The 67,764-nt window shown below is 51.9% G+C and overlaps 5 protein-coding genes and 1 pseudogene across 24 annotated transcripts in view; 4 read left to right on the top strand and 2 right to left on the bottom strand.

Annotated features, from left to right (window-relative positions):
• The first annotated feature begins 13,609 nt into the window (after positions 1–13,609).
• Positions 13,610–19,754, top strand: POU5F1 (POU class 5 homeobox 1). The gene is made up of 5 exons (XM_004043617.4): positions 13,610–14,082; positions 18,033–18,153; positions 18,387–18,517; positions 18,802–18,960; positions 19,228–19,754. Exons 1-5 carry the CDS (start codon positions 13,678–13,680, stop codon positions 19,492–19,494), a joined length of 1,083 nt encoding a protein of 360 aa, XP_004043665.2. The 5' UTR covers positions 13,610–13,677; the 3' UTR covers positions 19,495–19,754.
• A 559-nt stretch (positions 19,755–20,313) lies between these two features.
• On the bottom strand, positions 20,314–25,618 carry TCF19 (transcription factor 19). Of its 2 annotated transcripts, XM_055389975.2 has the most exons (5): positions 25,379–25,569; positions 25,066–25,204; positions 24,394–24,958; positions 22,091–22,649; positions 20,314–21,622 (listed from the first exon to the last, which is right to left on the bottom strand). In XM_055389975.2, exons 3-5 carry the CDS (start codon positions 24,629–24,631, stop codon positions 21,382–21,384), a joined length of 1,038 nt encoding a protein of 345 aa, XP_055245950.1. In that variant the 5' UTR covers positions 24,632–24,958; positions 25,066–25,204; positions 25,379–25,569; the 3' UTR covers positions 20,314–21,381. The 2 variants fall into 2 exon arrangements, with proteins under 2 accessions (XP_055245950.1, XP_004043666.1); XM_004043618.5 differs by lacking the exon at positions 25,066–25,204 and having other exon boundaries at positions 25,379–25,618.
• Positions 25,619–25,719: 101 nt separating this feature from the next.
• Positions 25,720–41,674, top strand: CCHCR1 (coiled-coil alpha-helical rod protein 1). Of its 19 annotated transcripts, XM_055389973.2 has the most exons (19): positions 25,923–25,934; positions 26,602–26,717; positions 27,013–27,079; positions 27,158–27,371; positions 29,316–29,619; positions 32,995–33,158; positions 33,257–33,392; positions 33,552–33,662; positions 33,902–34,051; positions 35,387–35,497; positions 35,604–35,710; positions 38,302–38,414; positions 38,617–38,662; positions 38,810–38,946; positions 39,039–39,227; positions 39,324–39,425; positions 40,700–40,851; positions 40,979–41,150; positions 41,397–41,674. In XM_055389973.2, exons 3-19 carry the CDS (start codon positions 27,064–27,066, stop codon positions 41,519–41,521), a joined length of 2,349 nt encoding a protein of 782 aa, XP_055245948.1. In that variant the 5' UTR covers positions 25,923–25,934; positions 26,602–26,717; positions 27,013–27,063; the 3' UTR covers positions 41,522–41,674. The 19 variants fall into 19 exon arrangements, with proteins under 19 accessions (XP_004043663.2, XP_055245940.1, XP_063563529.1 ...); XM_004043615.5 differs by having other exon boundaries at positions 25,720–26,717; XM_055389965.2 differs by having other exon boundaries at positions 25,863–25,934; positions 40,979–41,674.
• A 1,517-nt stretch (positions 41,675–43,191) lies between these two features.
• Positions 43,192–44,763, bottom strand: LOC115934979 (DNA-directed RNA polymerases I, II, and III subunit RPABC5-like; annotated as a pseudogene).
• Positions 44,764–45,051: 288 nt separating this feature from the next.
• PSORS1C2 (psoriasis susceptibility 1 candidate 2) lies at positions 45,052–46,583 on the top strand. Its single transcript, XM_004043612.5, has 2 exons — positions 45,052–45,146; positions 45,811–46,583. The coding sequence occupies exons 1-2, from the start codon at positions 45,092–45,094 to the stop codon at positions 46,164–46,166; spliced, it is 411 nt and encodes a 136-aa protein (XP_004043660.1). The 5' UTR covers positions 45,052–45,091; the 3' UTR covers positions 46,167–46,583.
• A 17,103-nt stretch (positions 46,584–63,686) lies between these two features.
• The window catches only part of CDSN (corneodesmosin), a 5,407-nt gene continuing 1,329 nt past the window's right edge, over positions 63,687–67,764 (top strand). Inside the window, exons 1-2 of the mRNA XM_019029414.4 lie at positions 63,687–63,783; positions 66,587–67,764. The exon at positions 66,587–67,764 is cut by the window's right edge and continues 1,329 nt beyond it. Of these exons, the coding sequence (XP_018884959.2) occupies positions 63,699–63,783; positions 66,587–67,764 (1,263 nt within the window). The 5' untranslated portion in view covers positions 63,687–63,698. The remainder of the gene's footprint in view (positions 63,784–66,586) is intronic.

The raw sequence follows: 67,764 nt of genomic DNA, 5'->3' as shown, positions 1-67,764 counted from the left end.
AATCCCAACACTTTAGGAGGCCGAGGAGGGCGGATCACCTGAGGTCGGAAATTCGAGACCAGCCTGACCAACATGGAGAAACCCCGTCTCTACTAAAAATACAAAAAAAAAAAAAAAAAAATTAGCTAGGCATAGTGGTGCATGCCTGTAATACCAGCTACTCGGGAGGCTGAGGCAGGAGAATTGCTTGAACCCGGGAGGCAGAGGTTGCGGTGAGCCGAGATCGCGCCATTGCACTCCTACCTGGGCGACAAGAGCGAAACTCCCTCTCAAAAAAAACAAAACAAAACAAAACAAAAAAATAAAAACAGATTCTTGGCCGGGCGTGGTCGCTCACGCCTGTAATCCCAGCACTTTGGGAGGCCGAGGCAGGCGGATCACCTGAGGTCGGGAATTCGAGACCAGTCTGGCCAACATGGTGAAACCCCGACTCAACTAAAAATACAAAAATTAGGCCGGGCACAGTGGCTCACACCTGTAATCCTAGCACTTTGGGAGGCCGAGGCGGGCGGATCACGAGGTCAGGAGATAGAGACCATCCTGGCTAACACGGTGAAACCCGGTCTCTACTAAAAATACAAAAAATTAGCCAGGCCTGGTGGCAGGCGCCTGTAGTCCCAGCCACTCAGGAGGCTGAGGCAGGAGAATGACGTGAACCCGGGAGACAGAGCTTGCAGTGAGCCGAGATCGCGCCACTGCACTCCAGCCTGGGCAACAGAGCGAGACTCCATCTCAAAAAAAAAAAAAGAAAAAAGAAAAAAAAAAATTAGCCGGGCGTGGTGGTGTGCACCTGTAACCTCAGCACTTTGAGGGGCCGAGGCAGGCGGATCACCAGGTCAGGAGATCCAGACCATCCTGGCTAACACTGAAACCCCGTCTGTACTAAAAATATAAAAAAATTCGCCAGGCCGTAATGTCACGCGCCTCTAGTCCCAGCTACTCGGGAGGCTAAGGTAGGAGAATCGCTCGAACCCAGGAGGCAGAGGTTGCAGTGAGCTGAGATTGTGCCACCACACTCCAGCCTGGGCGACAGAGCGAGACTCCGTCTCAAAAAAAAAAGAAAAAAGGCCAGGCGCGGTGGCTCGCGCCTGTAATCCCAGCACTTTGGGAGGCCGAGGGGGGTGGATCACGAGGTTAGGAGATCGGAGACCATCCTGGCTAACATGGTGAAACCCCGTCTCTACTAAAAGTACAAAAAAAATTAGCCGGGCGTGGTGGTGGGCGCCTGTAGTCCCAGCTACTCGGGAGACCGAGGCAGGAGAATGGTGTGATCCCGGGAGACAGAGCTTGCAGTAAGCCGAGATTGCACCACTGCACTCCAGCCTGGGCGACAGAGCGAGACTCCATCTCAAAAAAAAAAAAGAAAAGAAAAGAAAAAAATACAGATTCTTGACTGGACGAGGTGGCTCACGCCTGTAATCCTAGCACTTTGGGAGGCCGAGGCGGGCGGAACACTTGAGGTCAGGAGTTTGAAACCAGCGTGGCCAACATGGTGAAACCCCACCTCCCATCTCTACTAAAAATACAAGAAAATTAGCTGGGCGCGGTGGTGGGCGCCTGTAATCCTACGTACTTGGGAGGCTAAGGCATGAGAATTGCTTGAACCCAGGAGGTGGAAGTTGCAGTGAGCCGAGATGGCACCACTGCATTCCAGCCTGGGCAACAGAGCAAGATTCCTTCTCAAAACAACAACAAAAAGGCTGGCTCGGTGGCTCACACCTCTAATCCCAGCACTTTGGGAGGCTGAGGCGGGCGGATCTTGAGCTCAAGAGATCAAAAGCATCCTGGCCAACACGGTGAAACCCCATCTCTACCAAAAATACAAATATTAGCTGGGGGTGATGGCGCATGCCTGTAATCCTAGCTACTTGGGATGCTAAGGCAGGAGAATGGCTTGAACCCAGGAGGCAGAGGTTGCAGTGAGCTGAGATCGTGCCACTGCACTCCAGCCTGACAACAGAGCCAGACTCTGTCTCAAAAAAAACCACAACAAAACAAAACAAAAAAAACCATATTCTTGAGCTAGTTATGGTAGAACGTCCCTGTAGTTCCAGCTACTCGAGGCTGGGGTGGGAAGATCACTTGATCCCAGGAGTTAGGCTGCAGTGAGCTATGATTGTGCCTCTGTATTCCAGCCTGGGCAACATAGCAAGCAAGACCCCATCTTTTGTTTTGTTTTGTTTTGTTTTTGGAAACAGTTTCACTCTGTCTCCCAGGCTAGAGTCACTGCAACCTCTGCCTGCCAGGTTCAAGTCTCCTGCCTCAGCCTCCCGAGTAGCTGGGATTACAGGCACACACCACCATGCCCAGCTAATTTTTGTTTTTTTGGTTTTTTTTTTTTTTTTTTGAGATGGAGTTTTACTCTTGTCGGCCAGGTTGGAGTGCAGTGGTGCAATCTCAGCTCACTACAACCTCCACCTCCCGGTTCAAGTGATTCTCTTGCCTCAGCCTCCCGAGCAGTTGGGATTTCGGGCACCCACCACCATGCCCAGCTAATTTTTGTGTTTTTTTTTTTTTTTTCTTCGAGACAGAGTCTCGCTCTGTTGCCCAGGCTGGAGTTCAGTATGGCTATCTCTGCTCACTGCCACCTCCTCCTCCCAGGTTTAAGTGATTCTCCTGCATCAGCCTCTCAAGTAGCTGGGATTAGAGGCACTTGCCACCACGCCTGGCTAAATTTTGTATTCTTAGTAGAGACAGGATTTCACCATGTTGTCCAGGCTAGTCTGGAACTCTTGACCTCGTGATCCACCCACCTTGGCCTCCCAAAGTGCTGAGATTACAGGCGTGAGCCACTGTGCCTGGCCAAGACCCCATTTTTGAAAAACAAAATATAGAGCTGGGCACGGTGGCTCACTCCTGTAATCCCAGCACTTTGGGAGGCCAAGGCAGGTGGATCACCCAAGGTCAAGAGTTCAAGACCAGCCTGGCCAACATGGCGAAACCCCACCTCTACTAAAAATACAACAATTAGCCGGGTGTGGTGGCATGTGCCTGTCATCCCAGCTACTCAGGAGGCTGAGGCAGGAGAATTGCTTGAACCCAGGAGGCGGAGGTTGCAGTGAGCTGAGATCGCACCACTGCACTCCAGCCTGGTGACAGAACAAGACTCTGTCTAAAAAAAAAAAAAAAAAAAAAAAAATAGGCTGGGTGCAGTGGCTCATACCTGTAATCCCAGAATGTCTGGGAGGCTGAAGTGGGCAGATTGCCTGAGCCCAGGAATTTGAGACCAGCCTGGACAACATGGTAAAACCCCACTCTACAAAAAATATAAAAATTAATTGAGTGTGGTAGCACATGCCTACTGAGGTGGGTGGATCACCTGAGGTCGGGAGTTTGAGACCAGCCTGACCAACATAGAGAAACCCCCTCTCTACTAAAAATACAAAATTAGCTGGGTATGGTGGTGCATGCCTATAATCCCAGCTACTTGGGAGGCTGAGGCAGGAGAATCACTTGAACCAGGAGGCAGAGATTGTGGTGAGCCGAGATTGCGCCATTGCACTCCAGCCTGGTCAACAAGAGCGAAACTCCATCTCAATAAAAAAAATTAGGCAGACAGATCACCTGAGGTCAGGAGTCAGGAGTTCAAGACCAGCCTGGCCAACATGGTGAAACCCTGCCTCTACTAAAAATACAAAATTACTCCAGCCTGGGCAACAGACCAAGACTCCATCTAAATACATACATACATATGTAAGTAATTTTGGACCCAACCCTTCTGAGTCAGTCTCTTAAGGGAAAAGGGCTGGGAAACAGCCCAGGTGATTCTCAGGCTCCTAGGAGCTTGGAGAGCACTGTACTGTACCCTTTTACCTCTGTCAGGAACTGGTTTTCAGGAGGACTTCCCTGCTGGATAGAGGGAATAACCAAGGGATCAAGGGAGTTGGAGGAATCAGCTCTGAACAGGAAGAGAGATGGCCCCAAGAGGGATGCACAGCCATAGACAAGTGGTAGGGTGAGTGTCACCTCTGAGTGAAAGTCAGAGCCGTCTCTGAAATAAAGGGGTACAGCAGCGTGGTAGATGGTTTGAGGCCAGGGTAAGGGTTTAATGAAAGGGTTTAAGTGGTGTTTGGAGAAGGGAAGGATGGGTCTTCCCTTCAAGGGACCATCTCAGGAAGGCACTGGGAGGTGGAACTGCAGGAGTACAGAGGTGCTCCAACCTTCCTGTTCCAAGTGGGTCAGGTGAAGGCAGGGTGTGGTGGGAGATGAAGGTGGAGACGGCAGCCTTCAAGGGGCCTTGTTTAGCTTGCTAAGGAGCTTGGAAACCATCCCGAGGACAAAAGGGGAATCCTTAGAGGAGGAGCAGAGAGGTATGCGGTCTGATATGTATTTCTGGATAGATCACTCTGATTATATCAAGGAGGACAGATTTTATATGCTTAAGACTGGAGGGAGAGGGACCAGTTAGAAAGACTCTGGCTATAATCCAAGCAAGCCATACTATGGGCTGGTTTGGTGGAGGTAGAGGAACGTCCAGATTCGAGAAACAGGAAGTTAAAAATGGGCAGGGCTTGCTGACTGTTTGAAACTAGGGGGTGTGAATGGAGGCAGCACTCTAGGATAAACACCAGACTTGCCGATTGTTTGGGAATATCCAATTCTGCTGTAGAAGACAGGAAAACAATAAACTCAAAAGAAGTGTTACACATAGATAACTAAATTAGTCATCTGTAGATAGTACAACATATTCGTGTGTACAGAGATCAAAAGGGACAGAAAGACCAAGGAGGCACTAAATATTCACGGTACCCTAAATACGTGAGACATGAGGCACTCAGGATGCAGGAGGTTTCAATTTGACAGGACGGATGCACACTGCATGACCCACAGTTCAGCTGGTGTGATCATTCCACCCAACTTGCCCCCTCTCACGTGTGTTGACCCACCCCAGCACCTGCCTCCTGCTTCTCAGAATGTGTTTTACATTTATTTAATAAACGATGTTATTTGAGCATTTACATTTGGTCTGTGAGCCTTTTTGTTCCATGACCTCTCAGCTCACTTCATGCTATTGTGCCAGGAGGCTACATGACATCCGGTAGTTGCCCACACCTCAACCCAGTTCTGGCTTGAGTAAGCAGGCAGGTGAGAGGATGATGCCACTCACCAGGAGTATAGGATGAGAGGCAGGTTGTTCCATCCAAAATACTCAGTTTTGGATGTGTCAGATTTAAGGCCATATGGAACCTTAGGTCCAGATGACCAACAGGTAGGTAGTTGGATATACCGATGTGAAGAACAGGGATGTAGAGATTTGGGAGTCATTACTATTTAAAACAATGAGCCTAGATGAGGCCCTGCAGGGAAACAAGAGATTCCCTTCCTATTGTTCAGTCTGCATTCCCCTTACCCACTCCTTTGGTGCCCTCAAAAATAGTCACACCACCTCACCACACAGGTACCTTGTGCAGTGTCTCCCAGGTAAGACTCCTGTTGGAAAATAACCCTTTCCCATCATTCTCTTTTCCTCAGCAACCCACTCTCTGTGCTATGACTTCATTACTCTTTCCCAGCCCAGCCCTGGGCAAGCCCCTTACGAAGTCTCAGGCTACCTGGATGACCACCCTTTCTTATGATGCTGCAAGGAGGGCAGGTGGGCAGAGCCCCGTGCATCCTGGGCTCAGGCCAGGGACCCAAGAGCTTGGGAGAAGCTGGTTCTCAGACTAAAGGCCAGAGCCCAGCACCTTGTCACCATCCTGGGGAGCATCATGGCACACAACAACCAGAGCCAAGGTGATTGGGCTTGGGGGCTCAGGAGGAGGCAGAAAAGAGAGAAGAGCTCAACATAGGCCTGAAGATGTGCAGCTGCATTCGTTATTGTTCAGCTAAGATGCATTGAGCTCTGCGTGGGGCACTGTGCTAGGCACTCAGATACCACCCCACTTCACTGAGATCCTGATGCTATCTCCTCCTGCCTGGGGGAGTTCATCCCTGACTCAAACCTTGTTTTATGTACCCAGTGGTGCCAAAAGGACTGGGTCTTAGGTATTAGCAAGAGTAGGACAGAAGTAGAAGACCCTCTGGCCGGGCGCGGTGGCTCACGCCTGTAATCCCAGCAGTTTGGGAGGCCGAGGCGGGTGGATCACAAGGTCAGGATATCGAGACCATCCTAGCTAACACAGTGAAACCCTGTCTCTACTAAAAATACAAAAAAAAATTAGCCGGGTGCGCTGGTGGGCACCTGTAGTCACAGCTACTCGGGAGGCTGAGGCAGGAGAATGGCATGAACCCGGGAGGCGGAGCTTGCAGTGAGCCGAGATCGTGCCACTGCACTCCAGCCTGGGCGACAGAGCAAGACTCCGTCTCAAAAAAAAAAAAAAAAAAGAAGAAGTATAAGACCCTCACCCTTTCCCTCAGTCAAGGACTAGGTCTCTAAGAAATAAGCCATTGTCCTTAAGCTCCCAAGCCTTCCCTTCAGGTGAAAAAAGTCTGTTTTTTTTTTTGCTCTTGTTGCCCAGGCTGGAGTGCAATGGCACGATCTCAGCCCACCGCAAACTCCACCTCCCAGGTTCAAGCGATTCCCCTGCCTCAGCCTCCTGAGTAGCTGGGATTACAGGCGCCTGCCACCACGCCTGGCTAATTTTTATATTTTTAGTAGAGATGGTGTTTCACCATGTTGGCCAGGCTGGTCTCAAACTCCTGACCTCGTGATCCACCTGCCTGGGCCTCCCAAAGTGCTAGGATTACAGGCGTGAGCCACCGCACCCGGCCAGGTGAAAAAAACTTATCCAACTTTCTCAAATCCAGGAAATGGGAAAAACTGGCCTTTTTCTGACATTCACCTCTTGCCACCACCAGTAGTTAATAAGAAACCTGGTGACCTGAGCAAATATATTTCTAACCAATATCATTTTTTTTCATCTAGCAAACATTTAAGCCTAGTAAGTGCTGTTCATTTTGCTGTTACCAATAATACACCTTACAATAGCAGCTACTGGTTCTTGAATTCTTCTTGGTAGGTCCTACATTAACACTGGCAAGGATTATCTCATGTTATCTTTACTTGTGTGGTAGAGACTATAATTGTGTCCAGTTGCCAAATGAGGAAACCAAGGCTTGGAGAGGTTCCATTACATTTGCCGTGGGCATATAGCCAGTAGCGGATGTGTAGATCGGGGATTTAAACACAATGCTGTCTGTGCTGGGCCTTCAGGAGGGTGGGTGGGTATATGTGGCTGAACAGTGCATGCTGGGTACATGGGAGGGAGCCACTTGCTGCAGGGGAGGGAGAGCGGGTGCAGTGTGACTTTGGTGGGGATGTGGTTGACAGAGAAGATATGTCTTGGAGAATGAGTGAGGGTTTATCAGTCAGAGGACGGGAATTTCAGGCATTTTGGAAGGAGGTAGGAGCGGAGGTGGAGAGAGCCACTGTTTTGCCCTCTTGTAACTTTGGAGTTCTGGGGTTTTGGCTTTTCAGAGTCACACACCCTCCAGACCACGGTTGTCTGTGAGTTGTTGGGGAACCGGAGCAGCTGGGGACACTGGCACTACAACTATGATGGCCAGGACTTCCTTCTTAGCACACTTGAGTCTTTCAACTCCAGCAAAAGCCAGCCAGAACCAAGCAGAGCTGCAGAAGGAGAGAAGGGAAGGAAACAATCCTTCCTGACCTAGAGCTGCGTCCACCCTCTCCGGAAATACCTGAAAGCTGGGGTGGAACCACGGCCCACCGTAGGTGTGATAGGTGCGGACTGGTCCATGTGAGGAAGGTAGAGGAGCTGAGGGCACTGTGGGAGGGATGGAGTGCAGGCCCCTCAGCCAGGCTTCAAAACTTCATTTCAATACCCATGTCCTAAATGAACACAGCTCTGTTGCTGACCGTCCTAGCCACTCTGCTTTCCTTCCCTCTCCCGTGCCTGGTCAGCCCTTTTCCCACTTGGTGTTCAAGTTCTGACCCAGGGCTGAGCACCCAAGGGCTCTCAAGGTGGGGCATCACCTACAGTCACCAGGGAACACAGTGGAATGGTGCCTAAAGCCCTGGTGTGGAGGATGTACGGCAGCTTGATAGGACCAGAGGCAGCCAGTTTGTCTGGGACGTCTTTGCCACCACTTTTCCCTGTCCCGCTAGCCCCCTTGGTGCATGGGACTCTCTGCAAAGCCCCTGGAGAGGAGCCATCCCAACATGCTAGGCCCTTGACTTCTATCCTCCAGTGTCCAGCTAACTTAGCTGAGGGATGGGCTGCCCCAGCCCCTGAGTCCCTGGAACCCTAAGCCACTTGCCCCCTTGCATGGCGCTGCTCAGATGCTCAGAGCCAGCAGTCTGCTGTGATCCCTTTGACATGAGCATAGGCTCTCCTGTCTGGTGATGCACCAGGCTGATGCTGAGTCTCTGTGCAACCTCAGATGAGCAGCTGGGGTTTGGAGGCATGTAGCAAAGATAGGGAGCCCCGCTGGTCTCACAGAGACCCACATACCCTCTTTCCTCTGAGAGCCTCCCCACGCGAAGCACCCCCCAGTTTGGATCTTCTGTGAGCTCCTGGCTTCTGCAGTGATCGTTGTGGGAGCTGCAGGTGCCTTCCTCTGGAAGAAGTGGAGAAAGGGCAGGACAGCAGGTATGCTCAGAATATTAGAGCTAGAAGCAATCTTAAGCATCACTGGACATCACTCTCTCTAGGAGGCTGGGGCTTGAGAAAAGAAATTTCAAGAAGAGCAATCTAGGGAATATGAAAAGAGAGGGGAGTGGGTAAGGGGTCCTGTTTCCTCTCTAGCTGAGTCGGGTTGCCTTCTCCTAATATACATATATATTATCTCCATCTCTCTGTCTTTGTCTCTCTCTGTCTCCCTCTCCTTCCTCCCCCATCTTACCCATGAGAAGTTTTATCTCCTGAAGTATGTTTCTCTTTTTTTTTTTTTTTTTTTTTTTGAGATGGAGTTTCGTTTCACTCTTGTTGCCCAGGCTGGAGTGCAGTGGTGTGATCTTGGCTCACTGCAACCTCCGCCTCCCGGTTCAAGCAATTCTCCTGCCTTAACCTCCCAAGTAGCTGGCATTACAGGCACCGGCCACCACGCCTGGCTAATTTTTGTATTTTTAGTAGAGACAGGGTTTCACCATGTTGGCCAGCCTCGTCTCCATCTCCTGACCTTGTGATCTGCCCGTCTCAGCCTCCCAAAGTGCTGGGATTACAGGCGTGAGCCACTGTGCCCGGGTATGTTTCTTATAAACACCTAAGCAATGAAAACCAAATCAAAACTGGGCTCCCAAATTCCTCCTATCTCTCTCTCTTTTTTACTTTTACTTTTTCTTTCTTTTTTTTTTTTTTTTTTGAGATGCTGTCTCATTCTGCTGCCCAGGCAATGCAGTTGCCGAGTGCAGTGGCTCGATCTCAGCCCACTGCACCCTCTGCTGCCTGGGTTCAAGCGATTTTCGTTTCTCAGCCTCCTGAGTAGCTGGGATTACAGGCATGCACCACCACATGCAAAAAAAAACAAACAAACAAACAAAAAAAAAAACCACCTTTTGGTATTTTTAGTAGAGACAGGGTTTCACCATGTTGGCCAGGCTGGTCTCGAACTGCTGACCTGAAGTGATCCGCCCACCTCAGCCTCCTAAAGTGCTGGGATTATAGGCATGAGCCACCGCTCCCGGCCTCCTCCTATATCTCTTGATCAAACTTCAGGGGAAAACCTGCCAGATTCCCCAGGAAGGATGCTTGGAGGTAGGTGGCAGGGTACAGGGAGGCCTATGCCAACTTCTCATTGAACACCACTCCCAGCTTTCCTACCCCCATTTCTCTTCACAGGTGTGCAGAGAAGTCTACATTCCCATGTCAAGTAAGTGGGGTGGGTAGATGGGAGGGCATATGAGAGCGGGGCAGCAATTTTATGTCTGAGTTGGAAGGAAGTTTAGAGTTCATTGAGTCCAAATCCTCTTTACTAGGTGAGGAAACTGAGGCACGGGAGGGGGAGGTGCCATTAGCCAGGGAGTCAGAGCCAGGACTTAGAACCTGGTCCATGCCACCTAGTTTGTTCCTGACCAATCCTCCCAGCTCACCCACTCCTTTTGCTCTCACCTCTGACTCCCTACAGGCTACAGCTAGAGAGTTGACTCCTCTATTTGAGGTAAGAGTGTCTGGATTTGGGATAAGGTGACCTCAGTTTGCAGGTCTCATGGGGGAGATCAGAGGGTCCTTTGTTGAGAAGAGGGGACTTGGTCCACAGTGAGCAAAGGAATTTGTCTAAATTGCTATTAAGGGAGATCATCTCCCAAGGTGGGCCAAGCCTGAACCCTCAGCCCTCCATTTCTTCCCTTTCTTTTGCCTTCAGATTGACAGGCCTCGGAAGTCAAAATAAGTGGTTTCCTAGACCGGGTCGAGAGCAAGTCTCTATTGGTCCCAACTGAGTTTTTTCAGCTGGTTTTTCAACCAAACAGCACCTCATCTCCCAGTGAGGGGAAGGGAAGGCTGGGCTGACAGCAGCAAGGCTGCTCATCTCACCTCTCCCCACCCAGCCATGCCAGCCGCCACACCTGGTGGGGAGAGGTGGGCCTCACCTGGGTCCCCTGGCAGTGCTCTGTGAAGGGTCTTGACATTGCACTGTAATAATAAAGGTGTGTATGAAGTATCTTTTTATGGTGACTTTCTAAAACCCAGGGAATCATGGGACCAGTTCTGATGACTCAGCCTGGCTTCCAGTCTCCTCCAGGCCCAACGGTGGCCCCCAGCACTGGTTGGGGCCTGGGAGAGCTGTCCTTGGCTGAAGTGAAGCCACCTACCCTTCAGGCATAACAGGACAGTGAGAAGGAAGGAAAGCATGCCTCAACCTCCCATCAGCCCTGAGCACCCCAGAAGGGGGCCGGCTAGGAGTCTAGGCATGCAGGAGGCTGACCCCTGACTGGGCTCATATCCAGCCACAAGGCAGCCAGGGACCCAGGCACCCACCCCTTGTCTGCGTCCCTCTCGGGAATGGGCCTCTTGCCCAGGCCAGAAATACACCACCTACAGTACAAATTATAATCTAAAAACAAGAGGGTGGTGTTGAGTGGGGAAATTGGGGAAGGTGTTTTAGGAGCCACTAGGAAAATGGGCAGCAGGGACTCTCTGGACTGGCTTGGGAAGAGCGCTTTTGGGGAACCTGGAGGATGGCAAGCTGAGAAACACTGGTGTGGAGATTCCAGCCAAATCCCAGGCCTGCCCCTCCCCCTCCTCTGAGAGGCCGTCTTCTTGGCAGACAGCAGAGAGATGCATGACAAAGGTGCCATGATGGTTCTGTCCTGGGGATTGAGATGGCTGGGGAGGGGCCTCCTCCTGTTCCGAAGCATGTTCCTCCCACCCCCACCAGGCCCCATAATCTACCTGCCTTTTGGGCAGTTAAAGGCCGAGAAGTGAACACAGCTCCAACCCCACTGCCTTGTAGACCTTCCGGCAGACCTGTGGCAGGTATTGAAATGCACGCATACAATTAGGCTCAAAAAGTCTACACAGACAGGAGATGGGCACACGAACAGAGGCAACATAAGAGTGGGGGAAAAGTCTCAAAAGACTCACGGATGCCACCAAGATGAAGACAGCTGGCCACGGGACACCCATCCCCTTAGAAGGCAGACAGAGCCACTGACCCCAGCAGACAAGCCCAGGCAGGGCTGAGCCTGGAGCCTGCAATGAGAAGCCTTACTTAAGTCGACAGAGGTCAGCGTGCCCAGTCCAGACCTGGCCTTCTGGCCTTCGAAGCTGTGGGGAGCCCTGGCCCAGAGCCCCCTCTGGAGCCCCCAGACTTACCCCAGGCCCTCCACTGAGATCAAATTTTGGGAGCAGACAGACAAACATCATCCCTCACAGACAGGCATTCCGTTGGCTATTCTCTTGCAAACAGAATCAAGCACTAGACCAGCAGCATGAGCCTCAGGATACTCAGGCCAGGCCCAGAAAAACAGACCCTGAAGGGGAGCTTAGGGCAGCCTTCCTGCACCCCTCCACAAATCACTCTCCACCTCCTCTGCGTCTTTCTGCCAGCCAGCCCCACTAAACAAAGCACATCCCTCAATCTGCCGGGCTGGGGGAGGGATGCACGATGAAGCTGGACGCCTGAGTCCCCCAGAGGAAGGAGGAACTAGATACCTAGGTCCCTGTGGGGGGCCCTTGGTGCCCGTCTGAGGCTCAGTCTTTGAGGGGATTGCAGAGGGGGGTTGCTGGAGCTCCTTTTAGCGTCTCTGAAGGGGATTCTGTGTGAGGGGATTGGGACTGGGGGGTTGGGGAGCAGGAAGCAGTCCCCAGGGGAGCCATCCAGGCCCATTCAAGGGTTGAGCACTTGTTTAGGGTTAGAGCTGCCCCCTCTGGGGACCGGGATTGTCCAGCCAAGGCCATTGTCCTGCCCCCTTCCCCCAGTCCCTCCCAGGCTTCTTTGAACCTGAAGTCAGATATTTTTTTCTCCACACCCCCCACCCCCTGGTTTTCCCCACCTAGGGCCTAGGGCTGGAGGCCTGGGCCAGGGAGGTGGGGGAGGGAGAACGGGGCCTACTGTGGTATTAGATGTCTGAGTTTTGGTTGAGAGGGGAGCAAGGAACCTGATGTGCAGGTTCCATAGTGGAGGGGGCCCAAAGCGGGTGTCTTATCACTCTGTTTCAGCAAAGGTTGGGAAACTGAGGCCCAGTCAGTCCAAAGTCTGGTCCCTTGAAGGGGAAGTGGGGGCCAACCCATTAGTCTGTTAGATGAGGAGAGTCTGGAGTCTGATTCTGGAAGACGGAGGGGTGGGGGGATGGGGGGGTGGGGGGATATAGCACGGAGGCCTTGTCTGGCAGTCTACTCTTGAAGATGGGGTGAAATTTGGCAGGCTGGGCAGATGGTGCCAGGCACCCAGGCTGCGGGGTGGCTGGATTTGGCCAGTATCCCGATGGGAATGCCTAGGATTCTGGATGGATCGGGGGAGGGCATAAGGGAGCAGCTGGCCATTGTGCTTATGGCTGTTGATGCATTGAGGGATAGCGCCACACACACATTCAATAAATTTGAGGAGCTGAGAGGGTGACTGGCCCCTGAAGGCACAGTGCCAGAGGTCTGTGGAGAGGGGGTCAAGCACCTGGGTTCCTGAAGAACATGGAGGTGTGGGAGTGATTCCAGACCGCTGGGATGTGCAGAGCCTGAGAGAGTGCCAGGGAGCGGGTTGGGAGTTGAAAGTTGGGTGTGGTGGCTCACGCCTTTAATCAAGACACTGGGAGGCAGAGGCGGGAGGATTTCTTGAGGACAGGAATTCAAGACCAGCCTGGGTAACATAGCAAGACCCCATCTCTACTAAAAATAAAAAAATTAACAGGGCACGGTGGTCCAAGCCTGTAGTCCCAGCCACTTAGGAGGCTGGGGCAGAAGGATTGCTTCGGCCCAGTAGATCGAGGCTACATTGAGCCATCATTGTACTCCACTGCACTCCAGTCTGGGCAACAAAGTGAGACCCTGTCTTAAAAAATAAAAATAAAAAAAGTTTCTGTGGGGGACCTGCACTGAGGTCCTGGAGGGGCGCCAGTTGTGTCTCCCGGTTTCTCCCTTCCACAGATACCATTGCCACCACCATTAGGCAAACATCCTTCGCCTCAGTTTCTCCCCCCACCTCCCTCTCCTCCACCCATCCAGGGGGCGGGGCCAGAGGTCAAGGCTAGTGGGTGGGACTGGGGAGGGAGAGAGGGGTTGAGTAGTCCCTTCGCAAGCCCTCATTTCACCAGGCCCCCGGCTTGGGGCGCCTTCCTTCCCCATGGCGGGACACCTGGCTTCGGATTTCGCCTTCTCGCCCCCTCCAGGTGGTGGAGGTGATGGGCCAGGGGGGCCGGAGCCGGGCTGGGTTGATCCTCGGACCTGGCTAAGCTTCCAAGGCCCTCCTGGAGGGCCAGGAATCGGGCCGGGGGTTGGGCCAGGCTCTGAGGTGTGGGGGATTCCCCCATGCCCCCCGCCGTATGAGTTCTGTGGGGGGATGGCGTACTGTGGGCCCCAGGTTGGAGTGGGGCTAGTGCCCCAAGGCGGCTTGGAGACCTCTCAGCCTGAGGGCGAAGCAGGAGTCGGGGTGGAGAGCAACTCCGATGGGGCCTCCCCGGAGCCCTGCACCGTCACCCCTGGTGCCGTGAAGCTGGAGAAGGAGAAGCTGGAGCAAAACCCGGAGGAGGCAAGTGAGCTTCGACGGGGTTGGGGTGTGGGGAGGTGGTCATGACAGGGCAGCCTGATGGGGAAGTGGTCACCTGCAGCTGCCCAGACCTGGCACCCAGGAGAGGAGCAGGCAGGGTCAGCTGCCCTGGCCAGGGAGGGGTGTGTATCAACTGCAGGCAGCCCTGGCAGGCAGGGGCCAGGTGGGAACTGGAAGCTGGATTTCGAAGAGACAACTGCAGGTGAGGGCAGAGCGGCCTGGGAGAGTCGGAAGCTGGCCCAGGCTGGCCTTTGCTCTGGCCCAGCCCTTGTCAGGGTCTCTCACATCTCCTAGGCCTGCCCAGGGTCTGGTCACTCATTACTGGCCCAGCACCAGACCCAGCTTGGGGCTGGTTTGAGCCCCTTTTCCCACCCTTAGTCCTGCTTGAAAATTTGACCCTTATCAGACCCAAGATTTTGGCCTTAGGGTTAAGCATAGCCTGAGGGTAAAAACAGTGCTCATTCCAGGATTATTGTTCCTGAAAGTCTAGGGTGTGACTCGTTTCTGATAGGATCTCCTGTTTGGGCTGTGTGTGGTGTGCGTTGTGAGCTGGGTTTACCTCCAGTCAAGTATAGGGCTTGTCTTCCCCGGATCTCTGCCTCAGGCCAATGACTGGCCACTGTGTTAAGGTGCACACCCTGGCACCCCTTGTAGAAAGCTGGATTTTGATTGACTTCAGCCTCAGTTCCAAAGTTGTAAACAAGAAAAACAGTGAGAGATTTCTCCAGGCCATTTGCAAATATAGAGCTGCTGCGGGATTGAAGGCATCCAGCCCTGCTGAGGACTATTAAAGATGTATCTTCCAGTCCTCCAAGGCGACAAGTGTAAGCAATTAGAGATTAAATACTAAGCCTTGAGACCTCACAGAAAGGTGTGACTGGTTTCTGGAGTGACCGAGAAGCCCCAACCTCTTTGCAGGAGGTCACTGCTGAGCCTTGAATGATAATGGCTGGCAATTGTGGTCCACTTCCTAAGTGCCTGGCTGTGTGCTCCGTTTATACATCATTATCTCATTAACCAGCACAAAATCTCCTAGGGGGAGGTATTATTATCCTATTTAACGGGTTTTAACTGCTAAATGATGAAGCGAGGATTTGGACCAGTGTTTATTCCAAAACCCCAAAACAGAATTTGGAAAATCCAAGATAGCAGAGGGCATTTATCAGTTTGAGTTATTGGCTGAGCAGAAGTTGGGGATGAAAACAGCCTATTTGAAATTGATATGATCAAGCACCATTGAAACACTTCCTTGAAGCTTCAGGACTACAAAAAGGCCTTGTTTTTTTCTCACTAGCTGTGCACCTCTGTCCCCCGGCAGCCTCATATGGCATGCCCCAGGGCTCAGTCCTTCAACCTTTGCTCTATCTACCCTTCCTTCCTCTCACCCACCCTCAAGGCTTAAATGCCATTTAGACACCAGATGACTACAGCGTTTTCTGTCTCTTGTGATGGCTCCCTGAACTGCTCCACCCTGATCACCCAGTTGCTCAAGGCCAAACCCAGTCATCCTCAGTTTCTTTCACGTCCTACATCCTATCCTTAAGAAACATCCCGAATCAATCACAACCTAACCCTGGCCTCAGCCACCATCATCTCTGCTGGGATTACCGCAGTAGCTTCTCAAATTATACTGCTTCCTCCCTACTGTCTGTGGCCAACACGTCAACTAGAGTCAGTGTTTTAAAAGGTGTGGCCAGGCACTTTGGGAGGCCGAGGCAGGCGAATCACCTGATGTCGGGAGTTCGAGTCCAGCCTGACCAACATGGAGAAACCCCATCTCTACTAAAAATACAAAATTAGCTGGGCGTGGTGACGCATGCCTGTAATCTCAGCTACTCAGGAAGCTGAGGCAGGAGAATCGCTTGAACCTGGGAGGTGGAGGTTGCGGTGAGCCGAGATCGCGCCAGTGCACTCCAGCCTGGGCAACAAAAGCGAAACTCTCAAAAAAAAAAAAAAAAAGATGAGGCTAGGTGCGGTGGTTCACACCTGTAATCCCAGCACTTTGGGAGACCAAGGTGGACAGATCACTTGAGGTCTCCTGACCAGCCTGGCCAACATGGTGAAACCCCATATCTACTAAAAATACAAAAATTAGCCGGGCATGGTGGTGGGTGCCTGTAGTCCCAGCTACTCAGGCGGCTGAGGCAGAATAGCTTGAACCCAGAAGGCGGAGATTGCAGTGAGCCAAGTGTCACCCTCCTCCATAATCTCCTTCCCTCCTTTACCCTACTCCTATAGACTGCTTTATTTTTCTTTTTTAATTTTTGAGATGGAGTCTCACTCTGTCCCTCAGGCTGGAGTGCAGTGGTGCGATCTCGGCTCACTGCAACCTCCACCTCCTAGGTTCAAGCAATTCTCCTGCCTCAGCCTCCTGAGTAGCTGGGATTATAGGGGAGCGCCATGATGCCCAGCTAATTTTTGTCTTTTTAGTAGAGACAGAGTCTCACCATGTTGACCAGGCTAGTCTTGAACTCCTGACCTCAAGTGATCTACCCACCTCGGCCTCCCAAAGTGAAGGGATTACAGGCGTGACCACTGCGCCCGGACTGCTTTACTTTTTTCCATAACTTTTTTTTTTTTTTAAATAGAGGCAGCAGGGGTGGGAGAAGGGGCGGCACGGGTCTCACTATGTTACCTAGGCTGCTTTCCAACTCTTGGGCTCAAGCAGTCTGCCCACCTTGGCCTCCCAAAGTGCTAGGATTTACAGACATAAGCCATTGTGCCTGGCCATTTTTTATTTTATTTATTTTTTTATTTTTCAGAGCAGGTGTGGAAGTTTATTATTAAAAAGTTATAGGGCAGGGAAAAAAGGAAAGTGCACTTGGAAGAGATCCAAGTGGGCAACTTGAAGAACAAGTGCCAAATAGCACTTCTGTCATGCTGGATGTCAGGGCTCTTTGTCCACTTTTTATAGCCGCTGGCTTATAGAAGGTGCTCGATAAATCTCTTGAATTTAAAAATCAATTAGGATGCCTCTATAGTGAAAAAGATACAGTAAAGATGAGGGATAATCAATTTAAAAAATGAGGAGTAAGTACACACAAAGCACTTTATCCATTCTTATGACACCTGTTACTTTTTTGCTGTGTTTGTGTGTATGCATGCCATGTTATAGTTTGTGGGACCCTCAAAGCAAGCTGGGGAGAGTATATACTGAATTTAGCTTCTGAGACATGATGCTCTTCCTTTTTAATTAACCCAGAACTTAGCAGCTTATCTATTTCTCTAATCTCAGAACATCCTTAAACTGGGGGTGATACTTGAGTGAGAGAATTTTGCAGATATTAAATGAGCTATCTTCTTTTTTTTTTTTTCTTTGAGACAGAGTCTTGCTCTGTCACCCAGGCTGGAGTGCAGTGGCGTGATCTCAGCTCACTGCAACCTCCGCCTCCCGGGTTCAAGTGATTCTCCTGCCTCAGCCTCCTGAGTAGCTGGGATTACAGGTGCGTGCCACCGTGCCCAGCTAATTTTTGTGTTTTTAGTAGAGACGGGGTTTCACCATGTTGGCCATGCTGGTCTTGAACTCCTGACCTCGTGATCTGCCCACCTCGGCCTCCCAAAGTGCTGGAATTATAGGCGTGAGCCACCGCGCCCAGCAAAGAGCTTCTAACCTTCATAACCTGACAGGTGTTCTCCTCGAGGCCAGGGTCTCTCTTTCTGTCCTTTCACGATGCTCTGCATCCCTTGGATGTGCCAGTTTCTGGGGGAAGAGCAGTCCTTTATTACATGCATGAGTCAGTGAACAGGGAATGGGTGAATGACATTTGTGGGTAGGTTATTTCTAGAAGTTAGGTGGGCAGCTTGGAAGGCAGAGGCACTTCTACAGACTATTCCTTGGGGCCACACGTAGGTTCTTGAATCCCAAATGGAAAGGGGAGATTGATAACTGGTGTGTTTATGTTCTTACAAGTCTTCTGCCTTTTAAAATCCAGTCCCAGGACATCAAAGCTCTGCAGAAAGAACTCGAGCAATTTGCCAAGCTCCTGAAGCAGAAGAGGATCACCCTGGGATATACACAGGCCGATGTGGGGCTCACCCTGGGGGTTCTATTTGGTGGGTTCCCCTCTGCAGATTCTGACCACATCTCCCCTCTAAGAAGTATCCCTGAACCTAGTGGGGAGGGGCAGGGGCAGACTCTACCCTCACCCATGAAGAGGAGTAGGGAGAGGGAGAAGATGCTTGGGCTTTGAGCTCCCTCTGGGAAGAGGTGGGAAGCTTGGATCTCAGGGTCACAAGGGCCCTGCGTGCTCCCTCACTTTGCTTCTCTTTTGACTGGCCTCCCCCAGGGAAGGTATTCAGCCAAACGACCATCTGCCGCTTTGAGGCTCTGCAGCTTAGCTTCAAGAACATGTGTAAGCTGCGGCCCTTGCTGCAGAAGTGGGTGGAGGAAGCTGACAACAATGAAAATCTTCAGGAGGTGAGGGTGGGAGGGGGATACCCGGGGACCTTCCCTTTCTTGGCCTAATTTCCATTGCTTCCATCCCTGGCTCGTAGCTCTCCGTCTTTGGTGCAGTGGTTCTCAGTGGGATGGAGTGAAATTCCTCAGTTCTGCTGGGATAAGGTCCAGAGCCAACCCTTCCAGGATCCTGCCTTTTCACACCACCACCTGGCTCTGCTGACACATCTAGTCACAGACCCCTGTGATGCTGTTACTCAGCAAGTCCAAAGCTTGCCCTTGTCACTCCCTTCCCACCTGCACAGATATGCAAAGCAGAAACCCTCGTGCAGGCCCGAAAGAGAAAGCGAACCAGTATCGAGAACCGAGTGAGAGGCAACCTGGAGAATTTGTTCCTGCAGTGCCCGAAACCCACACTGCAGCAGATCAGCCACATCGCCCAGCAGCTTGGGCTCGAGAAGGATGTGAGTGCCATGTCTCTCTGCGGGCTCCATCTCTTTCCCCTGTCACCACCTCGCTTTCCCTAGCTCTGGCTCCTCCTCCAACTGCTCTAGGGCTGTTGGCTTTGGACAGAATGTCCAAGCAGAGTCAGGCCTGTCTCAGCTCATTCTCTAATGTCCTCCTCTAACTGCTCTAGGGCTGTTGGCTTTGGATAGAATGTCCAAGCAGAGTCAGGCCCGTCTCTCAGCTCATTGTCTAATGTCATTCTCCTTTCTGTCATTCACTTGCAGGTGGTCCGAGTGTGGTTCTGTAACCGGCGCCAGAAGGGCAAGCGATCAAGCAGTGACTATGCACAACGAGAGGATTTTGAGGCTGCTGGGTCTCCTTTCTCAGGGGGACCAGTGTCCTTTCCTCTGGCCCCAGGGCCCCATTTTGGTACCCCAGGCTATGGGAGCCCTCACTTCACTGCACTGTACTCCTCGGTCCCTTTCCCTGAGGGGGAAGCCTTTCCCCCCGTCTCCGTCACCACTCTGGGCTCTCCCATGCATTCAAACTGAGGTGCCTGCCCTTCTAGGAATGGGGGACAGGGGGAGGGGAGGAGCTAGGGAAAGAAAACCTGGAGTTTGTGCCAGGGTTTTTGGGATTAAGTTCTTCGTTCACTAAGGAAGGAATTGGGAACACAAAGGGTGGGGGCAGGGGAGTTTGGGGCAACTGGTTGGAGGGAAGGTGAAGTTCAATGATGCTCTTGATTTTAATCCCACATCATGTATCACTTTTTTCTTAAATAAAGAAGCCTGGGACACAGTAGATAGACACACTTATCTTGGTTTGTCCTTCAGTTACTGAGGTGGGGATGGGAATATCCAATGCTCATACCCAAGTGACCCTGAAACTAAGGTGCCATTTACACTCCTTAAGGTCACACAACATCAGAGGGAGAGCTGGGATTGCAGCCAAGTTTATTTATACAGGGCCCTGTGATAGGCTAGTTCCCAAAAGCGTGTGATGCAAGAACTTTTGCCCATAGACTCAGTCACCATGTAGCTGTTACCTGTTCAGAGCTGGCTTTTTGCTTTCCCACCCTACTCTGGAATTCTTAAATGGCTTTATACTTAGAAATCATCTTATTTCTGTTGAACCTAGATCACCCCAACCAGAAACTTCTATTAATACTTTGTGCTTTCTTGATACCAGGGTCTATTTGGTTTCCACTTAAGGTTTTTGCATACTCTGCCCATAAGTGACTCATTAGTTACTCAAGTTTTATTCCTGGCTCTGCCACTAGTTCATTAGGGGTCTTTGCCCCAGAGTCATTTCTTCCATGTAAAAAAACTTGGGCTCATTAAATCTAGGTAGGAAAGGGCGGATGTGGCAGGTTTTAATAGAACAGGTCAAGATAAGGCTTTATTTCTATAGAAATGATGCTTTGACAATAGTTTGGCTTGGTGTAAGGCTCACAAAAGAAAATCACATGTACCATGTGTGGGTTAAGCGGTTTGATTCACACTGGACCAGGCCAGCCCAGTTGCCCTCTGCTGTGTCCACCCGTGGAGTGGAGCTGTGTCACAGCCATCACGCTGGTAAACTGCTGTAGCTGGTTTACCAGGCTTTCTCTTGCCCTGACGGTACAGGTGAAGCCTGTAAATAAATCTTCTGCTATCTTTGTGAACTTAACCAAATCCCAGTTAACTTATTTAAATGGCAATAGATCTGTTTTCCCTTAAACTAGAAACCTTAATTACCTGTATTCCTACCTCCAGCTCAACCCATATATTTGCACCTTTCCAGTAAGCAGGTTTGTATTTCCATCTCTCCCCTTCCCCTAAGATTCTGAATTAGTTCTCCAGACCTTGCCAAGCACATTCTCCCTGGAAAGCAAGGAATATCACAGACCCACAAGAAGAGTAAATGCCCAGGAGTGAATGAAGCGGCTTGTCCTTGACTTGGAAATAAAAGCAAAGCTGTGAAAAGCCAGGTCACTACGATTTTGTTGGCAGCAGGACTAGCCACAGAGTAGGGAAGTTTTGGGGCCAGGCCCTAGGTTTTCCCAGAATGCCTTGGGTGATGCCACCAAGAACCTTAAGAACTCCCTCTTACATTTTCCATCGGTTGCAGGCATGGCTTTTGCAACTGATAGGTGCTCTGACTACAGATATTCTGGTGTCCATGGCAACATGGCCTTATAGCTTGTAATAGTGGGAACTTCCAGCTCACTGGCAATTTCCTGGAGGTGGCAATATCTTTGGCAGGAAACCATCTCTTCTGTCACCTTGGCCACCAGAGTCTGCTCCAGGCCCTGAATGAGTCCACATCAATCCACCCTTCTTCCCTGTAGTCATTCCCTCCTGGGGAGGGAAGGGAAGGGGGGTATTTATCAGACCCATTTGCTCGCTGCTGTGTCTACTCATGGGCAGGTGTGTCCGATGGTGCCTTGGCGGTGGACCTTAGGTCTGGATGCCAGCCCGGCACCCTGGGCATCGGAAGTCGGCCTCCCTGGCAGCCTGGATGCTGCAGCCAACACAGGCCACATGGAACCAGACGTCACAGCCATCACACTGAACCCAGGCCACTGTCTCTTCCTGGGGCAGGCAGCAACAAGGAGCTGCACAGGGCTCCCCGCCCCCAACTGCAGGGGGAGCCACGGGAGCGCTCACTGGGTACTTCCGAGGACGGCCACGTCGATTTCTGAAGAAAGTGACACAGACACAAGGGTCACCGGAAACCTGTAGGAGAAGGCCTGGACCTTGCCACCCTATGGCTGGTCATAGGGTGAGGCCACAGAGGCACAGTGGTCTGAGAACTAAGGTGAGCCTGGACTCTGTCCTTAAAAACACATAGGGTGGGCCTAAAAGCCTCTAGTGTGAGCCTGAAAGTTCCCCATCCTTAGGCACTAGAAGAATGGGGTTAAAGCCATATGAATGTAAAAAGCAGGACATGCTCACTCCGGTTGTTTTATAAGCACTGCCCCACCCCACCTCTCATGTTCTGCACATATTTTTCTTTTCCTATCAGAGCTAACCCAGGTCTTGCCATTCCATCTATTCCTCCTCCAGTGTCCATCCCCCCAGGCAGGGGGACCTCCTCACAGCCTAGGGATACAAGGAATCGAAAAGCAGTAAAACACTGAAAGGGCCAAGTGAGGACTCCACTTACCCAGTGGGAGTCAGTGGGGCTTTGTCTACACGGAGTTTCTTCCTGGGCTCCATAAGGACCGGTGGCGGGTTCTCAGGAGGCTCACTCTCATCATCCAGTTCCGCCAACACTCGGTGAACAGATTTCCTCCGATTGCGTTGGGGTGGAGCAGAAGGCGTGGTCCCCACTTCCCCAGGTGGGGCGGGAACAGGCAGGCTCTTTGGTCCACCCCAACTAGGGGAGAAGGTGAGGGGCTGGGGCCGGAGCTTGCTGAGGCTGCCTATGGAGTTTAGGATCAGTGTGGCCTTGGGGGCAGGGGAGACCGTGCTGAGAGGCCGCTGTGGAGCCCCCTGGGAGGGCAGCATAGGCCGGAAACCAGCCCCAACCCGGGCTTCTCCCCTAGACCGTGGGATGGTAATGGCAGCAAAGTCCTGAGGCTTGACTCGTACTTGTTGGAACATGAAGTAGAACTCCGAGGGGCTGGTTCCTGGGGGCCCTTCAGGGCCAAAGGTCAGGAGGTCTCCATCACTCAATTCCAGCCTGTGACCTCTTGGGAGTCGGACATTATTGACCAAAGTACCTGTTGATGGTGGGGCACCAGGCAAATACGGAGGACAAAAACAGGAATGACCAGAGTCAGGAGTGGAGAAATCTATATGATTTCTAGGGAAGAATATGAAACTGTAGTCAGATTCTCCCTCACATCCTAAGCCCCTCAGCAGGTGACAGGTACCAGGCAGTACGCTCCTTGTCAGCTAGGAACAAGTCTGTGTTTCTTGTGCTTTCCTACAAAGGATCCCTGCCTTCACTGTCCTAAGGTCCAATTTTCTTTCTTTCTTCTTTTTTTTCTTTCTTTCTTTCTTTTTTTTTTTTTTTTTTTTGAGATAGAGTTTTGCTCTATTGCCCAGGCTGGAGTGCAGTAGTGCAATCTCAGCTCACTGCACTCTGCCTCCCAGGTTCAAGCAACTCTCCTGCCTCAGCCTCCTGAGTAGCTGGGATTACAGGCATGTGCCACCACGTCTGGCTAATTTTTTTATTTTTATCAGAGACAGGGTTTTACCATGTTGGCCAGGCTGGTCTCATACTCCTGACCTCCTGATCTGCCCGCCTCAGCCTCCCAAAGTGCTGGGATTACAGGCGTGAGCCACCGTGCCCTGCCCTAAGGTCCAGTTTTCAAACATGCTCACTCTCCCCCAGCTCCAGCTCGTTCAGATCCTAGCTCTACCACTTACCAGTTATGTGACCCTGGGCAAGCTTTTTGTTTGTTTGTTTGAGATGGAGTCTCGCTCTGTCGCCCAAGCTGGAGTGCAGTGGTGCGATCTCAGCTCACTGCAACCTCCGCCTCCCCGGTTCAGGTGATTCTCCTGCTTCAGCCTCCTGAGTAGCTGGGGTTACGGGTGCACGCCACCACACCTGGCTAATTTTTGTATTTTTTTTTCAGTACAGATGGGGTTTCAACATGTTGGTCAGGCTGGTCTCGAACTCTTGACCTCGTGATCTGCCCATCTCGGCCTCCCAAAGTGCTGGGATTACAGGCGTGAGCCACCGCGCCCAGCCTTTTTTAAAAAAATTATTAATTTTTTGGTAGAGACAGGTTTTCACCATGTTGCCCAGGCTGGTCTCGAACTCCTGAGCTCAAGTGATCCACCCTGCCTTAGCCTCCCAAAGTGCTGGATTATAGGTGTAAACCACCATGCCCAGCCCTGGACAAGTTCCTTAACCTCTTTGTGCCTCATTTTCCTTTACTGTAAATGAGGATAATATTAGTACCACTTACATTCAATACACTTAAAATAGGGCCTGGCTCATAACAGTAAGCACTAGATGAATGTTGGCTACTATAGTCTAATAACCACAACACTCCTACAGCTGACTTTACCAAGAGGCAGTGGCAAAACTCAGATGTGAATCTAGGCTTTCTGAGGCTAACTGCCTCAAGTCAGGGAGAAAGACACATGCCCAGATTATTAAAAACATTATTCAACATAGAACTGCCCTAACCCAGGAACAGAGTGCCTCAGCAAAGCTGGAAACTGAATCAAGTCTAAACTTGGCCTCTAGTGGCCTCAGAACATCCCCACTGTGACATCTTTCTGATGATACCCCAGGTCCTGTATGAGCTAAACGGGACCAAAAAGGGTCAGTCTGGCAGAGAGCTTCTGACTGTGCACACTTCTGGTGGGAAGATGAAGGTCTGGACCACGACCATCCATCCAATCTGATGGGAGTATGGGAGGCAGGCAGCAAGGTCTTGTGGAGACCTTACTCATTCCAGCCTGGCGCTTCAACCACCCAGGGGCAAAGCTGCCCTGCTTAATGCTCACCTTGGCTGCTGTGGTCTTCCAGGCTGACCCTCCAATCATCACCCCGGGGCTCGGCATGCAGTTCGGCGTGGATCCCAGAGATGAGGCCAGGCTCCTGCTGGGGCCGCAGAGCCACATCACACAGGTCGGCCCTGTGGCCCAAGCGATAGGTGCAGCCAGCCCCGGCCGGGGGGTGGAAGGTGTAGAGATCACCGCCCCTGCCGCCCCCTATGCGCAGCAGTTGAAAGCAGGGCAGCATGGGCGGTGCCCCCTCTGCACCACCTCTTCCACTTCAGGCATCCATTTCCTTTCCCACTCCTGGGCCACGCACCGCTGGCTTAACTTCGCTTCCCAGTCTGATGCAAACTTGAGTTGTGCTGTATGCGGTTTCAACTTTGAGCACACTACCTGAATAGCCCAAATTCAGAGTGCAAGCAGCCTAGGACTCAATGCAAAATTGGTTAAGCCGACTTGCAAATGAAAAATTCCAGGAAGGTCTCCGTGCAATGCAAACTCAGGAACACGTCCTATGGCACCTCACTTGAGCTGGATCCTCAGATCGCAAAATATTTGGGGAGCCTCCAATCTGCAAGGCAAGGATACTTTAGGCAGCTCCTGTGTGTGTCGGGGTGGCGGGGCGCGGGGAAGGAGGTCCTGTTATACACACGTCTACGTGCAATACGAACACATCACCTCTGTGTAATTCGGAGAAGAGCAGCTTCTTCCTGTCAAACTTGCTTATCCTAATAGAGCACTCCTGCTTGCCTGCGCCCCGATCTTCTGGCCAATCCCTCACTCATAACTAGTTGAACCTCCGAGGGCAATGAATCCACTGTCATCCCCCAAAAGAAAGTGCAAACGAGTCCTTAAGTACTCCAACAAATTGGACCTAAACCCCTACTTCCCGGCTTCTCTAGGTGGGATAAAAACAGGAAGGAGCTCCCCGCGATCATGCAAGGCATACCCGGCCTTTTCCCACTCCGCCCCAGCCCCGTTTCGGATCTACCCGCGCGGCGCAGTCTCCGAGTAGCCTCCTCTTCAAGCAGTGCCAGCCTGTGCGGCGGGTCCCGGGACCCCTTGGGCTCCTCGGCCGGAGCCGACGTTGCTGCATCTGTTTGACAGCCAAGAAGCCGGGGCCAGGAGGGGCGCGGCCTCTGCGCGCGGGCAGCGCCTACCCCTCCTTCGGAATTCCCGGGCCCGAACTTCGCGCCGAGCGAGCCCGCCCCCGTGCCGTTCCCGATTGGCCAGCTCATTTGTTCTCTTCCGCGCCATTGGACAGCGCCCCAAGATCTCCCGCCTTCCACTTTTTCTGATTAGTTCACAAGTTTTCCCGGGTTGCCGCAGTGAGGAGGAGCCGCCTGGGCGCGGAGATGCTCTGTCGCATTTAGTGGGCCCAAATTTAGACGCCACTGCGCCTGCGTACACCTTTCCCCCTCCTCCCAACAGAGTGAAATAGGACTTTAGGGCGCCCGCCTTGCGCAGGCGCGGTCAGGGGCAGAGGCGGGGCCGGGAGCGAGGCGTAGGGGGTGTGGCCAAAGCGCAGTAGGGGGCTCTCGCGGTTGGTAAGGGACGTTCGGGAAGAGTCGGTTGGGGGCGGGAAGGGGCTGAGCGGGGGTCCTGGGAGGGTTCAAGGGGTCCAAAGGGGAAGGGGGTACAGGGGCCAGGTGAAGGGACAGATGAGGAGATCAGAACAGCCTTAGAGCTCAGGGGCTAACTGGGTGAAGCCTCGGGTATCTAGGGGAGCAGTGGTGGGAGAGTAGAGCCGGCTAGCGTACAGGGGGCGAGGGCAGGCTATTGAGAGATGGGGGTGAGGGTCAGGACCAGAATAATTCCTTCAGAAAAAAGTAGATGAGGTTGTAAAAAGGGACGGGAGTAGGGATCCCAGATTCGGGTAAAAAATAGATTAATGAGGATGGGAGGGTGGGAGGAAGATCTTAAAAGTGCCCACTATGTGTTAGTACTCGAGAAAGAGGAGGCGGGCTGCAGGCATGGAAGCTGAGGGGATAGTAGAGAGAAGCTGAGAGAACAGCCGCAGGAAAGATTTGAATAAGATGTCAGGACGCTGGCTTTTCTGCCTGGGGATCTAGGCTGCCTGGATTCCCAAGGTCTTGGGGAGGGTCTAGCCCTGCATGTGGCCACATTCAGCTGGGGCCAGGCCTTGGGCCAGCACTTTAACAGGGAAGGACCCAAGAGTCATGGCCTGGTGGTGTCTGGATGGGCTTCCCTCAGGCCTTGCTGAGCCATGGAGAGAACTCTGGAGATGGTGCTCAAGACCCCTGCACTGTGTACCTCCTTTCTCACCTCTGGCCAGGAGCAGCAGGGACCACAGAAACTTAAGGAGGAGGGTAAAGGCACTGCCCAGAATCCTGAAAGTATCAGTAAAGCCTCAGAGCCCCTCTCAGTCTGTCTCTTTCAGTAAATTCTCTCCACTTGGTAGTTGCTTGGGTTCCATGAGGAACCAGGTTGAGACAAGCAAGTGAATTTGGGGTATCTCCTACTTTGGGGAAGTAGGAAAAGAGCTGAGCATCGGGTGGACCTGGCTGTAATTCAAGGATTATAACTTTGTTATTGTAGGGGCTTTCTCTTTGGAAGGTGGCCTGAAAATTGAACTGGAGTGTCTTTGTTTCTCCTCTTGTCCAGGGGAACATAGATGGCTGGAGACAGAATCTAGAGCCTTCAAATAATGTGGAGATGTTTCCACCTTCAGGTCAGTGGGACCAGACAAGGGGAGTGGTGGTTGTCTCTGCCTGGGAAACTGACCATCTTTGTTTTTGTAATTCTTCAGGTTCCACTGGGCTGATTCCCCCCTCCCACTTTCAAGCTCGGCCCCTTTCAACTCTGCCAAGAATGGCTCCCACCTGGCTCTCAGACATTCCCCTGGTCCAACCCCCAGGCCATCAAGATGTCTCAGAGAGGCAGCTAGACACCCAGAGACCTCAAGTGACCATGTGGGAACGGGATGTTTCCAGTGACAGGCAGGAGCCAGGGCGGAGAGGCAGGTAGGGATCCATCCACGCCGTTTTCTCAGGCTTGCTTGCTAGTGACCCTTCCTCACTGGAATAAACTCCTTACCCTATTTTGGCCCTAGTTTCCAGAACATACTCATTTTTATGTAAGCAATTAGTTCCTACAGTGCATAAATAATAAAGCAGTGTGCTAAGTGCTAGGGATGAGGATAACAATAGTGAATAAGACAAATCCTGACTTAAATTTGTAATTAATAAGGAATCTAAAATCCTAAGAGGGGAGATAGATTGACCACCAGCTGATGGTAAAGCATAGCATGAGGCAAGATGAAGAAGTGCAAACTAGAGGTAGAGACCCAGCACTGTGGCAGTGTGTGTTCATTCTGATGGAAGAAAGCCTTTACAGAGGACGTGCTGTGGGAGCTGGCCATGCTGTCGTATTGTCTGTAAACATTCTTATTCTTGTTTCATGTGTCTTTTCCCAGATGTACTGGGATATCGTTCTGCCATTTTGCTCCAGAGTAGGATTACATTAGAAGAAGCAGCATGATGAAGAAGGAATACTAGACTGGGTGTCAGGAGACAGAGACTCTATTTCTAGTTTGGCTACCAGCTAGAGGACATTTGGCAAGTCACTTAATTTCCCTAGCCTACAGATCCCTGCTACTAAAAAAAGAAAGAAAGAAAGAGCCAGATATGGCGGCTCACACCTATAATCCTAGCACTTTGGGAGCTGAGGCAGGAGGATCACTTGAGCCCAGGAGTTCAAGACCAGCGTGGGCAACAAAGCGAGACTCCGTCTCCACAGAAAATAATTAGCTGGCTGTGGTGGCATGCATTTGTAGTCCCAGCTACTCAGGAGGCTAAGGTGGTAGGACCCCTTGAGCTCAGAAGTTGAAGACTGCAGTGACCTATGATCCAGCCACTGCATTGAGGCCTGGGTGACACAGTGATACCCTCTCTCTAAAAACAACAACAACAACAACAATCTCTTATAGTCCTGGATCTCAGAGAGCTGCCTCAGGAGCCATGTTCCAAGCTGGATTAAATTTCACGTGACATTGGTAGACGATTTCTCTAAAGGCTGGCACTGTGTTATTTATGTACTGTTCTCTCAGACTCCTCATAAAGTATACCTAACACTCAATAAATGCCTTTTTTTTTTTTTTTTTTTTTTGAGATGGAGTCTCACTCTGTCGCCCAGGCTGGAGTGCACTGGGGAGATCTTGGCTCACTGCAAGCTCCGCCTCCCGGGTTGACGCCATTCTCCTGCCTCAGCCTCCCAAGCAGCTGGGACTACAGGCACCTGCCACCACGCCCAGCTAGTTTTTTATATTTTTAGTAGAGACGGGGTTTCACCATGTTAACCAGGATGATCTCGATCTCCTGACCTCGTGATCCGCCCGCCTCGGCCTCCCAAAGTGCTGGGATTACAGGCATGAACCACCGCGCCCAGCCAATAAATGCCTTTTAACTAGCACCTGGCCTCACCATATTGATACTGGAAGCTCACGACCTCTCTTTGCCCATTCCTCCCTCAAACTTCTTGCCCTTAAATTAGAATTGAGAAGTCCCTGTGTGTTCTTCCAACCTTTCCACTTAAAATGTGTGGCCTAAAAATAAAAAAAAAAAGACAAAAAACCACCAAAAAACAAAAAGAATGTGTGGCCTAATGATATACACATTTGATGTTGAATCCTCCTGTATGTAGCTCTCTCTAGGGAGATCATGTTCCATGATCTCAGCCAGACTTTAGGTCCTGTGAGTCCAGGCACTGGACTCAACATGCTCAATAGGGCTTTGATGAATGATGATGATGTCAATGCAGACATCCCCATACCCCAGCTTCAGCACCCCCTTCACCTCCCCACATGGAAGCAGAGGGGTCCTCTTTTCCTTCTCCTGGCTATGTTTATGCCCTCAACTATCCTTCCAGCACTGGAGACAAGTCTCACCTGCACTAACCTGTCTTTGAAGGTCCTGGGGGCTGGAGGGGTCACAGGCCCTGAGCCAGCAGGCTGAGGTGATCGCTCGGCAGCTGCAAGAGCTGCGGCGGCTGGAGGAGGAGGTCCGGCTCCTGCGGGAGACCTCGCTGCAGCAGAAGATGAGGCTAGAGGCCCAGGCCATGGAGCTAGAGGCTCTGGCACGGGCGGAGAAGGCCGGCCGAGCTGAGGCTGAGGGCCTGCGTGCTGCTTTGGCTGGGGCTGAGGTTGTCCGGAAGAACTTGGAAGAGGGGAGCCAGCGGGAGCTGGAAGAGGTTCAGAGGCTGCACCAAGAGCAGGTGAATGCAGGGGTAGAAAGGATTCAAAATCATAACGGAGAGCTGGGCAGTAGCTTCCAAGCAAAGAACAGGTATTGCAGAAAAGACCCTCCATGAGTAGTGAGTAGTAGAGTGATGAGACCTTTGGTGAAAATAAACACACATGGCCTAGAAAGATGGATAATTTGGGTACTTTTATCTTAATTCAGGTTGCACTTTTCCCCCAAGACTCAGGTGGCCTCCCACCACTTGAAGCCCTGCTTCCCTTTCTAGTAGGAAATAGTTTGCCTTCCTACTTTACTCCAGGTACCAATTCATCAGGGGTATTGTGGAGGGCAGTGAGGAAGGTGGGTATAAGGGGGCTATGGTGGACTGGGAGAGAGAGATTATTCAGTCTGCAAACTCAGTGCTTACTCTTTGCCATCTCTAAGACTCAGTGACCAAATTAGCCTGAGTCCTGCCTTCGTGGATGGAACTGACAGCCTCGTGGGGGATATACACATCCACATTTAATTTAATCATAATTAATTGCAATCAGGAGGAATGCCTTGAAGGAGAAGGACTAGAAAGCACTAACTTAATCTGGGGTTCAGGGAAGGCCACTGTAACCAATTGACATGTCAAGGAAAGAAACCATAGGGCTGGGTGCAGTGGCTCACGCCTGTAATCCCAGCATTTTGGGAGGCCGAAGCAGGCAGATCACAAGGTCAGGAGTTCAAGACCAGCCTGGCCAACATGGCGAAACCCTGTCTCTACTAAAAATACAAAAATTCACCAGGCGTGGTGGTGCGCACCTGTAATCCCAGCTACTTGGGAGGCTGAGGCAGGAGAATCACTTGAACCTGGGCAGTGGAGGTTGCAGTGAGCCGAGACTGTGCCATTGTACTCCAGCCTGGGCGACAGAGCAAGACTCTGTCTCAAAAAATAAAATAAAATAAAAAAGGAACTGGGAGAAAACAAGGGAGAATTCCTTTATAACCTTGTAGTGGGCAAGGCCTTTCTACCTGTGAGTCAAAATCCAAAATCTAGAAGCTGTAAAGGAAAAGATTGATCCATTGACTTTATAACATGAACATTAGGAATAGCCAAAAAGAAAAAAAAAAAGCTATATTTATAGCTCAGATCACAAGAAAAGGGTAATATCCCTAATATAAAATGTGTGCCTAGAAATTGGTAAGGGAAAGACCAGCAATCCAATCAGAAAATGGACAAAGGAGATTCATGAAAGAAACTCAGAAACAAGAAGCTAGGCCAGGCACAGTGGCTCATGCCTGTAATCCCAGCACTTTGGGAGGCCGAGGTGGGCGGATCACTTGAGGCCAGGAGTTCAAGACCAACCTGGCCAACATGAAGAACTCTACAAAAAAATACAAAAATTAGCCGGGTATAGTCGTGGGCGCCTGTAATCCCCCAGCTTCTTGGGAGGCTGAGGCAGGAGAATTGCTTGAACCTGGGAGACAGAGGTTACAGTGAGCTGACATCACACTCCAGCCTGGGCAGCAGAGCGAGACTAAAAAAACAACAAGCTACCGTTTGTGCTGAATAGGAGTTGGCCAGTGAAGAGGCGTGTGAGGTCCAGTGGTAGCTGGAACCCACTTGGTGGGACAACAGGTGAAGGCGGGGACAGGAGGCCAGAAGGCTGGGGCACAGAGATGAGGGGCACTGAGTGTGCTGCAGAGCCCAGGACCCAGGGCACAAGGCCTTGGCCACTTCAGAACTTGCAACTTTCCCTTAAGAGCAATGAGCAGGCTGGGCACAGTGGCTCATACCTGTAATCCTAGCACTTTGGGAGGCCAAGGTGGAAGGATCATTTGAGCCCAGGAGTTTGAGACCAGCCTGGGCAACAAAGCGAGACCCCCATCTCTATTTTATTAAAGAAATTAGGGCTGGGCATGGTTGCTCACATGTGTAATCCTAGCACTTTGGGAAGCTGAGGCGGGTGGATCACTTGAGGTCAGGAGTTCGAGACCAGCCTGGCCAACATGGTAAAACCTCATCTCTACTAAAAATACAAAACTTAGCTGGGCGTGGTGGCTCATGCCTGTAATCTCAGCTACTCGGGAGGGTGAGGCAGGAGAATCGCTTGAACCTGGGAGGCAGCGTTTGCAGTGAACTGAGATCGTGCCATTGCACTCCAGTCTAGGCAACAAAGTGAAACTCCATCTCCAAAAAAACAAACAAAAAAAATTGTTTTTTCAAGTAATAAGCAACCGTTGAAAGGTTTTTTTTTTTTTTTTGAGATGGAGTCTCGCTCTGTCGCCCAGGCTGGAGTGCAGTGGCGCGATCTTGGCTCACTGCAAGCTCCGCCTCCCGGGTTCATGCCATTCTTCCAAGTAGCTGGGACTACAGGCGCCCGCCACCACGCCCAGCTAATTTTTTGTATTTTAATAGAGACGGGGTTTCACCGTGTTAGCCAGGATGGTCTCGATCTCCTGACCTTGTGATCCACCCACCTTGGCCTCCCAAAGTGCTGGAATTACAGGAATGAGCCACTGCGCCCGGCCTGTTGAAAGGTTTTAAGCAGGGAAATAACATGATTAGATTTGTATTTTATGTCTAAAAAGTTTTGTCATTTATGTCCCCCAAATTAACTTTATTGTTGTATGGAGACAGGGCTAGAGGAGGCAGACCAGGAAGCAGGGTGGGCACTTTGCCCTCCTTTCCAGTCCATCCCATGACTCTTGGTGGCTCTGACACCCCTGCAACCCTTTGAGGTGCCATGAGCAAAAGACACAAAATTCCTCCTTTCCTGGAGCTTTCCTTCCAGTGTGGTCCGACAGATAGTAGCACATACACATAAGCAAGATATGGTCAGTGCTAAGTGCTCAGGAGGACGTGAACAGCTGATGGGGCAGAGTAGGGTGGGGAGGGACGGTATTAGAGGGCCCAGTGAAGCCACCCTGAGGAGGGGCTATTGCCTGGGGTCTGTGGAGCAAGGAGGGGCCGCTGTCTGGTTCTCAGCAGACTCCCCATGGCCGGAGCGGGGAGCAGTGGGAGAGCCTCCAGGGTGAGCTCAGGAGGTAGGTAGAGGCCGGGTCCCCCGGCCTGTGGGTGTGGAGAGACACCTGGGTTTTGTTGTGAATGCTGTGAGAAGCCACTGAGGGTTTGTAAAGACTAGTTAGGAGATGGTCGCTGTTGCCCAGGCAAAAGATGAGGGTTGGTGGCAGTGGAGACGGAGACAGAGAGGTGAAGATATGTTTTGGGGGAGATCGGACAAGAACTCCTGATGGGTTGTGGGGCAGCTGCGGAGAGTGAGTTGCCAGCTCTCCATTTGCTGTGCACAATTGGCTGATTGGTTGGGTCATTCTCTAAAGTCACAGAAAGTGGGAGTGAAGGGAACAAGGAAGGCCTCCATGTGGGGTCGAGCCTCTGCTGAGCCCCCTCTTCTTTCCGCAGCTGTCCTCTTTGACACAGGCTCACAAGGAGGCTCTTTCCAGTTTGACCAGCAAGGCTGAGGGCTTGGAGAAGTCTCTGAGTAGTCTGGAAACCAGAAGAGCAGGGGAAGCTAAGGAGCTGGCCGAGGCTCAGAGGGAGGCCGAGCTGCTTCGGAAGCAGCTGAGGTAGGTGGGCGGATGCCGACGGGAGCCCAGCAATTAGTGATGTGGTGGATCTGCAGGGCGCCCCACTGATGGCTGTCCCATTCCCACCCCAACCCTAGCAAGACCCAGGAAGACTTGGAGGCTCAGGTGACCCTGGTTGAGAATCTAAGAAAATATGTTGGGGAACAAGTCCCTTCTGAGGTCCACAGCCAGACATGGGAACTGGAGCGACAGAAGCTTCTGGAAACCATGCAGGTGAGGGTGCAGGAATGTATCTGTGTGCAGACTTGGGGATCAGGTTGGGAGGCAAGCGTGGCCCTTGGAAGAGCATGTAGAGCACAGCCTCCGGGAGAGAAGGTGGTACCTAAGGCAGCATGGAGGCCCTACAGAGGGGCTGCTTCCCTCTGCCCGCAGCACTTGCAGGAGGACCGGGACAGCCTGCACGCCACCGCGGAGCTGCTGCAGGTGCGGGTGCAGAGCCTCACACACATCCTCGCCCTGCAGGAGGAGGAGCTGACCAGGAAGGTATAGCCCAACTGCCAGACCCCTCACCCTCAGCCGCATCCTGCATCTACTGTCCCCTGCCTCCCTCCCTGTGGGCAGGAGGGGTCAATGTGCCCCAGAACCTGCTTAGATCTCCTTCCTGTGAACTCCTCTTGCTGTAGCTCATGCTGCCCAGGCAGGACAGAGGAGAAACAAAGATGCCACCTCCTTCCTCTCCTCCCCCAGGAGCCCACACTTTTCTCCCACTCCTTCTCCCTCAGGTTCAACCTTCAGATTCCCTGGAGCCTGAGTTTACCAGGAAGTGCCAGTCCCTGCTGAACCGCTGGCGGGAGAAGGTGTTTGCCCTCATGGTGCAGCTAAAGGCCCAGGAGCTGGAACACAGTGACTCTGTTAAGCAGCTGAAGGGACAGGTCACTGCACTCTCTTTTCTCCCGGTATTCCCTCCCAGCACCTTGCTCCTTCCATGAAGGTGGCATCCATTCAACCAATGTTTATTGAGTGGTTGCCACATGCTGGGCACACAGCCCTGAAAAAAACTGAAATGTGGAGCTTGCATTCTAGAACAGAGACACAGAACACGCAAGTAAACAGACAATGTTGGGTAATTATATGTGCGATAGAAAGATTGAAGCCGGGTGCAGTGGCTCACACCTATAATGCGATCACTTTGGTCTCGAACTCCTGACCTCAGGTGATTCACCTGCCTCAGCCTCCCAAAGTGATGGGATTACAGGTGTGAGCCACTGTGCCCAGTCAAGTAATGCCAACAGTTTGGGAGACCAAGGCAGGTGGATCACTGGAGGTCAGGAGTTCGAGACCAGCCTGGGCAACATGTGAAATCCCATCTCAACTAAAAATACAAAAAATTAGCCGGGCATAGTGGCTCATTCCTGTAGTCCCAGCTACTCTGGAGGATGAGGTGGGAGGATCACTTGAGGCTGGGAGGTCGAGGCCACAGTGAACTGTGATCCCATCACTGCACTCTAGCCTGGGTGACAAAGCGAGATCTTTTCTCAAAAAAAAAAGAAAGTAGTAAGAAAAATTCAAAATATAATGTGATGGAGAGACTGTGGGGTGAGTCAGCCTCAGGTAGGATGCTCAGAGACAGCCTCTCTGAGGAGGTGACAGCATCTGAGGAGAGTGGCATGGTCAGTTGGTGGGTCTTGTGGGGTGGGTCAAGGGCTATTCCCATCTTCGAGTGGGCACATGGAACATGGAACATGGAACACTGGGCTCAGATTCCATCCTCAGAACCTAAGCTTCTGTCTCTGCGTGGCATTCATTCTTTTTCTTTTCTTTTCTTTTCTTTTTTTTTTTTTTTGAGAAGGAGTCTTGTTCTTGTCGCCCAGGCTGGAGTGCAGTTGCCTGATCTCAGCTCACTGCAACCTCCGCCTCCCAGGTTCAAGTGATTCTCCTGCCTCAGCCTCCCGAGTAGCTGGGATTACAGGCACATGCCACCACGCTCAGCTAATTTTTGTATTTTTAGTAGAGACGGGCTTTCACCATGTTGGCCAGGCTGATCTTGAACCCCTGACCTCAAGTGATCCATCTGCCTCGGCCTCCCAAAGTGCTGGGATTATAGGTGTGAGCCACCGTGCTGCGACCCGCCCCCGTCCCCTGCCCCCCCTTCCCCCAGCCCCTGCATGGCATTCTTACAGAGATCTCTGCACCTGCCACTTTGCTTCCAGTGCCCCCCTCAGCTTTTAGCTCTAGAGGGCCCTGCCCAGCTCTCTCTCCTCCCCCAGGTGGCCTCTCTCCAGGAAAAAGTGACATCCCAGAGCCAGGAGCAGGCCATCCTGCAGCAATCCCTGCAGGACAAAGCCGCAGAGGTGGAGGTGGAGCGGATGGGTGCCAAGGTTGGTGTCAGCCTACTAGAGACTCGGGGAGGGCAAGGGAGCCCCTGTTCTGGGGCTGCAGCCAGGACTTAGGGAGGGACTCTGTCCTTTGCTGCATCCTCCCCAGGGCCTGCAGTTGGAGCTGAGCCGTGCTCAGGAGGCCAGGTGTCGGTGGCAGCAGCAGACAGCCTCAGCCGAGGAGCAGCTGAGGCTTGTGGTCAATGCTGTCAGCAGGTATCAGGGATGGAGGGGTGGGTGGAGTAGTGTTTCTGCCACCTCAGGTTCCTGGGCACCTTGTTGCTGAGGATCCTCAGGCAAGAGGGACTGGAAAGTGGCCACTGGAGGCTACAGGGCTGGGCAGATTTAGCTCTATCAATGTTCCTGTGTTCGTTTCTTTTCCTGGGGAAGCCCCTTCTGCATTCATACCTGATTGCTTGTTATGAATTTCCCGTTGCATGTTTGGCTGGAGGTGAGGCCTTGCTTCCTCCTGCAGTTCAGTCTAGTAATGGCTTGAGCTAAATAGAGCACCCGGGAGGATCTTCACTTGCAGTATTGTTCAAGGATGGAGAGTGTAGACACTTCATCTTCCTTTTTTTTTCTAAAATTTTACGGGCAATCCGTTTCACTGGAGAAAAATTTAGTCTATTTATTTATTTATTTTGAGACAAAGTCTCGCTCTGTCACCCAGGCTGGAGTGCAATGGCGCAATCTTGGCTCACTGCAACCTCACCTCCCTGGTTCAAGTGATTCTCCTGCCTCAGCCTCCCGAGTAGCAGGATTACAGGCATCCTCCACCAGTGTCCTCCACTACGCCCGGCTAATTTTTGCATTTTTAGTAGGGACGGGGTTTCACCATGTTGGCCAGGCTGGTCTTGAACTCCTGACCTCAGGTGATCCACCCACCTCAGCCTCCCAAAGTGCTGGAATTACAGGTGTGAGCCACTGCACCTGGCCTAGTCTATTTATTTAAAGCTATATACTTACTTGCTTATTATATACTTAACTTGCTTACTATTCCATCTAAAATATAAGCCAGTTAGTTTCCTTCTAAATCAATTGCCAGCCTTTGTCTCTCCTACCAACTTCCTAGTTGTTTCATTACCTACAATTGTTGTATGACCTTCAGAAAAACCTCTAAGAAAACAGCAAAGCTTCTTTGTGCTGGTGATGACTTCCCCTCAGCCTTAGACACTGAGGTACCCAAGGCAGGTAGTTCTTTTTTTTTTTTTTTTTGAGACGGAGTCTCGCACTGTCACCCGGGCTGGAGTGCAATGGCACGATCTCAGCTCACTGCAACCTCTGCCTCCCGGGTTCACACGATTTTCCTGCCTCAGCCTCCTGAGTAGCTGGGATTACAGGTGCACACCACCACACCCGGCTACTTTTTTGTATTTTTAGTAGAGACAGGGTTTCACTATGTTGGCCAGGCTGGTCTCGAACTTCTGACCTCGTGATCCGCCCGCCTCGGCCTCCCAAAGTGCTGGGATTACAGGCTTGAGCCACCGTGCCTGGCCGGCAGGTAGTTCTTAGCACAGTCTCTGACTTGTAAATGTTTATTGTTATCGTGAGGCTCTTCTTGATGGGTTAATTTAGATAAAGATAATTTTTGGTTTAGCGAAATTAAGATGCAGGATGAGTCCTTGCCCACCACTTCCTTCTCTTGGATTTGTACCTTAGGGACTAATTTAGCTTTAAAAATTATGAAACATTTCAAACATGCACGGAATTAAACTAGTTATAATGACCTACCACCCAGGTTCAATCCATTGCGGGTGCCCCCTACCTCCAGGAGAACAGAAAGATGCACTGTGGACAGGGTTTGACTTTGGTACCAGGCGATCACAGAAATGGTCTGTGTAATGATGCATTTGCCGAAAGTCCTCCAGGCTTAAAGCAGTCCAAACTCGGATTGTTGCTGGGTTTATTAGATTGTCTCTAGGTAATTGGAGACTTTAATAAGAGCTGTGGTAGGTGTTGGAAGCATCTACTGGAACAATTTCCAGATCAAAGTGAACTTTGCTGTGCTGCTGGGGATGCAGCTGCAAGCCTTCATCATCATGTGTTTTTCTGTGGGTGCAGACCTGGACTCTCCTGAGGAAACCCCAGCCCGGCCCCAGACACTCCTTGGCCTCCTCCTGGGGCCTGTTTAAGCTGCTCAGTTTTCATGAGCCAGGTTGGTCCTACTTTTGGCACAGCCAGCTGGTAAAGCATGTGGACCTGCCCGTCATTGGTGCTAGATCGACACTCCTGGGCTTGGAGAGAATAACTTTGTTTTCTTTTGTTTTTTTGAGATGGAGTCTCGCTCTGTCACCCAGTCTTGAGGGCAGGGGTACGATCTTGGCTCACTGGAACCTCCACCTCCTAGGTTCAAGTGATTCTCGTGCCTCAGCCTCTGGAGTAGCTGGGATTACAGGCATGAGCCACCATGCCCGGCTAATTTTTGTGTTTTTAGTAGAGACAGAGTTTCACCATGTTGGCCAGGCTAGTCTCCAATTCCTGACTTCAGGTGATCCGCCCGCCTCGGCCTCCCAAAGTGCTGGGATTACAGGCAGGAGCCACTGCCCCTGACCAGAGAGGATAACTTTACTCTTTGATACACGATAGTGAGCAAAACACAGTTGTGAGAAATAAGCTTAAGAGGTTGCTTAAAAAGATAGTCATTTAATGCATTCTTGGGGCAAGGGTCCTTTAGATAATTGACGGAAGCTGTGCGTTCTGTACTTGTATAATGGGACAGGATTAAAGGGAGCTGTCTATACAAGGCACAGCAAGTCCTTTGGGAATGAGGGGAGGCATGGAGGATCAGTGACTTGTGCCCTCTCCAGCTCTCAGATCTGGCTCGAGACCACCATGGCTAAAGTGGAAGGGGCTGCTGCCCAGCTTCCCAGCCTCAACAACCGACTCAGCTATGCTGTCCGCAAGGTCCACACCATTCGGGGTGCGTAGGACAACTGCAAGCCACATCCTGCCCCCACCCCACCAGCTCGGACTTTCTTCTTCCTGACCCAGCTCTCTCTGATCCCACATTCATTCACCTTCCTCCTTTGACCAGTCCTTGCGTCTCTTTTTCCCTTACTCCCTGTCCCCACTTTCTCCCATGCAAACTTCATCTCTTTTTCTCCCTGCTTTTTCCCTCCCAGGCCTGATTGCTCAAAAGCTTGCCCTTGCTCAGCTGCGCCAGGAGAGGTGAAGTTTGGGCACTTTGAGGTGGATGGGGCTTTAGGGCATTGGCTGCTGGGACCCCCAAAACCATGAGGACTGAGGCGGGATGGGGGCTTTGGGATCAGGCAGCTGGGTGATTTCTCCTGACTCTGTTTCTCTTCCCCGTCCCAGCTGTCCCCTACCACCACCAGTCACAGACGTGAGCCTTGAGTTGCAGCAGCTGCGGGAAGAACGGAACCGCCTGGATGCAGAACTGCAGCTGAGTGCCCGCCTCATCCAGCAGGAGGTGGGCCGGGCTCGGGAGCAAGGTACACCTGGTTGCCAGGGGGTGGAGAGGATGAGGAAAAACCCAGTGTATAGGGTGCTGGGAGAGGCCTGACCCAGCACCCCCTCCTTTTAGGGGAGGCAGAGCGGCAGCAGCTGAGCAAGGTGGCCCAGCAGCTGGAGCAGGAGCTGCAGCAGACCCAGGAGTCCCTGGCTAGCTTGGGGCTGCAGCTGGAGGTAGCACGCCAGGGCCAGCAGGAGAGCACAGAGGAGGCTGCCAGTCTGCGGCAGGAGCTGACCCAGCAGCAGGAACTCTACGGGCAAGGTGTCAAGAGGGAAAGGGGTGCTTCCCTTGGAGGGTGGGGTGGGAACTACGAATCAAAGCTCCTGCTGATATGCCCCATCTGCACTTTCACCCCAGCCCTGCAAGAGAAGGTGGCTGAAGTGGAAACTCGGCTGCGGGAGCAACTCTCAGACACAGAGAGGAGGCTGAACGAGGCTCGGAGGGAGCATGCCAAGGCCGGTAAGCCTTGCCAGGGTGGATAGGGCCTTCCAGGAAGAAGGAAGTGTTAAGACATAAGGTTATTATTTTCCCCTCAAAGTTTGTTCAAAGCTTCATTACAGGAAGTAATGAAGGTATCCAGGAATAGCACAGATGAATTATCACATCGTGAACACACCCATGTAGCCAGCACCAGATTAAGAAACAGCATATGGCCGGTCACGGTGGCTTATGCCTGTAATCCAAGCACTTTGGGAGGCCGAGGGGGGTGTATCACCTGAGGTCAGGAGTTTGAGGCCAGCCTGGACAACATGGCGAAACCCTGTCTCTACTAAAAATACAAAAATTAGCCAGGCCTGGTGGTGGACACCTGTACCCCAAGCTTACTTGTGAGGCTGATGTGGGAAGATTACATGAACCCGGGAGGTCGAGGCTGCAGTGAGCCAAGATTGTGCCACTGCACTCAAGCCTGGGTGATAGAGAAAGACCATGTGTCAAAAAAAGAATTGTGTAATGAATGTATCTTCTCTAACTAAATATAGGAGTTAACATTTGCCACATTTGGTCTGTTATTTATATACACGCATATTTGTACATCTTTTGAATCACTTTAAGTTGTAATCATTTAATGTTTTGTTGTTGTTGTTGTTGTTTGAGACAGTCTTCCTCTGTCACCAGCTGGAGTGCAGTGGCATGATCTTGGCTCACTGTGACCTCTGCCTCCCGGGTTCAAGCCATTCTCCTGGCTCAGCCTCCCAAGTAGCTGGGATTACAGGCGCCCACCACCATGCCCAGCTAGTTTTTGTATTTTTAGTAGAGACGGGATTACACCATGTTGGCCAGGATGGTCTCGAGCTCCTGACCTCCTGATCCGCCCGCCTTGGCCTCCCAAAGTGCTGGGATTATAGGCGTGAGCCACCGCGCCTAAGTAAGTTGTAAACATAAGTTGTTCAGCCGCATCTCCCAAAGCCAGTAAATTCTCCTATATAGCTGCAATCATCACACTTTAAGACAGTGAACACTAATTGCACAAAATCTAACCCAGTTCATATTCAGATTTCCCCTGAGGAACTCCAGGATGGTTCAGGGATGAGGAAGATACTTAGGTTCAGATTCCCAGGCTCCTAGAGCATCAGCCCACCCCTCCAACTGTACAGAAGAGACAGATCCACAGAGCAGAACAGCCTCCCCAAGCCACAGAGTTGGTGACCCAGCGTTTGTTCCTGTCTTCATGGTGCCTGGCTGCCTCTGGCCTGACTCACACCTGCTTCCTCTGTGCCTTGGCCTCTCTGTAGTGGTCTCCTTGCGCCAGATTCAGCGCAGAGCCGCCCAGGAAAAGGAGCGGAGCCAGGAACTCAGGCGTCTGCAGGAGGAGGCCCGGAAGGAGGAGGGGCAGCGACTGGCCCGGCGCTTGCAGGAGCTAGAGAGGGATAAGAACCTCATGCTGGTAGGAGACAGGAGGGCAGACAGGCAGACACTAGGGCCCATCCTGGGCTGGTTCCTGGGCTAGAGGTGTGGAAAGAGGATGGTGAGGGAGGCTCTATCCGGGCTAGGTTTAACCCTCTCCTTCCCAGGCCACTTTGCAGCAGGAAGGTCTCCTCTCCCGTTACAAGCAGCAGCGACTGTTGACAGTTCTTCCTTCCCTACTGGATAAGAAGAAATCTGTGGTGTCCAGCCCCAGGCCTCCAGAGTGTTCAGCGTCTGCATCTGTAGCAGCAGCAGTGCCCACCAGGGAGTCCATAAAAGGTCTTGGGCCAAGCACAAAGGGACAAGGGACAAATGCGCGCACTTCAGGAATCTCCTCTTCAGACTCTCGCATGATGAGTGTTGTTCTCTGCGGTCCTTCGAGGCCCTTAGCCTCTTTTAGCGATGCCCAGCTTGGACCAAAAAGCCTCCTCTCTCCCATTCCTCATTTCCTGTGCCAGCCCTGTTTCCTCTGTAACCACGAGCACCTTCCCTTGTCTGGTGCTTATCTGCTGTCTTCCTTCCCAGGGTCCCTCTCTGTCCTGCTTGATGACCTGCAGGGCCTGAGTGAAGCCATTTCCAAAGAGGAAGCTGTTTGTCAAGGAGACAACCTTGACAGATGCTCCAGCTCCAATCCCCAGATGAGCAGCTAAGCAGCTGACAGTTGGAGGGAAACCCAGCCTGGGGGCTGGGAGGATCCTGGAGAAGTGGGTGGGGACAGACCAGCCCTTCCCCATCCTGGGGTTGCCCTGGGGGATACCAGCTGAGTCTGAATTCTGCTCTAAATAAAGACGACTACAGAAGGAGCCATTGTTTGGAAATGTTATTTCTGGGAATCTGTGGGAATTCTCCCTGCAGCCATCTCTCTTGGAGACGTGAGAAGTGGTCCCACCCATAGCTCTCTCTATGGGTGGCACCTTTTCAAATCCTTTTTCTAGGCAGCTTTGGAAATGTTTGGGAAGCTCCTGCTTTTCTTTATTCTCAACTTTTGTTTTAAAACTCTTTTCTTCTGGAAGATGATAAATGCTAGGAGTGGGGAAGATGAAACATTCACTCGTTCAACAGGAATGTCAGAGCCAGGCACTGTATTAGCCTGGGGGCCACTTGGACCCTGAGAGCCTACATCCTAGTGGGAGAGCGAGCGAGCAGATGGGACCTAAACAGATGAACGAGATCGTTTCAAATAAGTGCTTGAAGAGAAAGTACAGTACGATGATGTGATAGAAACTGACTCTGGGGAGAGGCCTCTGAGCAGGGGACCTTGTGCAGAGGCCTGCCTGAAGTGGGCTCCTGTGGAGGCCAGGAGGGCTCTGTAGAGAATGCTCAAGGATGCTGCTGCGAGGCCGAGATGTGGCCAAGTTTGGATTTTACTGTAAGTCAATAGAAAGCCATTGGAGTACTTCTTTAAAAACGGGGAAGAAAGCCAGGTGTGGTGGCTCACGCCTGTAATCCTGACACTTTGGGAGGCTGAGGCAGGTGGATCACCTGAGCTCAGGAGTTTGAGACCAGCCTGGGCAACATGGTGAAACTTCGTCTCTACTAAAATACAAAAAATTAGCCGGGTGTGGTGGTGTGAGCCTGTAGTCCAGCTACTCAGGAGGCTGACACAGGAGAACTGCTTGGACACGGGAGGTGGAGGTTGCAGTGAGCCGGGATCATGCCACTGCACTCCAGCCTGGGTGACAGAGCGAGACTCAGCCTCAAAAAAAGAAGAAGAAGAAGAAAAAAAACCAGGGAAGGGGGCCCGGTGTTGTGGCTCCCGCCTGTAATCCCAGCACTTTTTTTTTTTTTGAGACAGTTTTGCTCTTGTTGCCAGGCTGGAGTGTAGTGGCACAATCTCAGTTCACTGCAACCTCCACCTCCCAGGTTCAAGCAATTCTCCTGCCTCAGCCTCCGGAGTAGCTGAATCCCAGCACTTTTTTGGGAGGCCGAGGTGAGCGGATCGCTTGAGCCCAGGAGTTTGAGACCAGCCAACATAGGGAGACTCCATCTATATAAAAAATAAAAATAAAAAACATTGGAGGGCATGGTGGCGTGCACCCATGGTCCTAGTTACTCCAGAGGCTGAGTTGGGAGGATTGTTTGAGCCCAAGAGGTTGAGGCTGCAATGAGCTGTGATCGCACCACTGCACCCCAGCCTAAGAGAGCGAGAACCTGTCCTCACTCCCCAAACAAAGGGAAGACGCAACATGATTTGGTGTACATTTTTTTTCCTGAGGGACTTACTGGATGGTCCCTTCCAGAGTGAGGTACACACATCCACGCACTGTGGTCAGCGATTGCTCCTGGCACCCAGCGCAGCAGATGGGTGGGTCTAACAAGGTCACTTCCCCCAGAGGGCATAATTGAGCAGTTTCCGCATCAGGTCCACGTGGGCCAGCAGCATGAGGCAGGCAGCGGCTGTGGCGCTTCAGGCCCAGGGCGTCCCCATCAGTGTACTTGGCCTGCAGCAGCCCCAGGTAGGCCTCCCACGTGTTGCCCACAGTCTTGCTGCAGGTGAAGCAGCGCACACAACTCCTGAGCTCAAGTGGTCCTCCTGTGTCAGCCTCCCAAAGTGCTGGCATGAGCCACTACGCCTAGCCTGGCCTGATATATATATATATATATATATATATGGGTTTTTTTTTTTTGAGACGGAATTTCACTCTTGTTGCCCAGGCTGGAGTGCAATGGTGTGATCTCAGCTCACCACAACCTCTGCCTCCTGGGTTCAAGTGATTCTCCTGCCTCAGCCTCTTGAGTAGCTGGGATTACAGGTATGTGCCACCATGTCCGGCTAATATTTTTGTATTTTTAGTAGAGACGGGGTTTCTCCATGTTGGTCAGGCTGGTCTTGAACTCCCGACCTCAGGTGATCCGCCCGCTTCGGCCTCCCAAAGTGCTGGGATTACAGGCGCGAGCCACCACACCAGGCCCGCCTGATGTATATTTTAAGACCTCTTTTGCTGGTGGAGGACAGGGTTTGTGTGAGGGGGAGGGATAAAGAGTGGGAGCAAGGGGGCCAATTAGAAGGGTGCTGGGGAGGCTCAGGGGAGGTGGTGGCTCAGGATGATGGGCTGGGTTTGGACAGGGTGTGGAGGGGCTTGCAGGTGGATGGTGGAGGAGTGTAACGAAGGTTTCTGCGTGAGCCCTGGAGGGAACAGATAAGATCACGCCATTGCATAATAAGGTGTTCCTTACTGTGGGGTAGCGGACCAGGCAGGGAACAACCTGGGAGGAATCAAATTTTATTTTGGACATGTTACTTCTGAAAGGCTAACAGACTTCCAGGCAGAAAGGTCCTTGAGGGAAACGTTCTAGGGGTCTCTCTGGGAGGCTTAGATCAAGGAGCTGAGACCAAAAGGAGAATGCGAGGGAGGAGGCGAGTACAACAGAGTTGGAGCCGAGGTCCTAGAGGCGGATAGGTGGATTCCTGAGGGAGGAGGAAGGGGCTGAGGTTGCTGGAGCCTGGCAGCTTCTTCCGGAGCCATTGGCAGGACTGATGCAAACAGCTCTGGGTGGGAAGAGGGAACCAGGATATCCTCCTGTGTCCTTCCTTTTCTGCAGTCATCCTGGGTGGCTGCCAGATGGAATTCCTTGGATGTCATTGCTTGGAGGTCCCCTGCATGCCTGAAGAAGGACATGGTGGAGAGCAGGATGCCTGGATCCCATGGGGGAAGGGAAGTGCCCAGGAAAGCACGAAGCCCCAGGGGGAGCTTTCAGTGCGGGGGTGAGTGGGGAGGCTGGGGTAGTAGCTGACACTGTCCCAGCTGCATCCCAGGTTTGAAAGGCACCTCCTCCCCCAGCGCAGGCATCCTGCCTCCCAACCCTGTAATTACGGTGCTTCCCAACGCCCAACGCGTGGTTTGCTCCCATTCTTTGGCTTCCAATAGTTGCAAGGGATGAAGGTGGACATCTCTGTGATTACGGAGATGCCAAGTGGGTATTGACTGCTCCAGGGTGTGGATGGAGGGTGTGAAAACCAGGGTGGGGTGACGCAGGCTCTGGGTCACGATAGGGAGAGCAGGCAGCTGGGTCCTGGGCTGGAGGACTAAAATAAGGGACGCCACCTTCAGGGGTGACACATCAGCCCAGGCCTTCCCAACGGGTTTGACCAGTTCTGTTCTGATGGTATTCCTGTGCCACTGGGCTGGCCCCTCCTCCACTCCTCCCCTATAAAGCCTCTTAGGGTTCCCAGGCACCCAGACTCAGCCCACCCCAGCTTTGGGGGCCAGTACATAGCCATGATCCTTAACTGGAAGCTCCTGGGGATCCTGGTCCTTTGCCTGCACACCAGAGGTGAGGTGGGAACAGAGGCAGGGACTGCAGTTTGGGGTGATGAGGGATACTCAAGATGGCGGAGGTGAACTGGACGCATGGGGTTGGGGACAGGAATTCAGGGGATGCAGAAGGTGCATCTGGCTCACCAGAAATGGCTTTCTGGACACATTGGGTGGGGGACATGGTGCAGAAGGTGCATTTGGCTCTCACCAGAAATGGTTTGCTGGCTCCATGTGGCAAAGTCGGTCAGGATTAACGTGGGGGGACGAGTTTCCTCGGAGCTGGGATCTGTGTTAAGGAGCTGGGGTCCTTGTAAAGCTGGGGTCTGTGTGCCTGGGGGCCAAGGTGTAACCCACTTTGGGTTGCAGGTTGGCCTGAGGACAAAGCTAGTGGGGTACCCCAACCAGGGGTGGATGGAGCTTATTTGGAGAAGTCTGGTCAGTTTAAAGTGGGTCAAGTGAACGGTTCAGATCCATCGGGGGTAGGGGTTCATGCCATTTTACCATCAGTTAAGTATTTACAAACCTACCGAGAGCTCTTTGAGAGTGACTTTTTTGGTCTGTTTGTGGGTCAGTTCAGGCTGCGTCTATCCAGACAGGCTCCTCCTCCTGGGGCTGGGGCTGGGTGGGGCTGGGGAGAGAAGCCCTCACCACCTCTTACCTTCCTCCTTCCTCCTTTACAGGCATCTCAGGCAGCGAGGACCACCCCTCTCACCCACCCGCAGAGGACCGAGAGGAGGCAGGCTCCCCAACATTGCCTCAGGGCCCCCCAGTCCCCGGTGACCCTTGGCCAGGGGCACCCCCTCTCTTTGAAGATCCTCCGCCTCCCCGCCTCAGTCGTCCCTGGAGAGACCTGCCTGAAACTGGAGTCTGGCCCCCTGAACCGCCTAGAACGGATCCTCCTCAACCTCCCCGGCCTGATGACCCTTGGCCGGCAGGACCCCAGCCCCCAGAAAACCCCTGGCCTCCTGCCCCTGAGGTGGACCACCGACCTCAGGAGGAGCCAGACCTAGACCCACCCCGGGAAGAGTACAGATAATGGAGGCCCCTCAGCCGTTCTGCTCCCAGGCATCTCCAGGCACCCACGCCCTCTCCACCCTCTGATTCCCCGTGAATTCTTCCCAATTTAGCCTGTCTCCTTAAACCTCTTCCTCATTCCCTCGGTTTTATTCTGAACCCGTAAGGTGGTGTTCTCAATATTTCCTGTCCCCTCCTGAGATCCATACTTAGTCCTCACATCGCCCGTTTTTTCCTCTGACAGCCTAAGCCTACTCTCCTACCTCACCTCCAGGCCTCGGCCCCACCTACCTCCCACCCGGTCTTCCTGCCCGCGCGATCGCTGGGGCAGGGCTATAGTACTGTGTTCCCTTCTGCCACCTGGTGGCCGGCGGCAGGAACTATCAGTAGACAGCTGCTGCTTCCATGAAACGGAAAAATAAAAATCATGTTTTCTTAATTCTGAATCTAGGCTGCTGCTTTAACTAACACTTAGGGTCTTTTTTATTTATTTTTATTTATTTGTTTTTTCTTTTTTGAGACGAAGTCTCGCTCTGTCGCCCAGGCTGAAGTACAGTGGCACGATCTCGGCTCACTGCAAGCTCCGCCTCCCGGGTTCACGCTATTCTGCCTCAGCCTCCCGAGTAGCTGGGACTACAGGCGCCCGCCACCACGCCAGGCTAATTTTTTGTATTTTTAAGCAGAGACGGGGTTTCACCGGGTTAGCCAGGGTGGTCTCGATCTCCTGACCTCGTGATCTGCCCGCCTGGGCCTCCCAAAGTGCTGGGATTACACGCGTGAGCCACAGCGCCCGGCCTCTTTCTTCTTTTTCTTTCTTTTTTTTTTTTTTTTTAGACGGAGTCTCACTCTATGCCCAGGCTGGAGTGCAATGGCACGATCTCGGCTCACTGCAACCTCCGCCTCCCGGGTTCAAGCCATTCTCCTGCCTTAGCCTTCTGAGTAGCTGGGATTACAGGTGCGCACCACCATGCCCGGCTAATTTTTGTATTTTAGTAGAGATGGGGTTTCACCATGTTGGCCAGGCTGGTCTCGAACTCCTGACATCGTGATCTGCCCGCCTCGGCCTCCCAAAGGGCTGGGATTACAGGCGTGAGCCACTGTGCCCGGCCAACACTTGTTTTTGACTATTAGGATGCCCTCTTCACAGTCCTAAACTTACGGAGACCTGGAAGTAACTTGAGTTCCTATCTTGCCCATGTCCAGCATGTAAGGCTCTGGGGCTCAGCAGGAGGAGGGTTGGAAATGTCACTATGCAAGTCACAATAACATTCAGGCCCACATTTCTCCCTTTCTGAGAACACCATATTAAAGAATGGGAAGGCAAGTTTCATCTCTGTTTAATGGCCTATGGCTTGGATACCCCTAGTGGTATATGCAAACCTTCCCAGGGGTGTGTCGGCAGGACCAGTTTTAAGGGAATCAGTTTCCAGATTAATATGTGCCCCCCCTAGAATGAATCTCCTGCTTGTCCTGGGCCTGACCAGAGTGCCCTTCCCAGAGCCGCCAAAGGTCAATAGGAAACAAATCAACCTTTCCCATCTCATTAAGAGATTCATTTTCTTTCTTTTTTTTTTTTTTTTGAGACGTATTATCTCTCTGTCGCCCAGGCTGGAGTGCAGTGGCACGACAGATATCAGCTCACTGCAACCTCTGCCTCCTGGATTCAAGTGATTCTCCTGCCTCAACCTCCCGAGTAGCTGGGATTACAGGTGTGTGCCACCACGCCCAGATAATTTTTCTATTTTTAGTAGAGATGGGATTTTGCCATGTTGGCCAGGCTGGTCTCAAATTCCTGATCTCATGGGATCTGCTTGCCCTGGCCTCCCAAAGTGCTAGGATTACAGGTGTAAACCACCACGCCTGGCCAAGAGATGCATTTTCAATAAATTACTTTTCATGTCTTTTTGTGTGTTTGTTTGAGACAGGGTCTCCATCTGTCATCCAGGCTGGAGTGCAGTGGCACGATCATGGCTCATATAGCTTCAACCTCCTGGGCTCAAGCAGTCCTCCTATCTCAGCCTCTGGAGTAGCTGAGACTACAGGTGCACCACCCCTGACTAATTTTTTGTATTTGTTTAGTTTTGTTTTGTTTTGTTTTGTTTTTAGAGATGGGGTTTTACCATGTTGCCCGGGCTTGTCTCAAACTCCTGAGCTCAAGTGATCGGCCCATCTTGGCCTCCCAAAGTGCTGAGATTACAGGCACGAGCCACCACGCCTGACAACTTTTTATGTTTAATCCTTGTGAATATTCCTAGTTTTGATTAATTGCAATAATTGCAATACAAATAGAATAACTGTTTCTAACACTTGTTCAAGGGCTTGTTCACGTATTTTTTAAAAGGATGCTAACAGATATGAAAGTTCTATGGCATTATATTCAATTTGCTACACTTAGAGTGATGTGCAGTCTCTGACAGACTGAACACAACAAATTGTTTTTAATTTTAAAAACTGATATGGCCAGGCATGGTGGCTCATGCCTGTAATCCCAGCATTTGGGAGGCTGAGGTAGGCAGATCACTTGAGGTCAGCAATTCAAGACCAGCCCGGACAATGGTGAAACTCTGTCTCTACTAAAAATACAAAAAACTTAGCTGGGCATCCCAGCTACTCGGGAAGCTAGGGCATGAGAATTGCTTGAACCTGGGAGGCAGATGTTGCAGTGAGCCAAGATCGCACCACTGCACTCCAGCCTGGGAGACAGAGTGAGACTCCATCTCAAAAATAATAAATAAATAAATAAATACATAAATAGTGATGTGATTTTTAACATGTATTTGCAATTCCCTGAAAAGCATACCCTTTGGAATGCTATTAAATGATTACAAATGTTAAATGTTGATTTAAAAATGTGCAAGGGGCCGGGCGAGGTGGGTCATGCCTGTAATACCAGCACTTCGGGAGGCCGAATTGGGTGGATTGCTTGTGGCCAGGAGTTTGAGACCAGCCTAGGCAACATGGCAAAACTCTGTTTCTACAGAAAATTTAACAAATTAGCCAGATGTGGTGGCCTGCGCCTGTAGTCCCAGCTACTCAGGAGGCTGAGGTGGGAAGATTGCTTGACCCTGGGAGGTTGAGGCTATAGTGAGCCAAGATGGCACCACTGCACTCCAGTCTGGGCAACAGAGTGAGACCCTGTCTCAAAACAATACAAATGTGCAAGGGACATAGTTTTTCAAAATCCTTTAAAGAAGCAGTCAGGTTAGAAGGACAGGAGCTCAGAGATCCCAATGGTCTACTGTCAATCAAGTATCCAACCAGGGTTAGGGATGAAGAGGGGTTGAAAGAAACTGAGGTTGCATAACCTTAAATTTCACCACTTAGAACCCAGTTTGCTTATGTGATAACTCTCATTAAAAACTACATATGAGAGGCCGGGCACGGTGGCTCACACCTGTAATCCCAGCACTTTGGGAGGCCAAGGCGGGCGAATCACGAGGTCAGGAGATCGAGACCATCCTGACTAACATGGCGAAACCCAGTCTCTACTAAAAAATACAAAAAAAATTAGCCGGGCATGGTGGCTGGCGCCTGTAGTCCCAGCTACTCGGGAGGCTGAGACAGGAGAATGGCGTGAACCTGGGAGGTGGAGCTTGCAGTGAGCCCAGATCGCGCCACTGCACTCCAGCCTGGGCGACAGAGCGAGACTCCATCTCAAAAAAACAAACAAACAAATAAAAAACCAAAAAACTACATACGAGATCAGGCGTGGTGGCTCACACCTGTAATCCTAGCACTTTGGGAGGCTGAGGCGGGTGGATTACCTGAGGTCAGGAGTTCGAGACCAGCCTCACCAACATGGTGAAACCCTGTCTCTACTAAAAATACAAAAAAATTAGCTGGGCATGGTGGTGGGCACCTGTAATCCCAGCTTCTCAGGAGGCTGAGGCAGGAGAATCCCTTGAACCTGGGAGGCAGAGGTTGCGGTGAGCCAAGATCGTGCCACTGCACTGCAGCCTGGGCGACAGAGCAAGACTCTGTCTCAGAAAACAAAAAACAAAAAAAAACTACATGTGGCCCGAATGAAACAAAACTAAGCTTAGGGTTTAGGAATAATCTGAGAACACATAAGAATTGTAGGGTGAGCCTAGTAGAATTAAATAGGCCCCAAGCTGGACTGGATTCACCCATTCATTCATTCATTATCTTACTTCCTCAATGTGTCCACGAATGCCGGGTGCCATGGGAGAATATAAGAATATAAATAATAAAAATATGTAGTTTCTACTCGGAACTTAAAATTGAGAGAGACAGAATTTACAGGCAAATTTAAATAACATCAAAGACAGTAAAAATGCATATGTCCTAATAATGACATGAGCGAGCGCCAACGTAATAGCCTTGGCAGTAAACGCCGTGAGTTCAGAAGAGTCATGGTGAGCTGGACTAGTCAGGGGAGGCTTCTGGGAGGAGGGCCCAGAGCGGGACCTGAGAGAAGAACAGGCAGTGTGTCTGGAGGATGGTCCAGGAAGGGCAGACCCGGAGCCTCATGCAGGGTGCAGGTACAGAAGCTGCCCCAGGTGATGAGCTCTCGTGGCCAGAACCACCAGCTCTGGGGACCAGCCCTTGCGCATATGTGCATCAGCCTTCGTGTGTGCTGTTCCCTATGTCTGGAATGGCTGTCCTCTCCCAAACCAGCTGCATTTCTCCTCAGGGATGCCGCTGCCTACACCACTCCTTCCCGCACCCCACCCGACCCCCAACGCCCTTCACCCCAGTCACCCTATGGCAATGATTTATTCATGTCTGTCTTCCACTCCCAGGCCATGAAACTTGTGGGGGCAGGGACTGTGTTCTACGCATTTCTTCTTGAACCCCTTTACCATTTTTGTGCCTACGGACTCCCAGAGTGCTAAATCACTCCCAACAGCCCCGCCTATGCCTCTGCCGGGACCTTTTCCAGGGGCAGAGAGCTGGAAGCACTTGGAAATTTTTCTGTCCCACATCCTCACATGCCACCACCCTCCCACTCCCCCAGCCCGCCCCCAGGCCTTAACCAATGGTGGACAAATATGAAGGTGTCAGTACCCCAGCCCTCCATGAGACTTAGCTTGGTTCCACTCATGTGCTTGGGTCCCACTTTCCCACTCCCTTTCCACTCCTCCCCACCCTCATTACTTTTTTTTTTTTTAAGACAGGGTCTCCCTCTGTCACCCAGGCTAAAGTGCAGTGGCACAATCATAACTCATTGCAGTCTCGACCTCCTGGGCTCAAGTGGTCCTCCTGCCTCAGCCTTCTGAGTAGCTGGTACTATAGATGCACTCCACTCACTGGGCTAATTTTTTAATTTCTTGCAGAAATGATGTCTTGCCATGTTGCCCAGGCTGGTCTGGAACTCCTGGACTCAAGCAATCCTCCTGCCTTGGCCTCCCAAAGCACTGGGATTACAGGTGTGAGCCATCATGCCCAGTCACCTTATTACTTCTATCTATTTATTTATTTATTCATTCAATTTTTGAGACGGATTCTCCCTCTCGTTGACCAGACTGGAATGCAGTGGTGTGATCTCGGCCCACTGCAATCTCCGCCTCCTGAGTTCAAGTGATTCTCCTGCCTCTGCTTCCTGAGTAGCTGGGATTACAGGCATGCGCCATTACGCCCAGCTAATTTTTGTATTTTTAGTAGAAACAGGGTTTCACCATGTTGGCCAGGCTGGTCTCGAACTCCTGACCTCAGGTGATCTGCCCGCCTTGGCCTCCCAAAGTGTTGGTATTTCAGGCGTGAGCCACTATGCCCGGCCTATTTATTTTTGTGACAGTTCTCACTCTGTTGCCCAGGCTGGAGTGCAGTGGCACGATCACAGCTTACTGAAGCCCGGACCCAAGCGATCCTCCCACCTAAGCCTCCCAAGTAGCTGGATCACAGGCGCACGCCACCACGTCTGGCTAATTTTTTTTGTAGAGATTGGGTCTTACTATATTGCCCAACCTGGTCTCAAACTCCTGAGCTCAAGAAACCCTCCTGCCTCCGCCTCTCAAAGTGTTGGGATTATAGGCGTGAGCCACCGTGCCCAACTTCTCATTAGTTTTAAATAAATCTCTTTTACTTGAATCTTTGTCTCAGGGCCTGCTTCTGGGGAATCCAACCTAGGATGCAAAGTATTTGCTACACCCTATTGCAACTACTTTCTACTGCGCATGTGCCACAGGGCACTGTTGGTAAACGCTCTACAGCTTAAGCTCTCGTTTAATTTGCATAACAATGCTATCATGATCACTTCACAGAAGACAGAAACTGGCCTAGAGAGGTACAGTGACCCATGCAAGGTCACACAGGGAACAAATGGCAGAACTGGGATTTGAATTTAGGTCTGTGCTATGCTAACAACACTGATTTTAACCACCACATCATCCCAGCTCTTTTTTTTTTTTTTTTTTTGAGACGGAGTCTTGCTCTTTTCACCCAGGCTAGAGTGCAATGGCACGATCTTGGCTCACTGCAACCTCCGCCTCCTGGGTTAAAGCAATTCTCCTGCCTCAGCCTCCCACATGGCTGGGATTACAGGCACCCGCCACCATACCTGGCTAATTTTTGTAGCTTTTTTTTAGTAGAGACGGGGTTTCACCATGTTGGCCAGGCTGGTCTTGAATTCCCGAACTCGTGATCCACCAGCCTTGGCTTCCCAAAGTGCTGGGATTACAAGCATAAGCCACCGCGCCTGGCCCATCCCAGCTCTTTATTCATCTGTGTAACCCTGACACAGAATACAGTGCCTGGGCCGTCATGCACACTTAATGTGTGTTTTGTGAAAGGCTAAATTATTTAATGAAGGGCCCAATTAACAAAGAGTAGATCGGAATGATTGGAGTAAAATAACCCGAAGAAGAGAGAGACATGTTGGAGAGACAGGTCGGGGGAAAATTAGGGAAGATCTTGGTGCCAAGTGCAGGAGCTCATGTCTGAAAGTCTCTCTCCTCTATTGGAACTGTGCCTGGGCCCGGACAACATAACAAGACCCTGTCTCTGAACAAACAAAATAAGTTAGCTGAACATGGTAGGGCGCACCTGTAATCCCAGCTATTCCAGAGGCTGAGGTGGAAGACTGCTTGAGCTCAGGAGGTCAAAGCCAGCCTGGGCAACACAGCAAGACCCCATCTCTAAAAAAAAAAAAATTAAAATCAAAAAAGGGCCAGGCACAGTGGCTCACACCTGTAATCCTAGCACTTTGGGAGGCCAAGGCAGGAGGATCGCTTGAGCTCAGGAGTTTGATACCAGTGTGGGCAACATAGTGTGACCTCACCTCTACAAAAAAAATGTTTAACATTTAGCCAGGTTGCCAGGCGCAGTGGCTCACGCTTGTAATCCCAGCACTTTGGGAGGCAGAGGTGGGCGGATCGCGAGGTCAGGAGATCGAGACCACGGTGAAACCCCGTCTCTACTAAAAATACAAAAAAAATTAGCCGAGAGTGGTGGCGGGCGCCTGTAGTCCCAGCTACTCGGGAGGCTGAGGCAGGAGAACGGCGTGAACCCGGGAGGCGGACGTTGCAGTGAGCCGAGATCGCACCACTGCACTCCAGCCTGGACGACAGAGCGAGACTCCATCTCAAAAAAAAAAAAAAAAACAATTAGCCAGGTCATGGTAGTGCATGCCTGTAGTCCCAGCTACTCAGCAGGAAGATCACCTGAGCATGAGAGGTTGAAGCTGGAGTGAGATATGATTGCACCACTGCACTCCAGTTTGGATGACAGAGCTGTCTCAGAAAAAAAAAAAAAATTGTGCCCAGGTTGGGGAGAAACACATACATCTCTGGGTATACTGTGTCAGGAAGCGAAGGATAGAAAGGAAGAAGGAGGTCTGGACCCCTCAAACTGACCCTCAAGCCAATAACGTGGAATTAGTTAGGAGGAAAAAAAAATTAATTAATTAATTTTTTTATTTTTTGAGACAGGGTCTTGCTCTGTTGCCCAGGCTGGACAGTGCAGCGGTGCAATTACAGCTCACTGCAGCCTTGACCTCCTGGGCTCAAGGGATTCTCCTACCACAGCGTCCTGAGTAGCTGGGACCACAGGCATGTGCCACCACGTCCAGCTAAGAGAAATTCTTAAAGGAGAGAAAGGAGGGAAAGGAACTGAGCCCCTGATGTTGTCTAGGGAAAAAGCTGGGGCTCTTTACAGCATGCTGCCTTCTTTAATTCCACAGCACTATGTGGGTTTCCATGCCTTTATTTCCTTGGAAAGTATGAGCTTCTTGAAGACAGCAACTGTGCCTTGTCTTTCTTTGTATCCCTTGCTTCTCTCCTAGTACCCGGCCTAGAAGGCACTCAATAAAGCAAATGATTAGCCCCATTTCACAGACGAGGAACCAACACTGAGAGAGGTAACTCACCTGTGCAAGTCATATCACAAGTGCCAAAGTCAAGACTGGATGCAGGACTGCCTGGCTGCAAACCAATTCTTCCCGGGCTGACATGGCAGGTAGGTGAGTGGGAAAGAGAAGGGGGAGGCATGAGGCAATTGGAGATTTTTGTACCTATTAATAGGCAGTGGATTTTGGCACTCAAACAGGCTGTCTTCATTAGCTGGGGAGGAGACTGAGTGGGCCTGGATGGTATGGAGGTATTTGCACAGGGAAACCCATTGTGCTGGCTTATCCATTCAGATTAGACAATGCTGGTTCCTCTCTACCTGCCTTGGCTAAGCTCACCTAGGAGTAAATGCCGCAGGGACACCGTCACGTCTATGTCAACACAGAGTCATGGAATTAAATAACAGAATAGGATCACAGATTTACAGAACAATAGCCCAGAACCTTGGACATGACAGATAGTTATTAAATGCTTGGCCAATGAAAAAAAAAGAACCTAGAACTAGTATCACAGTAAAATCTAATTATACAAGCTAAGTTACCTTGAGAAAGCACCAGGCACAGCCCTGAGCCTTGGGCAGCGAATGATGTCTTTGCACTAGACAGAAGAGATGGTTGTCTGCCCTGCTTTGAAGCTCTCTGGCCAGGGAAACTCCAAACCATTCATTTGTTCATCCATTTGCCCACACAATCAACATTCATTGAGCATCTGCTCTGTGGGGTGCTATGTGATGGTGACAGTCCCAGGAAGCAGTTTCAGTCCTCCCTGCTCTCAAGGGGCTCTGTGTTTAGGGAGGACAAACATATACATCATGACAATAAAATTTGATAAAAAGTTAAATTAGAGAGGGGGCAAACCCTGACGCAGGAGCCCAGGAGGGACTCCTAACTTCTCTGCCAATTTCATGTTTCAAAATTATTAGACCCAAGACTCACTTTGGTATAAACTTAAGCTCTCTAACTGTACATTTTTCTTCTCCTGCTAATCTTTAATTAAGTGCCCACCAGGTGCCTGGCACTGAATCAAAACTCAAAAAACTTGCTGAATTAAGCCAAATGCACCTCCTGTGGGTTTTTCCCCCTAATATCCTCAGAGGCAGTAATCAATTCCCTCCCCAAAATCCCCAGTCCTTACCCCATCCCCACATTTCCTTTTGCAGTATAATCTCAACTCCTGTGATGGGGGCAGGCAGGATAGCATGGTAGTGAGATCAACAGACTGTGACTTGGGTTCTTGTCGCTACTTAGCCATTCGTTCTCTGTGTGACCTTGGGATGGGACTTTAGGGGGATTTCTTTAATAACCTCTAAACTCCCATGCAATGCTGAGAGCCAAGGTAGCGGCTCTCAGGTCTTGTTCCAAGAACTGCCACCAGAAGGCAGCCTAGAGACTCCTCTCAGGTGTTTTCCTCCAGAGCCTTTGCTCTTTCCCTCACTAACGTCATCCACTCCCTGGGTCCACCATCAAGGCACACACGTGTCCCCTTAGCCGTCAAGGTGACCGTTCTAAGGTGAGCCAGGCATGTGAGGAGAGGCGAGACAGGCTCTGAAGCCCTCAGGAAAATTCAGGCACAGGCTGCTTGTCCAAGTGGACCTCACGATCATCATTTACACATTCTCTCCCTGATTATTTCATGAGCCAGTGGTCTACAGGAGAGGATACCACAGCCACTCAAAGGGATCAGGGCCCTGCCCTCAGGGAGCTGCCTTCCAGTGAGGGAGGAGAGAGATACACAGATGCTTACAAGGTATCTGTAGTAGGATGTCACCTAGTGATGAATGGTGTGACGCAGCTTAGGCAGAGCGAGGAAATAGGGATGGTCCAAACATGTGTGTGTGTGTGTTTTTTTTTGAGACGGAGTTTCGCTCTTGTCGCCCAGGCTGGAGTGCAGCGGTGCGATCTCAGCTCACTGCAACCTCTACCTCCCGGGTTCAAGTGATTCTCCTGTCTCAGCCTCCCGGGTAGCTGGGATTACATGTGTTCACCACCACACCTGGCTAATTTTTGTATTTTTAGTAGAGATGGGGTTTCATCATGTTGGCCAGGCTGGGCTACGAGCGAAACTCCATCTCAAAATAATAATAATAATAATAAATTCCTGTCTCCTAGGGTCATTGAGAGAATGGAGATCAGTCCTGCATGGGCAGACGTCGGCACCGAGCTGAATGTCACACACTGCCAAGGAGTCGGCGCCGGTCTCTGGTGAAGATGTTCTAGTCCCAGGGCCCAAGAGAACAGAGCGGGACACGAGATGCCTCTCTAACAGGAGTCTGTGTTTCCTGGTCACCTCTGTGTGCTGGGTGATGCCTCAGGTGCCAGGGAGACACTGGGCAGTAGGAGAAGCTCCCTCCTGTGAGGACTCTCACCCAGAGGCACTCAGACAGCCCAGAACACAGGAGGGAAGATGGGCCACCACAGTCCCATTCCCAGGCGCTCCAAGGGCCAGCCCAGCCTAGAAGTCCCTCCTGGTACAAGTCTTTCCAGCCTCTCCTCTCCCGAGAGCACGTTCAGACTGCACCCTGGCGCTCTCTTTCACCCTGTCGAGGAAGCTGTGACTCTAATTCTGGGTGACCAGTAACAATAAAAACCACTAATAGCCCTAGTGGAAAGAATGACTATTTAACAGGTGCACATAATGAGCAGACAAGGAGCGCTCTTTTCCCTCACACTCACTCTGCAGGACAGAGAGGGGAACAGTCTTGCTACTGTGAGAGCTAATCACAGCCTCTGTGTGCCTCCCTCCTCGCAAGATAAGAGGGGTGGCCTCAGGGTGTGACTGAAACAGCCAGGAAGGCTTCGGCCCAGGGAGCGACTGCCCTGCAGCTGACTCCCTGCTGCTTTTGGGAAGTGGGGGTGAAGGGAAAAGACTCAGGGGAGCGGGGGGAAGAAAGCTTGGTGGGCAGAACCCCACTTGCCAAATTCCTCCTCTTTCAGGATTCAGTGGCCAAAGGTGCGCCTGGCTCTGGCCCCAGTCTTCACTCCCAAGCGCCAGCTGCAGTGCCCTGGGCCCGTCGGAGGCTGGCAGGGCTGCTGGGAGGGTGAGGACAGGCATGGGAAGAGTGGAAAGTGGGGGCTGACCCAGCCAAGCTCCAGGAGGCCATTCCATAGAGGAGAGAGCCATGGACCAGGAGCCAAGAAGGGAAGAGGGAAGGAAAGGTAGAGCCAAGCACCGCCCACACCAGGAATAATCTCAGGAAGAGGATGGTGTGGACAGGCCCCAGGACAGGGCTTCTCAGCTAGGGGCAACTCGTTATGCTGCAGTGGGGGCACCTAACAGAACCCCCTACGGTTTTTTTAAAGTATACAGCACGGTCCTGCCCACCACTGGCATCAGATGAAAGCCATGTCCAGGGGAAACCCCAGTACGTCCTCATCACAGCCATGTGAACACTGCTGTTTGTTCATAAAAATGTGTTGCATCCCTAGGGGGAAATAAAAGGAGCTAATCCAATAGAGAGAAGAGTGGCTCAGGGGAGACAGTCACTCATGAGGAATGAGGGCAGGACACACAGGCCCAGGCCGAGATTGCACAGGGTGTTGCATGAGTGGCTGTGTCAGAGCCAAGTGCACGTGCCCACTGCCACCTCCGCCAAGGCCATCAGTGAATCCCTCCAGCACCTACAGGGGCTTTGCACATAACAGCTGTGCTTGCAGGGGGCGGGGGGTGGGCACAGGGCAGGAAACCAGAGAGGAGGGCACCATGTCCCTGAGTAAGGTAGAAAGGGGAAGCACAGCCTGGACACATTCTTCCATTCTTTTATTTCAAAATATCACCAAGTGCCTGCCACAGCTATGTGCTGGGAACTCAGTGAACGCACCTGTGCTTTGCCCACTGGCATGGAGCCCATGGTCCGGGGTTGATGGTTTCTGTTGCATTTCAAAGCCACTGGGGCGCTGCATAGATGGCTGGCTGCAGAGTCTATTTGAGACGAAGGCAAGAAGTCAGGGCCCATGGACTGTAGATTCCACCCTTGATCGTCGACTACAGGAAAGAAGCCACAGAAGTGAGGGGGCATTCCCAACAGGAAGGCAGAGAAGGAGAGATTAAAACTGAGTCAAGAAGTGTAGCCAGTCCCATGGGAGCACCTGGGCTGAGGAGGGTCAGTCCCCGCAGAGATGTTCGGAACGCCTGATTGGGGATGTGCCCTCTCCTTCTATGTTCTTGGTCACCAGAGGAACCAGGTGAAGAGTGTGGATGACTCAGTCCACCCCTCCCCGCATAGGAAAAACGACTCAGAGGACATCCCCTACTGGGAGTGGGCCAGGAGCGCTGGCTTCCACGCCAAGGAGAGGAGGGTGTTGTTATGGCTGCAGAGGTGAGTCCACAGGGAAGCGTGGGCGTCATGGAGAAACAGAGAGGAGGAGAGGAAACGGCCTCTTGCTGGAGCCAAGCAGAGAGGAACAAAGGAGGGGAGGAGCCCACAGGCCCTGGAGCCCCAGAGCAGCTCTGGGTGGCCCCTTTCCTTCTCTCCCCAGCACAAAATAAGCTGCTGTTCCAGGCTTTTTCTCTTCCTCGTGCTCACTCCATTTTCCTTCTTCCAAGCCTAAGCCCTGGTCTACCAAGGACCCCTATGTGAAACACTTGTTCTAGAACTTCTGTCCTGACTCTCAGGCCCCCAGAGGAGGAAAGCTGTGGAGGAGGGACCTCATGAGCCAGTAACCTTCACTTAGGAATTCTTCACTTTTTTTTTTTTTTGAGACGGAGTCTCACTCTGTCACCCAGGCTGGAGTGCAGTGGCACGAAATCGGCTCACTGCAGCCTCCGCCTCGCCGGTTCAAATGATTCTCCTGCCTCAGCCTCCTGAGTAGCTGGGATTACAGGTGCCTGCCCCCGCACCCGGCTAATTTTTGTATTTTTGGTAGAGATGGTTTTGCCATGTTGGCCAGGCTGGTCTCAAACTCCTGAGCTCAAGTGATCCACCTGCCTTGGCCTCCCAGAGTGCTGGGATTACAGGCGTGAGCCACCATGCCTGGCCAGCTTTGACAGCAGAAATCTTCTCTCTAGAAATATTCATATACATAAGGAATTTTGCACACATCCTTACAGGGTTTAGGGAGCCTTTTAAGCCTGTCCATGAACCTCTGCCATTCGTTTATAGCATGGTGTCAGCTGCAGAGTAATAGGATCTATGTGGGCCTGGAAGTCCAACAGGCCTGGGTTTGAATCTTTTTCAAACATTTTTGCTTGTTAGCAGCTGGTTTGGACAAATAATTTCAACTTAGTTTTCTCATCTGTGAAACAGGAGGAAAAAGCACTTACCCTGTAGGGCTGCTGTGAAGATTGAACAAGACAACTCATGTTAAATACCCAGGCACCGTGTCCGCCTGCAGCAGGCAGTCAGTACATGGTGGATCTCGTGCCCCAAGCCTCCTCTTTATGGAGTCCCTCAAGTTGCCCCAGCTGGCCTTGGATTCCTCCCACCTCCACCTCCTGGGTAGCTGGGACTACAGCACGCCATGCTTCAGCCCCCTTTGTGATCATTCAAAGCCGTTTGGTTCCCTGCACCCTCTCACATTTACTGCAATTCCTATAGAATCCAAATTCTTTTAACCTGGTGTTGTAGGTCATCTACAATCCTGATCCAACCAGCCTGTCCCTTCTCCCACACCACTGTCCTCCACATGCATGTCCCACACCAACCCACGCCATCGGCTGGTTCTAAATACACCTGAAGCACCACAAGGCCCCACGTCTGGCTGCCTGCTCTGTGCTTCTCTCATCATTCCTCAAGGCCTGGGGAAAGTCCTACCACCTCCCTGAAGCCAAGTGCCTACCCGCTTCTCCACTCTAGGCTGCTCTCTTACGCTGTGTGTCCCCAGCTGGATGGCAGCTCCTCAGGGCAAGGAACAATTTCTCTTCCTTCTCAGTGCAACTTCCAAAACACAGCAGAGGAGCGTGCACTGGGGGCCAAGGCTGGCACAGAAAACACAGCAGCACAGGGCTGCTGGAGGGGTGCAGGGGACTGGAGGGGACAGTGACCTGCCTGCTTCATAATACATGGCTGGGAGCCCCACCTTTTGCCTATGGAAGGCATGTGCTTTGAGCTTGATTTTCTCGGGTGTAGAGTGTCTACGCCACCCACACTTTCTCACCCGGTCCAATGCACGGGCACGGGCAGGGGCAGGGGCAGAATCTGTTGCTGTAGAACACAGCAGAGCTGCCTGCACTACTGTGGACGTCACCAAACTGGCAGCTTCACTGAAGGTGACCCTGGCCTGCATGGGCACTCAGCTGATGCCCTTCTCTTCCCTCCTAAGCCCCATTAGCTTTAGGTCTTCACCACCTGCACTGAGAGAAAGATTAATGGTGAGCACCAGAGTAAAATCTAGCACAGAAGGCAGGGTTTCAGTAAAAAACCAAAAGCACGGCGGATTAGAGCTCGAGGGCCCACAGGTGGGCAGGACAGTAGAGGAACTGGGCAGCCCAGGGTGGCAGGATGGGGTGGACAGGAGTGGACAGGAGAGAGTAGCCAGGAGGAGGGACGTGGCTGCAACACCAGTCCACGTGGGCGGCTGGAGACCTGGCAGGACGCCAGGAGAGACTGTGCCTCCTCCAGCCTGGCTGACTTGGCCAAGTTCTGATGGCAGCCAGGAGGAATGTGAGAAAGAAAACAAGACAAACTTTGCTACCTCTGGCTGGTCAGGGGAAGTTTGTGTTGGAAAAGAAGAAGCCATAGATTCCGCTGTTCCGCTGCCTTCTCCCCTCACACCCTGTGGGACGGCCCAGCACCTTCTAGTCCACTCCTCCCTGCCCTCTGCCACTCCCCTCGCTACCCCAGTGCCCCTTCCCTCCTTGCCCAGGTCCTCCAGGGAGCCAAGCCTGAGAGTCTCGGGAGGCCCACAGGAGGAAATGATGTTCGGAAAGAGCAGCATCACTTTATTTTTTGAGACGGAGTTTCCCTTTTGTCACCCAGGCTGGAGTGCAATGGTGCAATCTTGGCCCACTGCAACCTCTGTCTCCAGGGTTCAAGTGATTCTCCTGCCTCATCCTCCCGAGTAGCAGGGATTACAGGCGCTCACCACCACGCCTGGCTAATTTTTTCCGTATTTTTGGTAGAGATGGGGTTTCGCCATGTTGGCCAGGCTGATCTCGAACTCCTGGCCTCAAGTGATCCTCCCGCATCGGCTTCCCATAGTGCTGGGATTACAAGCCTGAGCCACCATGCCCAGCCGAGCAGCATCATTTTAAATGGTATCTCTGTCTCACATTTGTGCCTGCACCTCTATACAAGGCAGGAAGGGAGCAGAAGACACTCTGCTAGCATTGGCTGGGCTGGAGACTCAGGAAAGGGAGCCTGTGGCTGTGGGGGTGAAGCTGGCCTATTTGTCTCCCCCAGTGGAAGGATGAAGACAGGAGCACCTGCAGGGCTCCATTTGCTGGGCTTCCTACTGGGGGACTGCACCCCTTGTCCCATTTAACCTTTTTGATAATTTCCCATTTGATGTTCACAAAAACCTTGCGAAATAAGTGTTATTTAAAATACCCCCATTTTACAGATGAGGAGATGGAAGTTCAGAAAGGTATGAAGAGCCGCCCAAAGCCAAGAGGTTAGCTGGGACTTGAACCCATGTCATCTTCATTCTGAAGCCAGTGTTTTTTGTTTGTTTGTTTTTCCCAAGGCATTAGCCCCCTTCAGGGGACCCTGTCCTATCCCTTCCTCTCTCCACAGCTCCCTCAGCCCCTCTTTCCTCCCACTCCCATTCTGAGTGTCACCAGCAAGTCAAGAGCAAGACTAGATGGTAGCCACCAGCTGCACGTGGCCAACCACATCATTACAACTAATTAAAATTAAAGCTCCAAATCTTTGGTGGTTATACTTGCCCCATGTGGCCAGTGGCTACCGTATCGGACAGCACAGACAGGAAACATTTCCATCCTCCTGCTGGTCTGAACTTAAAGGGCGGTCAGGAGGTAGAGGGAATGGGAGAGACCAGCCCAAGGGGCCCAGGGACAGAGCTGCCTTTGTGAGGAGACGAGGTTTTGGAAGTGAGTTTGGGTGAGGGGAGCAGGGGTGTCTGAGGCCTGGGGGAGGAGAGAGCAGCTTGCTGGACTCCCAGGCACCTCCCTCCGATACTGATACTCCCGCAATACTAGTGAGCAATTAATTGGCTGGGGCGGGGCAGGGGCCAGAGCAGGAGGGAGGCCAACGCAATGGAGGAGAAGCCACCACCCTCTCAGCAGATGGCAGGGCTCCGGTTCTCCTGGCCTCCTTTCATCCTTTGAGGACCCGGGAGCCTGCCTGGCCCTCCTCGACCTGCCCAGAGCTGGCTGCTGCTTCCTGCTCGCTCATCCAGCCCAGGGCCAGCAGATGGGCTACGGGGCCACCACCTTCCCAATTAGCCTTCTTAGCCTCTTGCTCACCCTTGAGGTCTGGGTTACCAGCCATGGGGAGGGGCTGTGAGTGCCCTGTGAGTAACCAAGGCCCAGCTTTGACAGAGGTCATCAGCCCAGGCCTCTCCCCTGGCTGAGCCCTGGCTCCCAGCACCCCACCCCCACCCCCGCCACCATGCTGTCCCCAGAGGCCCCCAGAAGCGACAGGTCAGGGAGTTGGTTTTGGGAATGTGGTGCCCCATTTCTGAGAAGGAGAAGGTTCCCCAGGTGATGGAACACATAATAGGTATGTGGCTGGCCTGGTACTTGGGGAGTGGTGGGAGGGGGAGCCTGGGGGTTGGGGGCAGAACTCATATTTGAAGGAGGAAAGTGGAGGTGGAGTGATGGGGTCCTAAGGAAGGAGTAGATCAGGGGCTGTGAATGGGACCTCATTGGGGTTGGGTGGGTGGGGCTGGAGCAGGCACCCAAGTGTGGAAGAAAAAGCTGAAACACCCACGTCTGCGAGTGGAGGGCAGATGGGGAGACAGGCCAAGCCACGGTAGGCAGGAGAGTTAAGGAGCCAGGCAGCTGGGTCCCGTGGCAAGAGTGGCCGCCCCAGAGTGGGTGGCCGTGGGGCAGAGCGCCTGGTTCCGGGTTAGGCAATGAGGAGCCGGGGCCAGGCCTGTCAGGTGGCAGGATCGTTAGAGCCCCGTGGCCATGGGTACCCCACACTGCAGCCACTGCTGCTGCTGAGTAGGCAGATGCACCGGGCTGATTACCACGCTCCTCCCGGCCACACCAACTTCCCCCGGGGCACCCACCCCCTCCACCTCTCCTCCTCTCCCCACAGTGACTCCTGCCCAGGGAATGTCCAGCTCTGGCATAAAGGACCCAGGTGTCCTCGAGCTGCCATCAGTCAGGAGGCCGTGCAGTCCGAGATGGGCTCGTCTCGGGCACCCTGGATGGGGCGTGTGGGCGGGCACGGGATGATGGCACTGCTGCTGGCTGGTCTCCTCCTGCCAGGTAGGAGGCTGGGGGCCCTGGGAACAGGAGGGAGGCGGGAGGGAGAGTCCGGGAGAGGACCCAGCGAAGGGGACGGGCAGGGGCTCTGGAATCTGCCTTTTGAGTCTGGGGGTTGCTCCTCACTGTATGGTCGCCTCAGGTAAGTTTCTTAAACTTCCTGAGCCCCAGTTTCTGAAACTCTGAAGTGGGGTTAATGACACCTACCTCTAGTCTGTGTGTCTCAAATTAAATAATGTATGTGATATGTACTTTGGAAATTCTAGAGGTTTATATAAATGGTGGTGGTGATTTTTATTATGGGAGCACTACAAGATAATGATTGGACATTTAATAGTAATAATATCATTTTTAGAGCCTTTTTATATGCTAGACTCTGTTTTAAGCACATTTGGATTATATATTAGAACTTTTATTTTTATTTTTTTTGTGAGATGGAGTCCCACTCTGTCTCTAAGGCTGGAGTGCAGTGGCGTAATCTCGGCTCACTGCAACTTCCACCTCTCAGGTTCAAGCGACTCTCATGCCTCAGCCTCTAGAGTAGCTGGGACTACAGGTGCCCATCACCACACCTGGCTAATTTTCTTTTTTTTTGTATCTTTAGTAGAAACAGGGTTTCACCATGTTGGTCAAGCTGGTCTTGAACTCCTGACTCAAGTGATCCGCTCGCCTCGGCCTCCCAAGGTGCTGGGATTACAGGCATGAGCCACCACACCCGGCCTATATTAGCACTTTTGATCATTACAAGAATGGTATGAAAGGAGATTTGCTATTTCCACTCTACAGATGAGGACACTGAGGCTTGGAGAGGTTAGGAAACTAGCTCAAGATCATGCATTAGAAGGCAGCAAAGCCAAGATTTCAACCCCAGGCCAGGCAACCGCTGGACCTGTGTTGTTGACCACTGGGTACTTATAGCCCTTGAGGAATTTCTACGACCTTCCCATGGTCTAGTGGGTGGTTGGTGTCTGAGGGAATAGCGAAAGAGAGAGGCAATGCATGGTGGATTCGTGCAGAGGACTGAAGGGAATTGGCACAGCTGGGGTTTGGCGTGGAGGTGCATGCAGAGAATTTCTTTCTGAGGAGAGAACAGGGACATCACAGAGGAAGGCAGTCTGGTTGCTGGTGGAGGGATCAGGATGAGTGACAGTAATAATTCATAATATATAATGCTTTACACTTTCTAAAACATCCGGCCGCACATGATAGCTTGCGCCTGTAATCCCAACACTTCAGGAGGCCAAGGCAGGTGAATCATCTGAGGTCAGGAGTTCAAGACCAGCCTGGCCAAGATGGTGAAACCCCCTCTCTACTAAAAATACAAAAAATTAGCTGGGTGTGGTGGCGGGCACCTGTGGTCCCAGCTACTTGGGAGGCTGAGGCAGGAGAATCGCTTGCACCAAGGAGGCAGAGGTTACAGTGAGCTGAGACCGTGTTATTGCACTTTAGCCTGGGCAACAAGAAACTCCATCTCACAAAAAAAAAAAAAAAAAAAAAAGAAGAAAAAACTTCCAGGTGGATGATCTCATTTAGTTTCTTCATAGTAATGCTGTGGGAAGGCAGGGAAAATTTGGCCCCTCTGAATGTATAAACTAAAGCTCAGAGAGGTTCAGTAACTTGCTAGTATGTGGCTCTGTTTGTGACACGTGGGACCTGGAGGGGCTAGGGAAGGCAGAAGGAGCGCAGGTGAAAGAGTCACGGAGGAACCATGGGGTAAGTTGGGCCTGGGGTTTTGAGCAAAGGAAAGGAAAGATAAGGAAAGATGTGGCTCCACATCCCTGAGGGAAGTCAAGGCAGCAGAAGTCAGATGAGGGGCTGGACGGAGGCAGGTGTGCTCAGAGAGGGAAGCTGATTGTGGCCAGGAGCCTCGGAGGTTCGTGGGGTTTCGTCCTGGTTCCCTGGGCTGGGCCAGCGAGAGCAGGGCTGGCTCAGGGTGCGGTGTCCTGACACACTGGTACCAGCAGGTTCTGAAGCAACAGGTAGTGACCCCACATCCTGGCCCCCACCCAGCTTTACTGGCATGGCCAGTGCTGAGATAGGAAATAGGGTTTCCATTCCTGACCCCAGCCTGGGCTCTCACGAAGAAGCTGGTGACCAAATCTTAGTCCTCGAGTGCCCTTTCCTTTATTTCAGCCCCTCTGCCCCCAGCTTTATCTTTTTCCAGTGTCTCCTTCTATATGTTTCTCCACTTCTCAGCCCTCCATTGTTTTGCCTTTTGTCTTCTTCCCTTTGGTCCCACTGTCTGGCCCAGGATTTTTCCCCTAAGAATTTACGCCTGGACTTCTCAGAGCCTCAGTTTCCCCAATTCTCTGTCTCTTCAGGGTCCTTTCTTTTAGACCTACTTGTTCCTGCCCCTTCTCCATTCCCTCTTCTTTTTAAAAAAATTTTTAATTAAAAAACAAAATACAGACGGGGGTCTATGTTGCCCAGGCTGGTCTTGAACTCTGGGGCTCATGCAATCCTCCCACCTCAGCCTCCCAAAGTGCTGGGATTACCGGCGTGAGCCACTGTGCCCAGCCCCCTCTTATATTCAATGTATTCCTTTGAGGCCACTCACTTTGGCACCTAATTTTCTATTTTTCTGGTTGGTGTTTGCCCACCCTTCCCAAACAAAGAAATGCCTTTATTCGGCCACCTCAATATCCTTTAGAGACAATAGCCAGTTCTTCCTCCTTTCTCCATCCCTAAACTCTCCCTGCGCTCTGCTTGGGAGAAACCCGAGAGGCCGATGACTGAGATAAGGCAGAAAGGTGAGGGAGGAAGCCAAGCCTCCTTGGCCCTTACTAACCACTGCTTTCCTCCACAGGGACCTTGGCTAAGAGCATTGGCACCTTCTCAGACCCCTGTAAGGACCCCACACGTATCACCTCCCCTAACGACCCCTGCCTCACTGGGAAGGGTGACTCCAGCGGCTTCAGTAGCTACAGTGGCTCCAGCAGTTCTGGCAGCTCCATTTCCAGTGCCAGAAGCTCTGGTGGTGCCTCCAGTGGTAGCTCCAGCAGTTCTGGCAGCTCCATTTCCAGTGCCAGAAGCTCTGGTGGTGGCTCCAGTGGTAGCTCCAGCGGATCCAGCATTGCCCAGGGTGGTTCTGCAGGATCTTTTAAGCCAGGAACGGGGTATTCCCAGGTCAGCTACTCCTCCGGATCTGGCTCTAGTCTACAAGGTGCATCCGGTTCCTCCCAGCTGGGGAGCAGCAGCTCTCACTCGGGAAACAGCGGCTCTCACTCGGGAAGCAGCAGCTCTCATTCGAGCAGCAGCAGCAGCTTTCAGTTCAGCAGCAGCAGCTTCCAAGTAGGGAATGGCTCTGCCCTGCCAACCAATGACAACTCTTACCGCGGAATACTAAACCCTTCCCAGCCTGGACAAAGCTCTTCCTCTTCCCAGACCTTTGGGGTATCCAGCAGTGGCCAAAGCGTCAGCTCCAACCAGCGTCCCTGTAGTTCGGACATCCCCGACTCTCCCTGCAGTGGAGGGCCCATCGTCTCGCACTCCGGCCCCTACATCCCCAGCTCCCACTCTGTGTCAGGGGGTCAGAGGCCTGTGGTGGTGGTGGTGGACCAGCACGGTTCTGGTGCCCCTGGAGTGGTTCAAGGTCCCCCCTGTAGCAATGGTGGCCTTCCAGGCAAGCCCTGTCCCCCAATCACCTCTGTAGACAAATCCTATGGTGGCTACGAGGTGGTGGGTGGCTCCTCTGACAGTTATCTGGTTCCAGGCATGACCTACAGTAAGGGTAAAATCTACCCTGTGGGCTACTTCACCAAAGAGAACCCTGTGAAAGGCTCTCCAGGGGTCCCTTCCTTTGCAGCTGGGCCCCCCATCTCTGAGGGCAAATACTTCTCCAGCAACCCCATCATCCCCAGCCAGTCGGCAGCTTCCTCGGCCATTGCGTTCCAGCCAGTGGGGACTGGTGGGGTCCAGCTCTGTGGAGGCGGCTCCATGGGCTCCAAGGGACCCTGCTCTCCCTCCAGTTCTCGAGTCCCCAGC

The sequence above is a fragment of the Gorilla gorilla genome, chromosome 5 (assembly GCF_029281585.2).
Source record: "Gorilla gorilla gorilla isolate KB3781 chromosome 5, NHGRI_mGorGor1-v2.1_pri, whole genome shotgun sequence".
Lineage (NCBI taxonomy): Eukaryota > Metazoa > Chordata > Mammalia > Primates > Hominidae > Gorilla > Gorilla gorilla.
Note: the sequence above shows the minus strand (reverse complement) of the source record. Positions and strands in the feature narration are given on the sequence as shown.

Excerpts from the sequence above, each read along its gene's own strand:
- POU5F1 (XM_004043617.4), top strand. The coding sequence starts at position 13,678 with ATGGCGGGACACCTGGCTTCGGATTTCGCCTTCTCGCCCCCTCCAGGT. Across the intron at positions 14,083-18,032 it reads TGGAGCAAAACCCGGAGGAG|TCCCAGGACATCAAAGCTCT; the intron begins GCAAGTGAGCTT and ends TTTAAAATCCAG. Across the intron at positions 18,518-18,801 it reads ACAATGAAAATCTTCAGGAG|ATATGCAAAGCAGAAACCCT; the intron begins GTGAGGGTGGGA and ends CCACCTGCACAG.
- TCF19 (XM_004043618.5), bottom strand. The coding sequence starts at position 24,631 with ATGCTGCCCTGCTTTCAACTGCTGCGCATAGGGGGCGGCAGGGGCGGT. Across the intron at positions 22,650-24,393 it reads GGAAGACCACAGCAGCCAAG|GTACTTTGGTCAATAATGTC; the intron begins GTGAGCATTAAG and ends CACCATCAACAG. Across the intron at positions 21,623-22,090 it reads GCCCCACTGACTCCCACTGG|AAATCGACGTGGCCGTCCTC; the intron begins GTAAGTGGAGTC and ends CACTTTCTTCAG.
- CCHCR1 (XM_019029416.4), top strand. The coding sequence starts at position 26,502 with ATGTGGCCACATTCAGCTGGGGCCAGGCCTTGGGCCAGCACTTTAACA. Across the intron at positions 34,052-35,386 it reads TTAAGCAGCTGAAGGGACAG|GTGGCCTCTCTCCAGGAAAA; the intron begins GTCACTGCACTC and ends CTCCTCCCCCAG. Across the intron at positions 35,711-38,301 it reads GTGGTCAATGCTGTCAGCAG|CTCTCAGATCTGGCTCGAGA; the intron begins GTATCAGGGATG and ends TGCCCTCTCCAG.
- PSORS1C2 (XM_004043612.5), top strand. The coding sequence starts at position 45,092 with ATGATCCTTAACTGGAAGCTCCTGGGGATCCTGGTCCTTTGCCTGCAC. Across the intron at positions 45,147-45,810 it reads CCTTTGCCTGCACACCAGAG|GCATCTCAGGCAGCGAGGAC; the intron begins GTGAGGTGGGAA and ends CCTCCTTTACAG.